This window comes from Procambarus clarkii, chromosome 22 (assembly GCF_040958095.1).
Source record: "Procambarus clarkii isolate CNS0578487 chromosome 22, FALCON_Pclarkii_2.0, whole genome shotgun sequence".
NCBI lineage: Eukaryota > Metazoa > Arthropoda > Malacostraca > Decapoda > Cambaridae > Procambarus > Procambarus clarkii.
In genome coordinates this window covers 47156989-47218939 of record NC_091171.1, presented here as the reverse complement: position 1 = coordinate 47218939, position 61951 = coordinate 47156989, and the positions used below count along the sequence as shown (strand labels likewise).

The window sequence follows — 61951 nt, the reverse complement described above, 5'->3', positions numbered from 1 at the left end:
AACTGTTGAAATGCTGAAGATACTCGGTTTTTGTTTATCTCTTAGAACAAAACTCTTAATTATGCCAATCTGAATTTATTAAGCTACTGTATACTGAATCAAGGTATTCAGAATATTAAATTGCTTGGCATAAATATTTTTGATGACAGGGGGGGGGGGGAATGACAAGTTCTTTTCTTTATTAATTGCAATCAAATTTCATCAAACAAAAGCTTTTACTACACACACACAATAATGTGATCAGCACATCTTATATCACACTATAAATATTGCAGTAGGCTTGTCATTAAACAAAAACTGCAGTAAAATCTTTTCTAAAGAAAAGAAAAGCACAAATTAAAAAAAATAGGTTCAGAAGTGTAATGTTGAGAAAGTTGGTGTTACCTTAGAATAATATTTCTGATTCAGTAATCAGAGCAATATTTATAATTAAACCAGATTATAACTAATTAGTGTGGTTTAAACATTTTTCAATTACTGTTGCTGCAAGGTCTTTCACTTTACTAATAATAGAGTACAGGATTGCCTACACAGGCAATTTGATATTTAAACTATACAAGTTCAGAGTATAGAATCCAGACTTGTAATATGTATTTGACAGGACAAGGTCAAATTTGACAAGGACAAGACTAGATTGTTAAAACTAAACATAGCAGTTCCTGGTTTAACACAGGAAAATACTTTAATCAACTAATAAAATTACTTAATAAATAGACCTTTTGAATCTCAGGTTTTACTTTTGAATGTGTATAAGTTTAATCTGCTTTATAGCCAGATGTAACGAGGATTATAAAGTATTGTGTTACAAACAGCCTTATGTAATGTAAGTTTAGAACTATGCCTCATGTTGTGGTTCCTCAATGTTTGATTTCAACTACATTACTACTAGTGACTATTCTATAGACTAAGTATAATGTAAGCTTTTTATTGTATGAAGTTCGTATATCACTATGCTTGAGAATTACTGTGGTCATATTCTGTGTAAACTGGTATTGCTGCAATTTAATTTTCATAATTGTTCGTTCAAGTAAATTTTGAACAAATTCTTAGGCAAAACAAAAAAAAGCCCAGTACTTTGTGGATTGAATACTTATGAGATTCATGGCAGTATTTTTCTTTAACTGCCCAAATAATTATCATTAAATGTAAATATCATAAATACAGCATTCTTTGTAAAAAAAAACTATCGTTGCTTTATTTTCAGAACAAATCGGCATTAAGGAATTTGTAATTTCCATGTACTAGTCTTTAAAAAAAATGTGTAGAGGAGTTTGCAATTGGTTTGACGATTGGATTAGAATCCAAAGACTTGAAATACTAAAAAAATATTTTTGTCACTAAGCACTACTGTATATATTAAAAATATTTGATCTAAATCTAACACTGTATATGACAGTAACCTCGGATGTTTAGTCTAAAATTTATCTGCAAGCTGCTTAAATAGGAAAGTTAGCAGCAATTACCATGTTTGAAACATTACAATGGCAGGACTTCAATGCATAAATGTTCAATTGCAAGTAAACTTACTTAGTTACCTTAGATTGATAATGCATTACTTGGGAAATATTTTGCTTACTAAACTTACTCTGCTGGCAGATAGCACTAGTATTGCTCAACTCATATTTTAACCAAATGACTAAACCAAAGGGCAAAAAACAGGCAATGTAATTTACTCAAGTTATCTTATTTTTTAAGGTCATATTTACAGTATGCTGTTATTCTTTAGATAAGAGGAAACTTAGTGTTATCATACATTTTAGTTTTCATTATATGTATATAAATTACACAACTTGCATTTCAGATGTGTATATTCTTTCCATATGGCAGCCATGCATTTCCAGTGACATGATTTATATTACTTTTTTAACTCATTTAAAAAATATATATAAATGCTATGCCATGTACCTGAAGAAATCAACTGTACTGCAATATATATTCCATAATACAAATTGCCTTTGTTAGTTTTTAATAAACCTGAGCAGCTGGATCCACTAGTTACACTGTACCAATTATAGACAAAATGCTGTAGAAATGGGGATGTGGTAATGCATATTTAGCTTCATTCAAGGAAGATTTCATTGTATGAACAAAACAAATAGTTATGATATATGCAAGGATTTCCCAGTTATGCTTTAATTATTTTAACCCCCTTCAGCAATTTTATCCAAATCAGGATCAAACTGCACAAAGTAAAAAAAAAAACTTACTATTACTGCTTAAATCATTGCAATGCCTTACCAAGAGGTAAACGCATAAAATCTTTTAATATGTAACTCAAGTAATTATATTAAGTCAGTTGATTTATGAATGGGATTAATTTCACATGGCTACAATTTATACTTCAATTGGGGTTATGTGTATACTGTTATGCAGTATCCGACCTCATTAATAAAACTGTACTAATGTCCATTTCTCATTGCTAATGTAACATTAAATTGCATGATGTAGGCTACAGAGAATGTTTTAACAACCATTAGATAATGCAGAATTAAAGTGCAGTGCTCTTCAGAGGAACCGTCTGTTTGGGTTATCATTGCAAAATGTATCTGATCAGTTTAAGAAATTATACAATCTAATTTGCAGAAGCGAATCAAAGATGGTCATTCAAATTGTTCTTTTAAGTATCTTAGGATCTGGTTTTGGGGAAAAGAAAAGGATTTCCATGAACTGGTTAGCAAAACGTTCATTAAACATGGCAAAGTGTATTTCAGAAAATGTACCAAAACATTTTCAAATTTATATAGTTATAAATTATTCAAACCATGTATTTATTATAAAGGTACTGTATTATAAAATGCACTGCCCTTGATAGGTGGTGTCATTATAAAAAAGTTGTTAGTACTGTAACCTTTTATTCAATCTAGTTACATTGACACCGGGTTCTAACTACATAATGTATACATATTCATATTTTGCAATAGTAACAAATGAATGATAACATACGTTCTTAAATTTTTTTTTCCCCGATATCAAGTGTTTGAAGCAGCCAAGATAATATTTTCTCCCATATGAAGAAAATGCAACCTTTTCATGCTGAGTATTTAGTCATTTTAATAACCTACATGTTTAGCATATACTGTACTTACTAGAGAGGAGCTTAAGATCGACATTCGTAGTCCCATGTAATTGGCTATTGTTTCCAAGCCAGATCAAATTGTTTTAATATTACCAATTTTTTTTTTTGTCAAAAACCTTTTGTTTTAAAGAAATAATTTATTACTGTCCATAATGTAAGTGCAAAGGAGTTATTTATTTTCTCCAATATTTGGTGAACATCATTTACTGGAAATAAACACTTGCCTGTTCATTTACTTTCATTTTCCCCAGTACTTACATACTGTATTTGTTTCCTTAGGAGCTGAGCATTTGAGACTTAATTGTCTGGAATCGTCCCCTCCCTTCAAGAATTCAACTCTACTCCTAATTTTCCTCATCTTCAATCAAAACATTTATGACTTTTGTAACCGGATATAAGCATAACAAATGGCATGGATTGGCTTCAGACCCCTAAACTGCATTGAGAGTTTAGTGATTACTGAATGTAATTAACTTGGGCTAGTAGTTATCAGCCAAAAAATATTTGTGCTGGAGACTAGTAAACTCACTAAACAGTCAGCCCTCACTCTAGCTAGTATATTGGTGCGAGTGCACAATCTATACATATCTCGAATGTCTAATCCTTTTTCAGAATTTTCCTTTGCATGTCCCCTATCAACCCAGTTCAAGTGCAAACCCATACACCAATTTTTGACTAACCCGACCATTATTTATACAAGAGTGGAACCTAACAGTACACATCATGGCTTCTCAAGCAGTCTGCAACTGATGTGGCACCAAAAGATATCCCATTGGAGAATTTAAGCAAATTTAATACCACAAACACATACCAGATATATTGAAGGTAATGTCAAGCCTGTTACCCACCACCACTACCAAACCACTTTTAGCGTTAAAATGCTGATGAACTTAGCAATGGCAAATGTACAACACATACTTTTATATGGCAGAGTATTGTGTTGTACAAATAACTTTCATTGGTGTGAATCAACTGCACAATATTTCCAGGAACACATCCCTTGTGCAGATCAATGGCTGACTGTAATGAACTAATGATGAATTTATGTCAGAACTTATTTATTCTAATACTTTCAGTTCCTAGGAAAGGTAAAATGAGAGTTTTTAGGGCCATAAATGTTCATTTCAAGATAAAATATTAAATACACTATACCATTTGCAAATTGGCAATATTGTATTTGTATAATCCTGGTTGAAAGTAACAATAAACAGGAGTCAAAATACTAAAATCAAGTCTTATTTTCTTTATTCTAAACTACATGAGCAAGCTTTTCAATCACAGAACCTGAAAAGTAAAAGGAGACCAATCTTCTGAACACAAGTTGTTGATCATATGAGAATGATACATCTGAATGACTTAAAATACAAAATTTTCATTCTCATACATTTCAGATTCATGTTCACTAGAAAATACAACTTTTCTGTCCTGGAATAAGAGACTCGTATTGAAAATCAATCATAATAAATTACATAGCTATTTGCATTAGAGGGTACTATACACAGATGTGACCGATCTTTGAATACACCAGTCAAAATATGACATTTGTTGCAACTTCAAACGATGGGCAGTGCAAGGCAGGTGCTGAAAGAGAGAACAAACCATAAAAAATATGAAGCCTATCTTTTGCACGTATAAGCTTCATGACAAATGGTACTCGAGATTTGATGTGAATTATAAATGTAATCCTTCAATGTAAAATTATTACAAAATTGCTCATTCCTCAAAATTTCCTCAACTTAGTTGACTAAGATGCATACCAAACAAATGGAAGTTGCCTGCTTTCTTTCTCTTCGAAATAAATTAATCCTGTCCCCCTCTCAAACTGCAGAGAAATATCACATGGTAGGCGACAGCCGTTGTTGATCTGAAACAAAGTGTACACAGACATCTTCACAGAACACGAACAACTTACCTTGTTATGGTCTTACCACAGCACTCACGATAGGACCTTCACTTGCCTACGACGACGATCTGGATCTTCTTCTTCTTGACTTCTTAGGAAGTGATATGGAGGAACTTATGGACCTGGAGCGATGCCGTTTCTTAGTCCTCTTAGGGGTTCTTGACCTGGATCGAGATCTAGATTGATAGCGATCTCTCTTGCGTAAATAGTCTCTGCTGCGACTTCTGCTTCTACTATATGTGTGAGAGCGTCTTCTGCTATTTCTACCATACCTACTGTCGTCACTCCCATCTCTATAGCTTCGTCTATGATCTTTTCCCAGAGACCTACTCCTGTGACGATACCCATATCGACTCTCATTACTCTTATCTCTATAACGCTTTTTGTCCCTAGATTTACTGCTTTTCCTAACACGAGACCTACTTCTTCGCCTATCTCTAGATCTATCCCTTGACCAATCCCTTGTTCCATTTTTTCCCCGTGACTTAGCTCTACCTTTGGATCTGGAACGATCCCGACTATAGTGTCTACGAGAACTCCTTTCCTCACTTGGACTCAGACTTATGTCTCTCTTTCTCTTATAGCTTTCCCTACTCTTGCTTCTACTCCTATATCTACTGTATTCTTCAGAACTTCTGCTTCGACTCCGACTTATCTCTTTACGTTTCTTCTTTTTTTTGTGTTCTCTCCTCTCCTCCCTTTCCCTACTTCCTGACCTACTCCTCCGCCTGCCTTCTTTTTTCTTTTTTTCCTTTTTTGATTTCCTCTTTTTCTTTTTCTTCCCTTCACTAGAATGAGAGTGATCACTCAAGGATGACTTAGAGTCTTCCTCGGAGTCTAAACTATGTACTGAATCATCCCCTTTTAAAGACCCACTTGGTGTGGCACTGTCTGGCTGTGTGGAATCTACTTCAGGATCTTGAGGTGGAACAAGTTTCACATTATCTGTGGAAAAATAGCATAGTTAGTATAATAATTAGGAAACTACATTATATAAAGTGTAAATTTGTATTAATGTCAAAGTAAAACTTCCGGAAAAGTAGAATGATAATTTGGTATGCATTTTTTCATAGCATGAGCAGTAAGCAATGTTCTAAGAGTACATTAATTCAAAATAATGTTTCTTCCTATAGGTCACTTGGCAGTATAGAGCACAGTGTTGACAACAATGTAGAGAAACCAAGTTGAGAGTAGACGATATTTCACCTGCAAGCTCTCTTGCTAATACTTAACCCTTAAACCACGCATATTGAGGGCCGGAAGCAAAAAATATTCAAATTATGTAAAAACTTGAAAATGTTAAACAAATTTCCAACTTATTGGCTTTGGCTTCATGAAACTTTCATCAAAATATTTTCAGAAATTGACCTTAGAAAAATTAAAAAAAAAAAATAACATTTTGTTGATAAGGAGAACAGTTCCTATTAACTGGAACTGGGGGATAATACAGTAATAAAGAGATGCAAGCACCAGTCCGATGCTCGAAGAAGAAGAATAGTAGTAAGAAGTGTCCACAAAGTGGATATGCCGCTGATGCCCTTATAGCATTGCTGAGTAATACATAATAACAGAAATAATAATGAGTAACTGTTATTATGCTCTATTTTGTTATACATACATATATCACATAAATACATTGTCCAATGTTAATATGTTACTTTCATCAATGTCCCAAAAATATTTTTTTTTATAATTTTTTTTTTAAATTTTAGTTTTTTGTTCTCCTTTGTTTATTATCTGATTTTGTTGTAACCTCTACATCCAGGAGAGTGCATACCCTTCCCTAACTATGTGAAGAGAGAATGAAATTGGTCAACAAATAAATCAGTCAAACACCAACGGTTATCCGTCTTGCAGTTATCAGTTTAGACTGCTACATTTTGCTGTAGAAGATATCAATTACTTTAACTAGTATCCATCGCACTCACCTGAACTTGGAGTTGGACTGGCATCTTCCTCAGTATCTTCTGGGTCCTGTGGCTGTTCCCCAAGTCTGTCCCCTTCCCCTTCCTTGCTAGCCTTTCTCTCCTTTGTGCCCTCTGCTTCTCCCTCCCCAGCATCATCCTCATCCTCCCCATCCTCATCTGAATCAGACTCATGAGTACCAAACTTCTTTTTCCGTTCATTCATTTCTTCTGCTTGCAAACGCAGAAGTATGTCCCTCTCTGTAGCTTGAAAATCTTCATGTTTACGTTTGATGGTCTGTCGTAATTCTTCATCACTGTCGGTGTCACCTCGGTCACTGCCACCTTCACCGCCCGAGCCCTCGCTATCACTCTCGCTGTCACTGTAGATGCCAAGCCCTGTAATACAATTCCTGGTTAAGGTATATTCATATGAAATATTAAATCACCCCTTCTATGTTTTTTTTTCTCTCTTGCCCACTGAATTACCATCTTTCTAAACCTAACATGAAATTAATTGTTTCAAAGTTAAAAACAAAATATTCATAGAATAGTTTCAATTACAATCATCACTTGAAGCATCAAGAATCATCAAATTAAAAGCAACATTTATAATGAAATAATAATACTCAGTGCAATGTTTGGATGTGAAAGCCCACTATTAAATTACATTTCTCTATAATAGTCTCATTAGAATTTTATGACAGTCTTCCCAATTCCCTCATGCATGTTTGGGATTTTTTTCTTTACTACACTGGTTTTGAATTAATTAAATCTAAGCAATACAGTATTAAAATAAGGCATGCAATACATACTGAACAAAATTATTTGATACAATTTCTACTCTCAATTGTTCATAACCAATTTTAGCACTGGCATAAACAAACATTACTTAAAACCTGTAAAAGGTTGCTTGGTAATAGGGCCCTCCCTCAGTCCTAAACATTTGCAGGATATGAAGCTAAATTCATAATAAAAAGTTTAACATTAATCTGACACTGACTACACTGGTTTCTTTCTACACCAGTAACCAACAACTACATGTTATGCTCAAACCTGTAGCCACAACTAATGTCATCAATTAACCCACTACTTTGCAACCATGTGATTCTTGAAGCTTCAATTTACACTGCTCACATAAAAATGCTGCCTTCTTCCAGATATTAGAAAAAGCCTTAATAAATAAAAACCATGTGGCAAACAAAAAAATAATACAGTATCATACTGGACCATTCTCAAGAGTACATCACATACATTTACTTTCAAATGGGTGAAGACAGCATTGACACATTCAAAAGTCTAAAAATCATCTGAGCCACTGCCACACCCACAGAACAATCACAGTTTAGCAGTGTACAAGCAATGTCCAAGACTCCTTAGGAAGTAAAGGAAAGAGAAAAATAAGACTTAAAAGCCACAATGTTACAAAACAGAAAAGGTTGGTTTCAACTTACCAATTCCGCCCGACAAAGAGGCTAGGGCCGAGCTCTTCTTGACCTGAACTGCCGGAGCTTTAGACAAACACAGGAAGTTTAGTGTTGCGGGAGACCCCGGCAGACCAGCCTTACCACACTAAGCAGAGACAAGCTCACCTCTATAAGGGAATTTACTGTTTATTCAGAGGGAAGAGGCCTCCACAACACTCACTACTTGATGTCCATTCCACAACTCAAGGGGTGGTCTTAATGGATCTTACTCACTTGCGTTCTTTTAACTTATCTCAACTTCTTTGAAGATGAAAACTGATGATACCAATCACAAAGTTGTCTATGGAGTTCAGTACATAGTTCACAAGTCACTATGATCTGGATACAAATAACCATGTAGACCTCTCACTGAAACCTCTTCCCTTGTTTTCTTTTTCATCGTAACTAAGTAAAATAACAATAAATAAAAAAGGAATAGACAGCAATTAATTTATATATCACTAATATTGAGACTAATGAAGAAACTAAGACTGACCATGGTAATAAATGCTTTCCACATTTGACAAAAATATTCACAAGTTTCATAATTAATGATTGGCTTTCAATGCTACGATTTATACATAAAACCTTGAGATTGTCATTCGAAGGAAGTTCAAAACTAAACAGCGGGTACAAGCTGACAGCTAGGCTGATTCTTTATTATATGGACAACGTAACATTTTCCTAACCAGAAACTTGGCTCGGGCAATGATATACCTTTCATACGGGCACGACTTAGCACCTCAGCACACACTTCTTCCATCATGCCTGTCGTCACATCCAAAAGAATTTCCGTCATCCAGCGTCTCAGCTTCAGCATCTAGGAAAGTGGTACAATAAGGTGCATGCAAGACTTTTACATTATCAAATAAAACTCCAACCAGCTACATTCAATGACAAACAGATCTTACTGTGACAGTAAACCCACATCATGATACTTATAATTAAAAATTATCTAAAATTATTTACATTTTCAAGATGGATAACCAAATCATTTAATTCAAACTCCTCATATAATCTAAATCCTTAAAAAGCCTCCTTAATTCTTCCAAATCTACCTTAATCATCTAAAATCTCCCTACATCTAGATATTCAACAGAACAGAATATGCAATAATTTTATGATACAAAACTACACTATCCTTCCCAGACTGAAATTTTCCCAAGATTATTTCCAACTCAAATTTTGTCATTAAACCCTCAAAGTTTCACTGTCCACTTTCACAAAACCACTGTCAAGAACTATCATGTAAAATAAAGTGTTCATATGATGATTAATTTTGTGACAATTTTTAAATGTCAATGTTCTTCCCCCTCCCACTATAGGTTCCGATTGTTTAATTGTCTCTCGGCGGTCATGCGAAGACACATTAATGTAGAGCCACACAACCTTCACCTCCAGTCCTCCCATCAAATGACTAGCACTAATTTGGGCTAACAAAGATCTTTATATCACCTCACCCAATAGAGTATAAGTACGATGAATATGTGTGTAAATTAGGTCTTTGAAAATATAATAAGCCATTACGAAACGCGTTCAGGCATCAGACCATCAATAAAAATGAATTTTGGAGATTTGATATTTCCATTGCCACCGACAGTGAAGAAAAATATAAGAAATAGAGAAAATTCGTGTTAGAATTATTAATCTTACCTTTCCGGTCACATTCAACATGTTTACAAGAAAGACTGCTACCAAAATATAATATAATATAATATATAATATAATATATATATTATATTATATATAATATATAATATATAATATATAATATATAATATAATATAATATATAAATAATCTCCCGCAACCCAGACATCACTGGGCAAATACAAAATGTTCTTCCAGACATTCTCGTTGTCGAGCCACCGGACTGCACTCTCCTGGGTGCCCCCATTGGCCCACGAGCAATCGAGGAGGTCCTGGTTGCAAAAATCACTGACCTAAAGAGAATGCAGGACAGGATTGACAAGATTGATGCCCATGATGCTCTCTTTCTTCTTACAAGATGCCTGTCTCTCCCTAAGTTGACCTACTTTCTGAGATGTTCTCCATCCTACAGCAGCCCTAAGTTAAATGTGTATGACACCCTTCTGAGGTCCATGCTGGTGAAAGTCCTGAACCTGCCATTGGACGACTCTCAGTGGGAGCAAGCAACCCTTCCTGTAAGACTCGGCGGCCTTGGTGTCCGCACAGCCTCCCAAATTGCTCTACCAGCCTTCCTTTCCTCCTCTCATGCATCACACGACCTCGTCAGAGATATTTTACCTGCAACCCTGAGGGATTCAGCAGGAATACACGATCCTGCTTTCACTGAATGTTCAAATCAGTGGGATGTTCTTGCAGCCCCAGCAACCATTATAGAGCCAACAAAACACCACAAACAGTCCGGCTGGGACCACCCTCTAGTGGAAAAAGTAGCTGATGCCATGCTCAGCGTCGCAACATCATACAAGGAGAAAGCCCGCCTCAGAGCAGTGCGTGCCCCCCATGCAGGAGACTTCCTCCTGGCAGTACCCATGTCAGCAATGGGCACGCGCCTAGATCCAGAATCCCTTCGTGTAGCAGTAGCCCTCCGCCTTGGTGCCCCAATTCACACTGAATACAAGTGTATTTGCAACAGGGTGGAAGCAGACCAATACGGACTGCATGGGTTGCATTGCGGAAGCACAAAGGGCTGGCATGCAAGACACAACGAGGTCAATGACATCATCAAGAGAAGCCTCGTCTCAGCTGGGTGCCCAGCGGAGAGAGAACCTCGCATCCTAGGGGTCCAAAACCCGGATTTCCCCGCACTTCGCCCTGATGGCATCACCATATACCCATGGAAGGAGGGTAGACAGTTGGTGTGGGACTACACATGTGTATCCACCCTGGCTGACACCTATGTACACTTCGGAGCTGATCAAGCAGGTGGGGCGGCCAACCACAGGGAAACAGCAAAATCACTCAAGTACAGGCGACTGGAAGGTCAATACCTCTTTGTTCCCATAGCGTCTGAGACGCATGGCCCCTGGGGCAAGAGTGCCTTGGGATTTCTCAAGGAATTGGGTTCCAGGCTCATTGACGTCACCAGAGACCCAAGGGCTTCCAGTTTTTTATTTCAGCGTCTCAGTGTGGCGATCCAGAGGGGAAATGCTTGCTGCGTCCTCGGTTCCTGTCCAGAAGCGGAGGAGCTTCAAGAGATCCATAACCTTTAGGCATTTGTCTTGTATGTTTTGTAACCTTTAAATACACAATAAAGGAAAAAAAAAAAAATATAATATATATATATATATATATATATATATATATATATATATATATATATATATATATATATATATATATATATATATATATATATATATTATATATATATATATATATATATATATATATATATATATATATATATATATATATATATATATATATATATATATATATATATATATATGAAACATGTATGCAACAATACTATACAAACTAACCTGGCCTACCACTAGATAAGCTATGGTGACAGACTTATGAGCTAACAAGTCACTCACCATTTCCTGCATTCTCTCCTCCTCTGTCTTAACAGGTTCTGGTGATGGCACCCTTCTTGTGTGTTTATGTTCTTCCTCTTCCTCTTCCTTTCCTCCTTCCTCTTGTACTTCATCCTCCTCCCCCTCATCTTCTTCATCTACATCCTTTGTACCATCTTCATCTTGCATTTCCCCTTGCCCATCACGAGGTTCAAACCTTGAGCGACGTTTTCGTGGCATGCCCAATCCTGGTGTTGAGGTTTCAGGACTTGCAGACCGACTGTGATCAGATGCATCACTATCACTGTCCTACAACCAGATACAAAAATATATATCATTATTACTAATTCAAGTGAGAAAACAGCAACAAAATCAATAACCTCTATTACTATAAATTTAATGAAAACTACTAACTTGACAAAATCAATTAGATGACAGTAGGAGCCACCGAAACATTGCTAATTGATAATAGCCAAGGTTTTATTGAATCACATATTCCACACTTGTCACACTTGCTAATTAGGTAATTATTTGTGACGCATTGTTTACTTATTTGTTATACATCCCACAAACACACACACAATGTAAGAAAATTCCCTTTTGCAAACAGAATGGTAGACAGAACAAGTTAGGTGAGAAGGTGGTGGAGGCCAAAACCGTCAGTCGTTTCAAAGCATCATATGACAGTGCTGGGAAGACAAAACACCACGAGCATAGCTCTCATCCTGTAACTACACTTAGGTAATTACACACACACATTCATGTATCAACACGTCAAGCAGGCCGCAAGAATGAGGAAAGGGGATGGTCAGTACTGGATCTAGTATTCACCAGGAAAGAGGAGGAGGTATTTGACACCCAGTACCTTCCTCCCTTGGGAAAAAGAGTGATCACGTCCTCTTGGACATTAAATACGCTATGCGATATAATTTAGTAGAGAATAGGGACATTGAAACAGTTGTTAAACTCTATTTCAAGAGAGGTTGCTATGGGGAACTTAGAATTTTATTCATAGGTATAATTGGACTGACTTGTTGCTAGGCAAGGAAGTAAACGAGATGAATGCCAAATTTTGCGAAATATACGATGAAGGCATACAAACATTCATACCAAAACAGAGATGCAGACCTAGAAAGCAGGGTTGGTTCAAAAGAAATTGCAAAAGTGCCAGAGATCAAAAGACACAAGCATGGAATCATTATAGAAAGAGGTCAAACCCCCAAACATACCAGCGATACAAAGATGCAAGAAACAACTACACGTCAATAAGGAGAGAGGCAGAGAGGAACTTTAAGAACGGTATAGCAGATATATGTAAATCAGATCCAGGCCTTTTCTATAAATTCCTTAAAAGCAAGCTGCAGGTAAAGGATAATATTCGGAGGTTGAAAATGGGGGACAGATACAAGGAAAATGAAATGTGTGAAACATTAAACGAAAAGTTCCAAAGTGTGTTTGTACAAAACGAGATCTTCAGAGAACCAGACAATATGAATTCCAGAGAACAGCATAGAGCACATAGAGGTGTCTAGAGACGAAGTGAAACAAACACTCTTGGAGCTAAGTAAAAACAAAGCAGTTGGCCAAGATGGAGTTTCACCATGGGTTCTAAGAGAATGTGCACCTGAGCTCAGCATTCCACTTCAGCTGATTTTTCAGACATCCCTGTGTACAGGAGCCATAGCAGATGTGTGGAAAAAAGCTAACATAGTTCCAATCTACAGATAAACTTAGATGATTGTCATGCCCTTCAAGAAAACCTGGACAAAATTAGTATATGGAGCACCACTTGGCAAATGGAATTTAACGTGAATAAAGGCCATGTTATGGAATGTGGAATAGGAGAACATAGACCCCACACAACCTATAAATTATGTGAGAAATCTTTAAAAAATTCTGATAAAGATCTAGGGGTGGTTCTAGATAGAAAATTATCACCTGAGGACCACAAAGAACGTGCAAGGAGCCTATGCTACACTTTCTAATTTCAGAACTGCTTTTAAATACATGGATGGCAAAATACTAAAGAAATTGTTCACAACTTTTGTTAGACCAAAGCTAGAATATGCAGCGGTTGTATGGTGCCCATATCTTTCTTTTCCATTTCTGTGGATTTTCTGCATATATATATATATATATATATATATATATATATATATATATATATATATATATATATATATATATATATATATATATATATATATATATATATATATATACATATATATATATATACATATATATATATACATATATATATATATATATATACATATATATATACATATATATATACATATACATATATATATACATATATATATATATATACATATATATATATATACATATATATATATATATATATATATATACATATATATATATATATACATATATATATATATATACATATATATATATATATACATATATATATACATATACATATATATATATACATATATATATACATATATATATATACATATACATATATATATATATATATACATATATATATATATATATATATATATATATATATATATATATACATATATATATATATATACACATATATATATATATATACACACATATATATATATATATATATATATATATATATATATATATATATATATATATATATATATATATATATGCGCCTGCAGAGTTAATGATGACAAATATCGATAGGCAATAATTTTCGCTTAATCTTATTATTAAGTAAGTGAAAGAGTGAGTGAAAGAGTTTAACATTGGGTTGTGTGCTCACTGTGAAGGCTCGGCCTACCTTCTGGTGTAATTTGTGTAATTACCTAAGTGTAGTTACAGGATGAGAGCTACGCTCATGGTGTCCTGTCTTCCCAGCACTGTCATATAACCCTTTGAAACTACTGTCTTGGCCTCACCTGTGTGCCCCGCCAGGGCATGCCAGTGTTAATATTATCGGTGAATTTGTGTACTGTATATACTTTCAAGCTGGTATGCATGAATTATCATTATATGTAGTTGAAGTCCTGCTTTATGTCTACTGGAATTTGCATTGTTGCTTTAATAGACATTTCACCAAAGGCAGTACCTATAACACACAAGCTTTCCAGCATCACTAGCTACACATCCGATCTTTCTGAAGAAAAGTTTAATCTATAAAACAGAAATAAAAATCCAAAGTAGAACTTACAAATTTGCTTTTCCTTGGTATTCGTGGTTTGCCATCATTAGCAAGGTCTTCTTCAAGGATGCGTCTTGCTCTGGCTTCATCTTCTCTCTTTCGTTTCAACATCTCCTCCTTTTCAGACATCTGTCTGTCTTTTTCCAACTGAAACAATGTTAAAATTTATGCACTGCACAAAGGAAGAAAGTAGAACAAACAACTTTAGAGTACACTAAACTTTTAGCAGGGACCTCAGCTTCTTATATTTTTTGGCCATCATGGTTTCTTGAATTGCTAGGAATGTACACACCAATAGATAGTACCATTAGTCTAGTCTTTGGTAAAAATTAACACATTGAACAACATGGTAAAACACTAATCAGCGAGTAACTTTGTTAATATTATACAAAGAATTTCAAATTTTTATTTAAATTATATGGTATATATTACTTATGGCAATATATGCTAATTCTATTTATTGAATTAGTTGCATTCAGATTAATGCACAGAGCCAACTTCAGTGTTCCATCCAAAATAGAACAATGGTTAGCTACTATGAAAGACACTTATCCTCCCTCATTTCTGACAATATCATAATGATAAAATATATAAACTGTAGTCCCTACTCTGCATTTGAGGTTTTCTTTAAAGTGTAAGAATAAAGGCTGACTAATTTTAGGTGAACATTCGAAGAATACTTCCTTAAAATGGGTAAAGCACATACATATTCAAGTTATGCCACTTACTGAAATAATACCTCAAATAATAATTGTATAACAATAACACTCCCTTCAATATATAAATGGGAAGAATAAATTGAATATAGTTTGTCTCAGTTATTCTGTGCTTTAAAACATGGAGACGGTCATCTTCATTGTTTTGGACACCACAGAACCAAGATGGTTTAACCCTCTGGCTGAATCACCTATTCTTGGGTGACTCCCCACCTCTTATCATCAATGACTTTCCAAGACGGCATGCACTGGATCTCCAGGATCAAACTTCTCCTAAAAATCATTTGGTGTCCATACTAGGGGGTACTAAATTAAGTGCCTTAAAGCCTGCACCAACTGGTGCAATAAAACAAATCATTGATGATCAACTGGGATGCTAAGCCTCTTGCTGTGACATCAGTTGCAAGCTTAACATATAACTTTTCAAGTTGCAAGCAGACAACAGTATTTGCCGTCAAATAGCGAGTGAAAGCCATGCCCAAATATGACGTAACAATCTTTATTTTTTTCCTACACTTTTCTAAAAACTGGAGCGCATTAAGCATTGCATACCTTTCGTTGCTTCTCCCTCTCCATTTTCTCGAGGCCTTCACGGATCCAAGCAGGAAGTTTTTTCCTCTGGGCAGCATCCAATTGGAAATCTGCCTCTTTAGCAGCTGCTCGGTCCTGATCCAAAGTACCAACCTGGAACTCCCTCCCTCGCCTGTCCCTTCCATCATTCCCTATATAGTCACCTTGGGCAGACTCACCTCCCATCATAGGCCATCCATATTCACCCTATAATAAGAACATTTAATGTTAAAAGATATGATACCACAGCAGTCAAAAGTCACTCACTATTTGTGTGTTGAAGTTGATAAAGGCAATGAATAAATTACATGACAGAAAACTAAGATCAAACTTATGCTGTTTTAATGATTATGTAAATTATTAATACCACTCGAACCTTTATATTATTTACAAAGGAGGACAACTATATAAAAAAATATCAACCTCACATTTTAGACATGAAATATAGAAAATATACAAATAGAAGAACGTGAAAGATACTAAGAATCTGGGATGAGCTAGACGTTATGAGTGAGAAAAGTGCTAACTGCCCATCCACTTTCTCAAAGAGATAGACAATCCTAAATATGGAAGATGGTCATTAGTGTCATGACTGAAACTTCACTGCTAAACTACACTATAGCAATGGTCAGCTATTCTTAAAATAAAACAAACCCCATATTTAGAATTTTACACGTTTTAATATTATATGGATAAAGAAAAGGTACCAAATATTGGAAGTAGCAGCACTTATCACATTACCTGATAGCATAGAATGGAAGCAAATTATCCTAAAAAATAAATAAAAAAAAAAAAAAAAAAAAAAAAAAAATAAATACTCCTAGCCAAACCACTAATCCAAACTAACCATTTCTTGGTGCTACATGTTGGCCCATTTTCACAGAAACATGCATATGCATACTAGTCTACCAAAGATATTGAAAATGCACCAATTAACCTAATATACCCAAGAGTCTCATTAGAGAAAAAAGTCAAAAAATTAATATTACTGCATACATTTGTACATATGACTCCCAAGATGTAGATGTAATGGATTGTAAGGCCAGGTTGGAAGATCACCTTTAATGCATCATTGCTTCAAATGATTGCAATACATTTTGGAACCATCCAGTAGAACACTTAACCCTTCTGCCATAATAATCTTAATAAAATCCTGTTCCTCTGATTTCTGAATTTATTAATTAAAATTACTATTTTCATTGGTGCAAAAACAGATCAAAATGGGTATGAATAGCTAAACAAAATCTAAATCCCTTTTTAAGAATAAGTATATTACTTGTGAATGTAGTTATTACAGTAATCCTAATTGTTTTTTGGTCTGGGTTATGCATACATAACCCAGACCTGGTGTTATGTATCCATAACTTGGCTTGGGTGGCTTGCATTCTCACAAACAAGACAGTGGATGAATCTTTATGTGAAGCTATATATATAATGCTAATGATATAAAGAATCTATATTTAACCACACTTCATCTTCACTTAATGCATCCCACAACTTAAAAAAAAAAAAAAATTACAGTATTTAATGTTTCCAATTTTTATATTTTAACTCATCATTCCCCATTTCAATCAGTTTCTTGACCAATATGCTTCAGCTTTCTACATATTAGGCCTACACATCTAAAATTTAATCCAATTTTTAAATCACCAGCGATCATTTTCATCGCCGAGACGAGCAGAACGAACACCTAGAGTGCTGTGCTAGGACACGAAGCAGCAGCATCCAGGGTGCTCTTTCACAGCCATGCCCTGGGGTGGCTGAAAAGTCATTACCGACATATGGTATATCCTGCCTAACTTACGTCTTTTCCAGCTATACTGGCGAGCAACATCTTGGTTGCTAGATGCATTCTGAGAGTACGAGTCTACCGGCCAGCCCCAACCCCAGCCCATGCCAGGACTGAGTTGGTGCCCATTCTGCACTCCAGCCACCCCATGCCTCTCCTGCAAGAAATATTTTACATTATAAACAAACATTCGTGTAACATTTCACTTTCCACCTGTACAAGAATACTGTATCTTAATATAATTTATTACAAGACATTAGGGTAAATTAGAAACAACTAAAATGATTGACCACACCACTTGTTCAAATTTTTACACAGTTTTGCATATCAAATTTGGTGTGGTAATCTAAAGGGAGAGAATATTACATGGTTAGTAATGGCAGCCATGGTCACTTATCCATTAACTGGACAACTGACTACAAGAAGAGCCTTAAAAAGGATTGATAAGCAATGGGCTTGCTTTCCCAGAACCAGTACACCATTTTCCAGTATTGTACTGTAATTGAAAAAAAACAGCGTTGAATGTAATGAAACGTCATATTCTGGGTGAGACCCGGAGGCTCCCCAGAGCAGTCTAGCTTAGTGTCTCGTGTCTAGCTTACTCGGCTGATATGCTAATATCAGACTTTGGCATCAATCATGTGTATGGAGTTCTGTGGGCCTACCGGGGACCATGAGCCAGAACCTGGCCCCCCTCAGAGAGGCATGGGGAGCAATGGCCTATAGAAACCCCCATGTGGTTAGAAGCATTCTATGCCTGCCATCAACCTGGTCAGGCACCCAGAAAGGTAAGCATCCTAGAAAGGTAAGCATGGGCAGGTGCACCAAGGCACTGAAGGGTGGATAGCCGATGCAGGGGTCTGGGGCTCCCCTTTCCCTCTCCCGGGGAGAGGGTAGCTGCACAAACAGCAGCGCGGCGATGTATGACGTCATGCATGCTTGTTTGTTCGTTTCTTTTAGAGGAGTTCTATCCACTTGTTCAGGCTTTTGGTAGCAAAATTTTCACCTGAATAGGGGGTTTGTTCTGGGATGCTTACCTTTCTGGGTGCCTGACCAGGTTGAATGGCAGGCATAGAATGCTTCCAACCACATGGGGGTTTCTATAGGCCATTGCTCCCCATGCCTCTCTGAGGGGGGCCAGGTTCTGGCTCATGGTCCCCGGTAGGCCCACAGAACTCCATACACAAAGCCAGAGCTCAACCCCCGCAAACACAACTAGGTGAGTACACATGACTGATGCCAAAGTCTGACATTAGAATATCACCTAGTAAGCTAGTAAGCTCCGAGGAGCCGTAGGGGCTCCCCCAGAAAAAATAATAATTAATTTAAGCTGGAAGTAAAGCAACTAGCTACATACAATGTTCATCCGGCTTACATACCATTAGTCTCTTAGTAATCTTAACAATATTAAAATTATTTACAAATCTTAAAAGTTCCAAAATTACAAAATTGCTAATAAGTTGTGAACAAAATTGGAGACATACCATTTTGCTGTTCAGTGCAGTTGGCAGACGGTCCTTTATCATCTTCTATTTCCATGTCCATCTCTCCGCCACCTGTGGTAGAATCGTCTGCAGACACACTGGGTGTGTTGGCGATGGGAGGAGGAGGAGGTTGATGTTGAGGCTGCACAGGCTCCTGGGGAGCCGTCTCCTTCATTTGGATCCATTGTTTTGCTAGCGCAGCCCAGTCCACTGAAGATGCTGTTATTCAAATATTAATATTAATACTCTACTAAACAACAAAAATGTAAGATAATTTTACCATACTACCATATTTTACCTGATCAAACAGGATGCAACTTGTACGTCAGGCTGTGAGCAGCTACATCAGCCTGGTTGATTAGACCAGGTCAGAGACAGGGCCATAGGGGCATCGATTCTCAAAATCTTCAACAGGTAGGTAGGCTACCATATAAATATCCATACTATAACAATCCAAATTTGACCTGTACAGTATAATTCAACATTTTTATAGTGCACTACCATATTCATTTAAGTTTTAAAGTATGTCACTAAAACTTCATGAATTATTTAAACTACTGTTCTTGATTAGCATGTTTCCTACACAGTATTTTAAACCCATATTTTACTGTATTTAAAGCCCCAACACAACTTGGAAACACCATCAAGGGTTAGCTGATGCAGAAATTTCTCAAGGAAACTCATCATCTGAAACCTTTACATTTAACATATAGTGTTAAGTGAACGTAAACGACAGCCACTCAAATTGAAAATGAACCAAAGTATTTTATTTTAAATAAGCTTAATGCAGTTTTCCAAGACCCCATCTCTTTCTATTAATGTTGCATCCATCTACAAAAATAATTAAAAATGTGCCATATTAAGTTACCATTCATTTCCAATTAAGCCCTAACATTTCCTAAGCTCTCCAGGATGGCTGTACTGACCAAAATTTTGATCTCAATTTATTATTGTGTGATAGACAGTTTTCCAAGGTCTGTGAACTGATCCTGCTTCTTAAACAAATCTGTATGTCTCCTGCTTCACCAAATCTCCAACCACTTGTTCAGTGAAGCTGGCAAGTAAATCCTGTCTGGAAAGTGTGCATGACAATCATAGATTCATCAAAATGAGATTCACTGAGTCAAGATTGCACTGTACCTGCATTTTGTTATAAGTATTACCAGGTGCAAGTTGTTGTTAACGTCATTAATTGAAGTTAAGAACCACACACTCCTGCAAGCTTGACATTGAATGATAACCCAGGACAATCTTAACCCCCTTGACAAAATACTTCCATTAGTCACTTGCCAATGAGCAGCTGGTGTACAAACCAACTCTCTTGGTGACTTTAACCCACCCCCCCCTCTTCCTTTAAAGACCATTAAGCAACTACAATATCTCTCAAAGTTGTATAAGCCATCATGCCTACAGAAGGAAATAGTTTTGAATATTCATTATTTGAGAGTTCTCAATTTTGGGTGGTCTCTGGAACACATACCCTGTACTTTTTACATTTAAATTGCAATTTTTTTGTCCATAACCCTTGATACAATATGAGGGCCACCTGTACCAGCAGTCTAGTAATATTCCCAAAACCATATTTTGTGATTTCGTGAGTACAGTACATAGACGCTAAAAATATATGAAGCAAACTATAACAGTCCATACAGGAGGGAGGGAGGGATGGTGCAATTACCTTCCTCTGGCTTCATGTTCTGGTAGTGTTGAGGCTGCAGGGCCCACGAGGCCCACTGTGGCGCACCAGACCACATCCTTTTTATTCATCCACTGCAACCTGTCGAGCAAACATAATACAGTACTTGATAAACTATTATTATTATCAAAGAACATTTTAGATTTCATCTGATCAAATAGGTTAGGAGGACAACAGAGAATCTAAACCTGAATGTGCTAACTTGACTACAATTCCTACATACAAGTAGTACATATCCTCTCATATGGCCATAACTAAACAGCTTGGCAATAAAATTTTGTATGAATGACAATACAATACTTTAATTTGTCTAAGAGCTATGGTTCCCAACCTTTTAGGAAAACTCTATTTTCTAATACTCAAAGAGACCCCCCATGGGGATTGCAGCCCACCTGTTGGAAACCACTAGTCTAGAGTATTTTTTTACAAGAAAAATTCAGGTCAAAAAAAAATCTTTAAATGTTAGGAATTACTTCACTTAACAGAACCAATTTCCTTCCACCACACAAGTTGTCTGGTATTTAACCTAGTGCGTGCACAGTACTGTATAGAGTTTACATTAAATCACTCTTGGAATAAATAACTTCATCAAACATGCCTGGAATACCACCAAAACACTTTTTTGGTGGTATATGTATGTATACCAGTATGTATATGTAAGTTTTGTGATGTACACGTTTCCCTTGAGAGTGTGGGCTTAAATTAAATAATTGGCAGCGTGATTGAAAAATACACTTTGTAATGTGTGAAATAATACTAATCAGATGGAGTTGTTGATGAACCTGGCCAGTGTCTGCTGACCTCACATGGTTCAGTTGTTGGTCGACCTGGGCGGTGTAGACATACTACTGATCTTGCTTGTCACACATTACAAGTTTTTCCTGTGACATTTTGTGCCACAATATTGAAAAATGGCATACGCTGTGCACGATGAATGTGTACTTTACACTGCTGAAGTGGAAGACACAAATGAAGTGGAAGACGAAGATAAAGTGAAAGACGGAAATGTGGAAGGCAATATTAACGGACAATGTCTATGTTCTGGATGTTGCAAGGTGAGATTAGTCAGGGCGTGCAATGCTGTGTGCAATATGCTAAAACAATGGAGGCATAGACAATGTGGTACTGGAGTCTCTAGTGAAAATTTCTATCGTTTACGTTAATAAAAATTAGAGGAAACAAATTTCCTCTGGTGCTGTCCTGATTGCTCTACACTTACATTGTATGAAGATGACAACACATCCAGAGATAAATTTAGCAGGAGAAAAAGTAACAAGTACGAAGCATCCTTCATGGTAGACCTTCCGATAGAGCATGTCGTCGTTGTCCAGGACACGTCCATCCAAGACGAATTAATATCATCAACTCTGTCACGAGACGCCCCTCTTACCTGGGAGATAATTCCAACGAGGCGTGGGAAACCAAGACTACATAATAGTCACGGATATACGTATAGCTATATGCAAGGAAACGGATTTCGCGACTTACTGGTGGTGCAGTATTCGACAGAAGAGCAATCGTTTCTTTGCCACAGTCATCCAACATGGAGAAGGCTCACCACCCACTACGTCAATTTAAACTTTGCTACACTGTACCTCTTAATATGTGTTATGTACTCTCACAACCAATGTACCTTCTTGTATATAAATAAATAGATCTCAATTGTAAGGGATATGGTTTGCACCTTGTTTTTCTAATAATGGATGTCTTCTCTGATAAAGAGTTCAATCTCCGACCGTCCAAATGGTTCGGCACCATTCCTTCCCTCCCCCCGTGCCATCCCAAATTCCTAACGGGGTTAGAATAGCTTGAGCTACCTCATCTCTTTGTGTGTTTATTTTACCTCAATAAACTTATTTCAATGTCAATTTCAACCACCACCACCACCCCACCACCATCCAAAACCTCAACCACCATTCAAATTATGGTGTTGGTAATATCCAACACCGCATCATTATTATATATACACTGTATGGAACTGTACTACTTTTGTTAGATTATGAAGGGTTGGATTTGATGGAGTTTGTTTAACTTTAAAAGAGTAGCGATGATGAAACAATGGGCAGAGTTTCTTTCACCCTATGCCCCTGTTACCTAGCAGTAAAATAGGTACCTGGGTGTTAGTCAGCTGTCACGGGCTGCTTCCTGGGGGTGGAGGCCTGGTCGAGGACCGGGCCGCGGGGACACTAAAAAAAAAAAAAAAGCCTCGAAATCATCTCAAGATAACCTCAAGATGATACAGCCCATGCCCATGTTTCTCAGAGAACCTCACCACACAACTCCCACCTACACAAAACGTCAACAATAAAAAAAAAACTAAAATAACCATTGCTAAAATAAAAGTTTCTGGTCAATATAGTAATCATAAAGTTTGGCGACAATTTATAATTATCAATTAAGTTTAGCGCCAATAAAGCTCCTATTCATCTTGAAACATTTTATACACCTGCTAAGCAAGCAAGAAAACAATGATAATAGTTATAGTTGAGAAATATGGGTTGAACCTAAGTATTAGCGTTATTATAAGCCTTGTTTATGTTGCGGGGGAAGACAATGACAGCGACTTTACCTCAATCGAGACCAGATTACAATGTCTGCAGCAATTCTGGAGACACGACTTGTGGTAGTTGCCTAGGCCTAGAGGGCGGCTGTGAGTGCTGGAGCTCCTGGCCACAATATTACCCCCCAACACACACACACACACATACAGGGCTCAACCCTCGCACTGTGACAAGACTGGCGTGTCCGACCCGCGTCTCTCACTGGGCGGGAGCGTCCTGCCCCCAGCACCAACTCCCCACGCCTCCCACCTCACCACCACCGTCTCAACAACACCCAGTTGGCTTCTCTGTGAAGAGTGAGAAATAATGTCGTCTTGAGTTACCTCCAGCTCCACCTTCTCTCACGTTGGCGGCACAATGGCGACTACTGGAGAATCGTGTATAGATGACAAGACATCCAGAGGCGGACGCCCCGAGCGGCTTCAAACGACAAAAGAGCATCACCAGGCATACCTGGCTGTTTTACTTATAGACTTTACTCCTATTCACAACGCTGTACAAACTAACATTAAACTCTTCTTCGCCTTCGCACCCTGTTCGATTTGTTGAAAATGGCATTACTAAACGCTGGAAAATTGAAATGAATAAAGTGTTAACTTCTATTTAAAAAAATGATGCAAACACGCTTACTTTCTTAAAGTATATTCTGCCCTAAATCCTTCATTCAGTAAATTTACTCCACTACTAAAGTCGTCCAGCGGAGATCTGAGTGCAGGACGTCACTCTACCTCGGATTATATACAAACTATATAAATTCCGCGACGCCCTTTTGAGAGCCGGGAAGTGCAACTTGATAATAGCTGCAAGGCCAAATCGGATCCCTCTTCCCTCTAACAGGTGTTTGGTCTTGCTCTTTGTGTTAGGAGACCATATACCCTCAAGGTCACCTCCCACTCGGAGCTTGTAGTCTATCCTCCACTCCTTATTGCTCCCCTCCTTCCTCCACCTCTGAGCCTTCGCGGTCCCTTCAAGCATTACCCTCCTCCTCCTCCTCCTCCTCCTCCATCTTCATCCTCCCCTTGTGGTAGGAGGGAAGTATCCACCTTGGCTGACACCTATGTACACTTCAGTGCTCATCAAGCAGGTGGGGCGGCCAACCACAGGGAAATAGCAAAATCAGTCAAATACAGAGGATTGGAAGGTCAATACATCTTTGTTCCCATAGCGTTTGAGACGCATGGCCCCTGGGGCAAGAGTGCCTTGGGATTTTTCGAGGAATTGGGCTCCACGCTCATTGACGTTACCAGGGAACCAAGAGCTGCCAGTTTTTTTGTTTCAGCGCCTCAGTGTGGCGATCCAGAGGGGAAACGCCTGCTGCATCCTCGGTTCCCGTCCTGAACCGGAGGGGCTTCCAGAGATCCATAACCTTTAATTAAGCACTCTTTGTATCAACCAATGTTTATCTTTTAACCATTAAACATATAATAAAGCAAAAAAAATCAAAGTAAGGAGGTGGTAGGAGAAAAGCACACAGAAACTGTATTGGAGGGGACCTAAACATTCCCTCTAATGCGTTATGTGTGGTTTTCTCCGAGGCTAAGGGTCCCCTTCTTCCAGCCATAGGTGGTACTCTTTTTTTCATATATATATATATATATATATATATATATATATATATATATATATATATATATATATATATATATATATATATATATATATATATATTTAAAAACCTAGAAGGGGTACCACCTCTGGTGCAAGTGTAGGGACCCATAGCCTCGGAGAAGAAAATAAAGAGTACTCAGAGAAGACCTTGTGGATCCTCACTGAACACTTTGATATTTTCTTCTCCTACCACCCCTATTCTTTTGGTATGTGTGTATATTTATCTAACTTTATTTGAAAATGTCATTACACAAAAAGTTACAATATTGATTGCATGCAGGGTACAAGGCTGCTTGTTACACGTTGAACAGCTCCTCCAGCTCCTCAGATGGCGGGCAGGAACCATGGATGCAGTGAGCATTTCCTCTCTGGATTGCCACACTAAGGCGCTGAAAAAGAAAACTGGCAGCTCTAGGGTCTCTAGTTGTTTCGATTAGCTTAGACCCCCAACTCCTTCAAAAAGCTCCCAGCACTTTTACCCCAGGCACCAAGTGTCTCTGAGGCAATGGGGACAAAATTGTAGTGGTGCTCAAGGTCTCTGTATTTACGTGACTTGGCCGCTTCCCAGTGATTGGCAGCTCCTCCTGCTTGTGTAGCACTGAAGTCAACATAGGTATTGGCTAAAGTTGAAACGCAAGTGTAGTATATATATATATATATATATATATATATATATATATATATATATATATATATATATATATATATATATATATACATATATATATATATATATATATATATATATATATATATATATATATATATATATATATATATATATATATATATATATATATATATATATATATGATATATCTTGATGACCTACAGTGGAAACAAGCTTCTCTTCCCGTAAGACTTGGTGGCCTTGGAGATCGAACAGCAACACAAATAATTGTACCAGCCTTCCTGTCCTCCTCCTCGGCATCCGACAACCTTGTGAAGGAAATTCTACCTGCCTACTTAGGTCAGCTGGCAAGCGTACACGATCCCAATTTTACACGCTGTGCCACCGAGTGGGCCTCTCATGCAGACCAATCACTTCAACCACCACCATCAAAAGCCCACAAGCAATCCAGCTGGGATGACCCCATTGTAGACCAAGTTGCTGCAGAGTGCCTGGGTGCTGCAACAACACAACACGACATTGCTCGCCTCACAGCAGTAGCAGCCCCACATGCAGGGGATTTCCTGTTAGTATCCCCAATATCGGCAACTGGCACACGTCTCACACCACACGCCCTCCGAATTGCTGTGGCCCTCTGCCTTGCTGCCCCAATTCACACCAAAAATAGGTGTATTTACGGCGAGGTGGTGGCCGGTAGGTATGGTCACCATGGTCTAGATCAAGTATATTTATTGAGACAAGAAAATACATCTCAAAGGGATAGAGTAGCTAAGCTTATTTCTGCCCCGCCCCCCCCCCCCCCGCACATCATCACCGTATTGCCAGATATATTTGTATCCTTCTCATAATCTCATGTAAATTGAATCCTTCCAAGTAGACTTTCCTCTACCATAAGTGAAGGACGAATTTATATTTATTATTGCATAATTCTCAAGTGTGTCACTGCTGTCGACTATTACCATTCTCTTAACATTTTCTTCATCCTCTTGGATCATCTTGAGTCTTGTTTTTATTTGTTTCAAAGTTATCTGACATACAACATCGACAAGAGTTTTTTCGTGGCTCTCTTCGTTATCTCATCAACTGCCTCATTCAACAGTATTCCCACATGTGAAGAGATTCACATGAATTTTTATACCCAGTTTTTCTCTAATTTCTTAACATTCTCTCTACACTCCATCACAATATTCTGGTAAACTGGTCGTCTGCTATCGTCTGCTGTTATAGAGGAGCGTCTGCTAACGCTCTTCTGCTGTCAATAAAGAAGCAAGCATTTTTACCATATTGACTACTTCCTGTAATCCTGCTAATACACCTTGGAGTTCAGCCTGCGTTGAAGAGACATTGTCAGTTAAGCTGCGTCCAATAACAGTATCTACAGTGCCGATGTTAGTGGTCAGGTTATGTGCCTCTGTAACCCTTTCCACTACCGCCCACAAGATGGGTATGGGGTGCATAATAAATGAACTAAACTAAACGATGTCAGTGTACTCCCTAATCAAGACTCCACATCCTGCCTTTCCATACCTAGCTACTGACCCATCACAATATACATATAGTGTTTGTAGAGTGTCTGCATACATGTAGAGTATTTTCTGTAGGTCATTTTCTAACTATACAATCATATGTTGCCCTCAGCTCTCCTATCTCATGCATACTTTTTTCTTTTGCAAGAGAATAATTACTACATCTAAGTTATAATCCTCCCATGGTGGTGTGAATTGTCTCTTAGGCACAGCAATACACTCTGTAATAACATCATACTCCATGACATTAGAACATAAGGTACTCATATATGCTCTCTTATTATACTTTATTATACTTTATCATACATTGTTCATTACTTCCCACCTTTTGAACTGAGAAGATAAATTCATTAGCTCTCCCACCTCTCATTAATCTAATGGCAGAGGATCCATTTATCTCAAATTCAAAATTCAAAATTCAAATGTTTATTCAGGTACAGTACATACATAGAAGGTGTGATACAAATATTGATGAATTTATAGATAGAGCTAGTACATACAATGCCTAAAGTCACTATTACGTAAAGCGTTTCGGGCAGGAAAAACACTAAAGACTAAAACTTAATACTAATTGAGATTAAAATATAAAATGTGTTGAGAAAATATACAAATAAAAAAGGAGGGAAAATGGCAGAAAAACAGCAAATATACAATTTGGTCAACACACAGCATTGTTTAAAAATAGCAGACATGGGTTGACAATATAGGGGTAAGGTAGGTTACAGGGAATTTATTAGGTAGTGCTTAGTTTTTATCTTAAACTGGTTGAGAGAGGTACAGTCTTTAACATGATTGGGAAGGCCATTCCACATTCTGGATCCCTTGATTTGTAGAGCATTTCTAGTTTGATTAAGTAGTACTCTTGGAATATAAACTTGATTTCAAATTAAAGAGACTTATTCAACAAAGTGACTGGAATAAACACTCCAACCGGGATTTTGTTATAAACCTCTCGGATAGACAGCTTGATAATGACACGATTACTGCATTAGGATATGGCCTGAGCTTTGCCACATCTAACGGAACAGTCAATTATGTGGATATTGCCAAAGGTTTCAGCAATCTTGAAAAGTATAGCAATGTCTCAGTTGAAGATATTAATGTGTGCAAAGGTATGATGTATGGCGTTTTACTTAACAATCCTGTTCCTAATTGTCCAAGTCGATTTGTTCATGCGTTCAAAAATCTCAAAAAAGATAGTTCATTACATATTACCAAGGCTGATAAGTCAAATGCAGTAGTTATTATGAATAAAGATGACTATGTCCGAAAAATGGAGTTAATCCTGGAAGACAGGGATCCTTATCTATTGGTTAACAGAGATCCTACTGAAAAAGTGATTGCACATTTTAACAAAACTCTTAAAACTGTGTGTAAAGGCGATAAAGAGTTGATATCTAGGCTAACAAGTCGATCCCCCTCTCTTCCTTACATGTATGGTCTTATAAAAACTCATAAGCCATATAATCCGGCAAGGCCGATTATTAGTTCAATTGGTTCGGCGGCTTATAAACTCTCTAAGTGGTTAGTCAAAGTTTTGTCCCCTATAGTTGGTACTATTTCCAACTCACACTTAACAAACAATGTGGACTTAGTTAATAAGCTATCCACACTGAATTTAAATTTTGATTTTAAACTTATAAGTTTCGATGTGACCTCTTTATTCACTAAAGTTCCTGTTGATGATCTGTTAGAATTTCTACGTGAGGAACTGCCTAAATATAATTTGAGCTTGCAGACCAATAAAGTATTGGAACTTATCAAATTGTGTATAAAAGACAATTATTTTAGTTTTAATGGAAAAATTTTCAAACAAACATTTGGTATGGCGATGGGCAATCCCCTGTCCCCAGTTTTAAGCAATTTGTATATGGAATTCTTTGAAACAAAAATCTTATCCAGGATTATCCCGGCTAATGTAGTTTGGTTTAGGTATGTTGATGATATTTTGTGCTTATGGCCGTGCAACAAAGACCAGATAGTTTTTCTTAATGAACTCAATTCTTTGGTACCTTCAATAAAATTCACTTGTGAGACTGAGGAGAATGGTACTCTTCCGTTTTTGGACATTATGATTCATAGAGTCACTAGAAAGTTCAAATTTAATGTGTATAGGAAACCTACCAACGTGGGGTCGTATGTTCATTTTTATTCGAATCATCATAGTAAAGTTAAACAGGCAGTATTTTCAGGAATGCTTCTACGAGCTTTGAGGATTTGCAGCCCTGAGTTTTTTGATGAAGAGATTGCTAAAATATATGAAATTGGGAAGAGTTTACAATATCCTAAGAGGTTTTTGGATTTCTCGTTTGTACAAGCCAAGCGTACGTTTTATAATCACGTCCCTAAGGTGAAACCAAAAATTATTAACTCATTGGTGGTACCTTATGCGAGGGGACTTGAAAAATTGTCTCTGATTTTTAAGAAACTTAATATAAATTTGGTGTTCACTAATAGTACGATCAAATCCAATTTAATAAAAAACTCCCCTGATACAGCAGGTTGTGTGTATTCGATTCCCTGCAATGATTGTGATTCTGTGTACCTTGGACAAACAGGAAAGTCCTTACAATTGCGGTTGTCACAACATGCTTATAGTATTAGAATTGCCCAAACGTCTAATGCATTGTATCTACATACGAGTTTATGCGATCACAATATTAACTGGAATGGGGCAAAAAGCATTACCAATTGTGGGGATTTCGTGGAACGGAATTTGATTGAGTCTGCTCTAATCAGTCAGTGTCCAAATCTTCTTAATGTTAGTACTGGTATGTACAAACTTGATCCATTTTTAAGTTATAATATTGCACAACAGTTTAAGAAACAACTCTGATAGAGAGGCTTACAATGTCTCATTATAATTGTATATTCATATATTGTGTGTTCATGAGGCTTTTCTTTAATCTTTCATCCTTATTCTCTGACCGCTTAATCCTCTTTGACCTTTCTAAGCTAAGCTATACCTGTTTTTGGTTAATTCCTTCCCTAGGGATGGGTTGGTCAGGTGTCGGCCTATATATCCTCCCCTCCCTTCTCCTTAGCCATGACGACCACACACTTGGTCCGGGAGACATCTCCCGTCACGCAGGGTGCAGTTGCACCTCCACAGATCTCCAGTATCAGCTCTTGATACTGGTAATGGCTCAAAAGGGCCACCACTTACGGGCTATTCATGCCCGTGCCACCTTTTCGATGGTTTAATCGTCATCTTGGACACATTCATGGGAGACATCTCCCGTCACGCAGAGTGCACTTGCACCTCCACAGATCTCCAGTATCAGCTCTTGATACTGGTGATGGCTCGAAAGGGCCACCACTTACGAGCTATTCATGCCCGTGCCATCTTTTGGGTGGCTTCATCTTCATCTTCTTCATCTGTTTAAAACACGGGAGACATCTCCCGTCTGCTGGGTGCAGACGCACCTCCACAGATCTCCAGTATCATCTATTGCTACTGGTGATGGCTCAAAAGGGCCACCACTTACCAATTCATGCCCGTGCCACCTATTGGGTGGCTTCATCTTCATCTTAACACATTCACAAGGGAGACATCTCCCATCATGCAGGGTGCATTCGCACCTCCACAGATCTCCAGTATCAGCTCTTGATACTGGTAATGGCTTAAAATGGCCACCACTTACGGGCTATTCATGCCCGTGCCACCTTTTGGGTGGCTTAATCTTCATCATCATCATCATCAATTATCATCGACATTCACAAGGGAGACATCTCCCGTCATGCAGGGTGCATTCGCATCTCCACAGATCTCCAGTATCAGCTCTTGATACTGGTAATGGCTTAAAAGGGCCACCACTTACGGGCTATTCATGCCCGTGCCACCTTTTGGGTGGCTTAATCTTCATCAATCAATGTGTGTCACACCACTTGGTCCGGGAGACATCTCCCGTCACGCAGGGTGCAGTCGCGCCTCCAAAGATCTCCAGTATCATCTATTGATACTGGTGATGGCTCAAAAGGGCCACCACTTACGAGCTAATCATGCCCGTGCCACCGTTTGGGTCGCTTCATCTTCATCTTAACACATTCACAAGGGAGACATCTCCCGTCACGCAGGGTGCAGTCGCGCCTCCACAGATCTCCAGTATCATCAATTGATACTGGTGATGGCTCAAAAGGGCTACCACTTACGAGCTAATCATGCCCGTGCCACCGTTTGGGTGGCTTCATCTTCATCTTAACACATTCACAAGGGAGACATCTCCCGTCACGCAGGGTGCAGTCGCGCCTCCACAGATCTCCAGTATCATCTATTGATACTGGTAATGGCTCAAAAGGGCCACCACTTACGAGCTATTCATGCCCGTGCCACCTTTTGGGTGGCTTCATCTTCATCTTAACACATTCACAAAGGAGACATCTCCCGTCACGCAGGGTGCATTCGCACCTCCACAGATCTCCAGTATCAGCTCTTGATACTGGTAATGGCTCAAAAAGGGCCACCACTTACGGGCTATTCATGCCCGTGCCACCTTTTGGGTGGTTTAATCTTTATCAATCAATCAACCTTAGCCATGCACCATTTGGTCACCACTTGGTCCGGGAGACATCTCCCGTCACGCAGGGTGCAGTTGCACCTCCACAGATCTCCAGTATCAGCTCTTGATACTGGTAATGGCTCAAAAGGGCCACCACTTACGGGCTATTCATGCCCGTGCCACCTTTTCGATGGTTTAATCGTCATCTTGGACACATTTATGGGAGACATCTCCCGTCACGCTGAGTGCACTTGCACCTCCACAGATCTCCAGTATCAGCTCTTGATACTGGTGATGGCTCGAAAGGGCCACCACTTACGAGCTATTCATGCCCGTGCCATCTTTTGGGTGGCTTCATCTTCATCTTCTTCATCTGTTTAAAACTGCATCTGGGTGCAGTCGCACCTCCACAGATCTCCAGTATCATCTATTGATACTGGTGATGGCTCAAAAGGGCCACCACTTACCAATTCATGCCCGTGCCACCTATTGGGTGGCTTCATCTTCATCTTAACACATTCACAAGGGAGACATCTCCCATCATGCAGGGTGCATTCGCACCTCCACAGATCTCCAGTATCAGCTCTTGATACTGGTAATGGCTTAAAATGGCCACCACTTACGGGCTATTCATGCCCGTGCCACCTTTTGGGTGGCTTAATCTTCATCATCAAACACTACATGGGAGACATCTCCCGTCACGCAGAGTGCACTTGCACCTCCACAGATCTCCAGTATCAGCTCTTGATACTGGTGATGGCTCGAAAGGGCCACCACTTACGAGCTATTCATGCCCGTGCCACCTTTTGGGTGGCTTCATCTTCATCTTCTTCATCTGTTTAAAACACGGGAGACATCTCCCGTCACGCAGGGTGCAGTTGCACCTCCACAGATCTCCAGTATCATCTACTGATACTGGTAATGGCTCGAAAGGGCCACCACTTACGGGATATTCATGCCCGTGCCACCTTTTGGGTGGCTTAATCTTCATCAATCAATCATCTCCTTAGCCAACGTCCATTTGGTCACCACTTGGTCCGGGAGACATCTCCCGTTACGCAGGGTGCAGTTGCACCTCCACAGATCTCCAGTATCAGCTCTTGATACTGGTAATGGCTCAAAAGGGCCACCACTTACGGGCTATTCATGCCCGTGCCACCTTTTCGATGGTTTAATCGTCATCTTGGACACATTCATGGGAGACATCTCCCGTCACGCTGAGTGCACTTGCACCTCCACAGATCTCCAGTATCAGCTCTTGATACTGGTGATGGCTCGAAAGGGCCACCACTTACGAGCTATTCATGCCTGTGCCACCTTTTGGGTGGCTTCATCTTCATCTTAACACATTCACAAGGGAGACATCTCCCGTCATGCAGGGTGCATTCGCACCTCCACAGATCTCCAGTATCAGCTCTTGATACTGGTAATGGCTTAAAAGGGCCACCACTTACGGGCTATTCATGCCCGTGCCACCTTTTTAGGTGGCTTAATCTTCATCAATCGGGTGTGTCAGCTCTTGATACTGGTAATGGCTCAAAAGGGCCACCACTTACGGGCTATTCATGCCCGTGCCACCTTTTGGATGGTTTAATCGTCATCTTGGACACATTCATGGGAGACACCTCCCGTCACGCAGAGTGCACTTGCACCTCCACAGATCTCCAGTATCAGCTCTTGATACTGGTGATGGCTCGAAAGGGCCACCACTTACGAGCTATTCATGCCCGTGCCACCTTTTGGGTGGCTTCATCTTCTTCATCTGTTTAAAACACGGGAGACAACTCCCGTGACGCTGGGTGCAGTCGCACCTCCACAGATCTCCAGTATCATCTATTGATACTGGTGATGGCTCAAAAGGGCCACCACTTACCAATTCATGCCCGTGCCACCTTTTGGGTGGCTTCATCTTCTTCATCTGTTTAAAACACGGGAGACAACTCCCGTCACGCAGGGTGCATTCGCACCTCCACAGATCTCCAGTATCAGCTCTTGATACTGGTAATGGCTCAAAAGGGCCACCACTTACGGGCTATTCATGCCCGTGCCACCTTTTGGGTGGCTTAATCTTTATCAATCAATCAATCAATCCATAGAAACCTCGTCCGGGAGACATCTCCCGTCACGCAGGGTGCAGTTGCGCCTCCACCGGGAGACATCTCCCGTCACGCAGGGTGCAGTCGCACCTCCACAGATCTCCAGTATCATCTATTGATACTGGTGATGGCTCAAAAGGGTCACCACTTACGAGCTATTCATGCCTGTGCCACCTTTTGGGTGGCTTCATCTTCATCTTAACACATTCACAAGGGAGACATCTCCCGTCATGCAGGGTGCATTCGCACCTCCACAGATCTCCAGTATCAGCTCTTGATACTGGTAATGGCTTAAAATGGCCACCACTTACGGGCTATTTATGCCCGTGCCACCTTTTGGGTTGCTTCATCTTCATCTTAAACACATTCATAAGGGAGACATCTCCCGTCATGCAGGGTGCATTCGCACCTCCACAGATCTCCAGTATCAGCTCTTGATACTGGTAATGGCTTAAAAGGGCCACCACTTACGGGCTATTCATGCCCGTGCCACCTCTTGGGTGGCTTAATCTTCATCAATCAATCATCTCCTTAGCCACACTGGGAGCCCCCATGTGGACCAGGCTTGAAACTCTTAGACTGGAGACGGGTTTGCCCTCTCTACAAGAAAGAATATCACAAAGGACAGCTACAATTATCAGTAAGATAATTATTTCTTCTGATCCAATCCCAGTACGGCAGGCTTTGGTGGTTGGACTAGGCCAAAACAATGGAAACTCTTGGGTTGCAAGAGCAGGAAAAGTCCTAAACAGACTACATTTAAAAAACATGATTCTTGATAGAGAGGGTGATCATCCACACCCAAATTACACTCCTTCCGCGCCGTGGGAAGAGCCTACTTTCAAAATAGTAATAGAAAGTCTCCCAATGAAAAAGGCTGCCTATGATCCGACAATCCTAAGGCGCATAATAGAAGAGCAAATGTATAGCATAGCAGTAGCAGGAGCCACCCACATCTTCACAGACGGATCGGTGGACACAGAAAATGAGAGTGCTGGCGCTGCTCTTTGCACGACCAGCGTTCAGGCATATTGGAGACTGGGAGGACTAGTATCATCAACCCAAACTGAGCTGTTCGCCATACAACAGGCATTCGCATATGTGATTGCACAAAACACTAAAAATGCAATCATACACACAGACTCAAAAGCTGCACTTCAAATACTAGGACAAAAACAGTGGAAAGATAATGTGGAAATAATTACCACCATTTTGTATCAAGGAGCAGTCGCTAAAGGCAAAGGCCTCAACATAACTTTAAACTGGATCCCATCCCATATTGGAATCCCATTAAATGAAAAAGCTGATGAAATTGCTAAATTGGCAACTCGTCATCCAGTGATACATAAAACAATTCAACCCAGCCTAGAGAACATAAAAAACATCATCACCAAAAAACTCTCACATCTCAACAAAGCCGACCTGCACCAGAGAGTAGCTGAAGGTTCGCCATCTGCAACATGGTATCTTCAGGCAACCAAATTAGAAAGGTTAAATATCCCAAAAGGAATCCACATTGAAATAGCAGTTAGGTTATATAGACTACGTCTAGGTTACAGGTGCAACTGGGAGATTGGTGAACCCCGAGAGAGAGGGTGCATCTTCTGCCAAACTGTCACAGAAAAGCCATTACTTCACTATCTTCTGGAATGTGAAGCAACCAATGACCTTAGAAGAGCTTTAAGAGTTCCTGAATCATGCAGTGGCCACCCTGAAGCCATCAACACAGCCACTCTCCTGGTCAACAAAGGTGTCCAGCAGCTGGACACCCTCATAAAGACTGTGAAGCAGTATCCTCCCCCGCGATAACAGCTTGATGGTTAAATGCAACCTCAGAACACTGGAAAAAAAAAAAAATTGTACCACTTACGGGCTATTCATGCCCGTGCCACCTCTTGGGTGGCTTAATCTTTATCAATCAATCAATCTCCTTAGCCACCATTTGGTCCGGGAGACATCTCCCGTCACGCAGGGTGCAGTCGCACCTCCACAGATCTCCAGTATCATCTATTGATACTGGTGATGGCTCAAAAGGGCCACCACTTACGAGCTATTCATGCCTGTGCCACCTTTTGGGTGGCTTCATCTTCATCTTAACACGTTCACAAGGGAGACATCTCCCGTCATGCAGGGTGCATTCGCACCTCCACAGATCTCCAGTATCAGCTCCTGATACTGGTAATGGCTTAAAATGGCCACCACTTACGGGCTATTTATGCCCGTGCCACCTTTTGGGTTGCTTCATCGTCATCTTAACACATTCACAAAGGAGACATCTCCCGTCATGCAGGGTGCATTCGCACCTCCACAGATCTCCAGTATCAGCTCTTGATACTGGTAATGGCTTAAAATGGCCACCACTTACGGGCTATTTATGCCCGTGCCACCTTTTGGGTTGCTTCATCTTCATCTTAAACACATTCATAAGGGAGACATCTCCCGTCATGCAGGGCGCATTCGCACCTCCACAGATCTCCAGTATCAGCTCTTGATACTGGTAATGGCTTGAAAAGGCCACCACTTACGGGCTATTCATGCCCGTGCCACCTTTTGGGTGGCTTAATCTTCATCAATCAATCAATCTCCTTAGTCACCATTTGGTCACCACTTGGTCCGGGAGACATCTCCCGTCACGCAGGGTGCAGTTGCGCCTCCACAGATCTCCAGTATCATCTTTTGATACTGGTAATGGCTCGAAGGCCACCACTTACGGGCTATTCATGCCCGTGCCACCTCTTGGGTGGCTTAATCTTCATCAATCAATCAATCATCTCCTTAGTCAGTCTGGTGTTGACAAAGGCTTTAACAAAGCCGAAACGTTCACCTCATTTCATATTTCTCTGTGGATTTTCCGCATAAAATGATCAGTGTTTTGTGATCGTCAATTTCATATATATATATATATATATATATATATATATATATATATATATATATATATATATATATATATATATATATATATTTTTTTTTGTAACAAAGTTCAAATAAAGTAAATATATATGTGTACATACAAAAGAATGGGGGTGGTAGGAGAAGATAATATTAGTGTTCAGTGAGAAACCACAAGGTCTCCTCTGAATACTTTTTATTTTCTTCTCCGAGGCTATGGGTCCCCACATTGGCAGTGTTCAGTGAGAAACCACAAGGTCTCCTCTGAATACTTTTTATTTTCTTCTCCGAGGCTATGGGTCCCCACATTGGCACCAGAGGTGGTACCCTCACAAACTTTTAAAAAAAAAAAAAAAAAAAAAAAAAAAAAAAATATATATATATATATATATATATATATATATATATATATATATATATATATATATATATATATATATATATATATATATATATATATATATATATATATATATATATATATATATATATATATATATATATATATATATATATATATATATATATATATGAAATTGACGATCACAAAACACTGATCATTTTATGCGGAAAATCCACAGAGAAATATGAAATGAGGTGAACGTTTCGGCTTTGTTAAAGCCTTTGTCAACACCAGACTGACTAAGGAGATGATTGATTGATTGATGAAGATATATATATATATATATATATATATATATATATATATATATATATATATATATATATATATATATATATATATATATAATGCACATGAGAGGATGTGCAGTGACTTAATATCTAACATATTCAGAGATTTGAGTAGGGGTACCGAGTGATGTCTGGGGCCAGAGTTGGATATTGTCCTAATAGCAGCTTTGTGTTGAGTAATTAGAGGACGTAAATGATTTTGGGTAAACCCCAAACGCTACCATAGTTGAGATAAGGATAGATGAGGGAGTAATAGAGCGTCACCAGGGCAGGGCGAGGTACATAATATCTGATCTTAGAAAGAATGCCAACAGTTTTTGAAACTTTTTTGATATACTTAGAATGTGTCCCTGGAAATTCAGTTTGTGGTCAATGAGAACGCCAAGGAATTTGCCATCTATTTTGTTACAAATTTGGGTATTGTTTATCAATACCCAAATACCTCAGGTATCATGAGATTTATTTGATTTGAGGATTTATTGCCAAACAAAATATTGTAAGTTTTGTCAATGTTGAGGGTGAGTTTGTTGGCAGTTAGCCAAAGATGGACTTTATTTAGCTCAGTATTCATTGCGACATTTAGAGCAAGGGGGTCAGGACTGGAGTAAATGAAGGTTGTGTCGTCAGCAAATAGAATTGGCTTGAGGTGTTGGGAGGCATTTAGAAGGTCATTAATGTAGATGAGTAAGAGGAGAGGGCTAATTAAGTATCTCTGAAATTCTATCCCCAATACTCTTCAGATTCAACTCCATCCTCATTATCTCAATCACAGCATTTCTTGGGCATCCTAAGATTATTCTCATGGTTTCATTTTGTACCTTCTCCAACTTGCCCATCCTACCTTTACCAAAACAAGAAATGACAGGTGCAGCATAATCAATAAGAGATCTTACAGTAATCAAGTATATCATTCGTAGCACAGGGACTCCCACTCCCTTTCCACAGCATGCCAAGGCCTTCAGAGGTTGTAATCTCTTCCGACATTGACCCAACAGTCTGTTCAACTCAGCTTCCAAACTCTCATGGGTATATCCAACATATGTGCCTAAATATTGATATATAATAACTCTATATTTTTACCGTTTATTTTCAATATAATAGGCCTCCTACTTCCACATTCAAACTTAGTTTTATCTTCATTAACCACCAGTCCCATTTGATGACATAGATTTCCGAAATTATCCAACAACTTTTGAACCTTTGAAATAAGAACATAAGAACATAAGAACAAAGGTAACTGCAGAAGGCCTATTGGCCCATACGAGGCAGCTCCTATTCTATAACCACCCAATACCACTCATATACTTGTCCAACCCGTGCTTGAAACAATCGAGGGACCCCACCTCCACAATGTTACGCGGCAATTGGTTCCACAAATCAACAACCCTGTTACTGAACCAGTATTTACCCAAGTCTTTCCTAAATCTAAACTTATCCAATTTATATCCATTGTTTCGTGTTCTGTCCTGTGTTGATACTTTTAATACCCTATTAATATCCCCCCGGTTATGTCCATTCATCCACTTGTAAACCTCTATCATGTCACCCCTAACTCTTCGCCTTTCCAGTGAATGCAACTTAAGCTTTGTTAATCTTTCTTCATATGAAAGATTTCTAATTTGGGGAATTAACTTAGTCATCCTACGCTGGACACGTTCAAGTGAATTTATATCCATTCTATAATATGGCGACCAAAACTGAACTGCATAATCTAAATGGGGCCTAACTAGAGCAAGATATAGCTTGAGAACCACACCAGGTGTCTTGTTACTAACGCTGCGATTAATAAATCCAAGTGTCCGATTTGCCTTATTACGAACATTTATGCATTGATCCTTTTGTTTTAAATTCTTACTAATCATAACTCCCAGATCCCTTTCGCAATCCGACTTCGCAATCACAACACCATCTAGCTCGTATCTTGTAACTCTATCGTCATTACCTAACCTCAGAACTTTACATTTATCAGCATTAAACTGCATCTGCCATTCCTTTGACCATTTCAAAACCCTATCTAGATCAACTTGAAGTGATAGTGAGTCCTCCTCCGAATTAATTTCCCTACCGATTTTCGTATCATCGGCAAATTTGCAAATGTTGCTACTCAAACCTGAATCTAAATCATTTATATATATTATAAACAACAGAGGTCCCAGGACAGAGCCTTGAGGCACTCCACTTACAACATTTTCCCACACTGACTTGATTCCATTTATACTAACTCTCTGTTTCCTTTGGTATAGCCATGCCCTAATCCAGCTTAATATAGCACCCCCAATACCATGAGACTCTATTTTTTTAATCAGTCTTTCATGTGGCACTGTATCAAAAGCTTTGCTAAAGTCAAGGTATACAACATCGCAATCCTTACCACTATCAACTGCCTCAACAATGCTAGAATAAAAAGATAACAAATTTGTTAAACATGAACGGCCATTTATAAAACCATGTTGCGACTCAATTATTAATTTATGTTTTTCAAGATGAAGACGAATTTTATTTGCTATTATAGATTCGAGTAACTTTCCCACAATAGACGTTAGGCTAATTGGTCGATAGTTAGACGCAAGTGATCTATCTCCTTTCTTAAAAACTGGTATCACATTAGCAACTTTCCAAAACTCTGGCACTCTGCCTGACTCTATTGATTTATTAAATATGGTTGACAGTGGGTCACAAAGCTCCTCTTTGCATTCTTTAAGCACCCTAGCAAACACTTCATCCGGCCCTGGGGATTTGTTTGGTTTGAGTTTTACTATTTGTTTAAGAACATCCTCCCTGGTAACTGCTAAACTCGTCAACCTGTCCTCGTCCCCACCCACATAGACTTGTTCGGCTGAAGGCATATTGTTAAGTTCCTCTTTAGTAAATACAGATACAAAATATTTATTAAAAATACTACTCATCTCTTCATCACTATCTGTTATTTGACCTGTCTCAGTTTTTAATGGACCTATCCTTTCCCTAGTCTTAGTACGATATAACTGAAAAAACCCTTTAGGATTTATCTTTGCTTGCCCTGCTATGCGAACTTCATAGTTCCTTTTTGCTTTCCTTATCTCTTTTTTAACATTTCTAACCAGTTGTACGAATTCCTGTTCTAAAGTGACCTCCCCATTTTTAATCCTTTTGTACCAAGCTCTCTTTTTACCTATAAGGTTCTTCAAATTCTTTGTTATCCACTTTGGGTCATTAGTATACGATCTATTCAATTTGTATGGTATACTACGTTCCTGTGCTTTGTTTAGAATATTCTTAAATAAGTTATATATTGAATCCACATCGAAATCCCCATTTAAGTCACCTATCGCTGGGTTCATGTCTCGCTCCAAGACCGGCCCACACCCCATACCCAAGCCTTTCCAATCAATTTGACCCAAAAAATTTCTTAGGCTATTAAAATCAGCTTTTCGAAAATCTGGCACTTTAACAGAATTTTCTCCTACTGGTCTATTCCATTCTATGCTAAATCTGATTTCTTTGTGATCACTGCTCCCTAGCTCACTCCCTATTTCGATGTCATTAATTTGCGTTTCCCTGTTAGTTAACACTAAATCTAAAATATTATTTTCCCGTGTTGGTTCCTTAATGTGTTGCGTAAGAAAGCAATCGTCAATTAATTCTAGAAAATCTTCTGCTTCACTATTCCCTGTTTTGTTCAACCAGTTTATTCCGCTAAAATTAAAGTCACCCATGACATAAATACTGTTAGATCTAGATGCTCTAGATATTTCATCCCATAGATGCTTTGCTTCCATTCTGTCTAAATTTGGTGGCCTATATATTACTCCTATTATAATATTATTAGTTTTTTCGTTTAATTCAATCCAAATAGTTTCTGTGTGTGGCTCTGTTTTGATTCCCTCTTTGAGACTACATTTCAAATTGTCCCTAACATATATGGCTACTCCACCTCCTCGTCTAATATATCTATCTGTGTGAAATAGTTTAAATCCATATATTTGATATTCAGCTAATAGTTCTCTATTTTCTACATTCATCCACGTTTCGGTAAGTGCAATAATATCTATTTTTTCTGTGCAGACAAGAGCATTTAATTCGTTAATTTTATTTCTTAGACTTCTACTGTTAGTGTAATATACCCTAAGTGAATTGTTATTTTGCGGACCTTCTCTTTCCCTGATCGTTTTGCCAATTCCTTTCTCCCACAAACACATACTTTTATTACCTCCTTCCTCCAAATCAATTCCCATACCTCTATCTACTAACAGTTTAAACCCAAACAAACACCTCTAACCACTTCTTCTAGCGAGTTCGCAACAGCAACAACCCCAGCTCTCGATAGATGCACCCCATCACGAGCATACATTTCATTTCTTCCATAGAAGTGTTCCCAGTTGTCTATGAAAGATATTGCATTTGATTTGCAATATCTTTCCAGCCGGCAATTGACACCAAGTGCCCTCGATATCCATTCATTTCCCACTCCCTTTCTTGGAAGAATGCCACATATGATCGGGATTCCTCCCTTGCTCCTAACTAACTCTATGGCTGTTTTATACCTCTGAATCAGTTCCTCACTCCTGACTCGACCAACATCATTTCCTCCCACGCTAATGCAAATAATGGGATTGTTCCCATTACCAGCCATAATATCATTCATGTTGTTTATAATATCACCAATGCCAGCTCCGGGATAGCAAACCCTTAACCTGTTCCCCCTATCTCTAGCACAAAACGTTCTATCCAAATACCTTATCTGGGAATCTCCCACAACTAATGTTTGCTTAGGTACTTCCTTTACTTTCTGAGGGGCCTGCGCTTCCTTTCTCTTCGTTGCTTTCCCTTTTGCGCGATCCACAGTCTCTCCACAGCACTCGTCCTCCAAAACGTCAAATGAATTTGAAGTTGCTATGGCGTTTGAAGGCGGCTTTATCAAAGTCTTCTTAAGGCCCCTGTCTTTCGCAACTCTCCAAGATGAGGTCCCTTTACTGCTGGTCTCCTCCTTCGTTACTTCTCGTTGTTTTTTAAGCTGACGCACCTTTGGCAAATAGCTTTGCCCTGAAACAAAATATCGGCATATATGATTGGAGTTACCCCACATTTGGGTATCTCTCAGATGCTATCCTATGTACTCACATGGGACTGCAGATTGTCTCAATAAACATACTTGAACTTTAATTTGGGACTGCAGCACACTATAGATTTACTGAAAAAAATTTTGTACTTTTTCTTGTCTCAATAGTTAGTTAGTTTAGTTTAGTTCATTTATTATGCACCCCATACCCATCTTGTGGGCGGTAGTGGAAAGGGTTATAGAGGCACATAATGGGCTCAGGGACTGAACCCCACAGTTCATTTAGCTAAGCAAGTTACAATCTTGATGAGCTAGTTACAAAATTCAATGTAAGTCGTCACATCAACAATGGGTTCGAGATCGACCACAAGTACAGTTTCTAAATTAAGCAACTGACATATGTGGAGAGCCTAGTGTTACAATTTATATGTTTGTCCTGCACACCGCCCCCCATCCAATGGACAGCGGTGGATAGGTTACAATCACTTAGTTACTACCTACAGTTAGCAAACTGGGGATATTTGGCTAAAATTTCTGGTAGCAGATCATTTTGAATGAAATATTTACAAACATACTTGAACTTAAACTTGAACTCTTGAGTGGCTTAATCTTTATCAATCAATAAATCATAGGGGGAACTTGTGGTTAATGAATACATCACTGTAACATGCTCGTGTCTGAAGCTAAACACAAATACAACAAATTATTAACGATGGTAATAGAGTCCATTTCATGTGGACTTCATGTCATGTTGACCTCCGAATGCATGATAGAGCTGATGAGTTAGCCAAAGAATCTGCCTTTAAAGGAGAAATTTAGTATAACTTTGGATTGTCAATAAGCAGTCTGAGAGCAATAGTACACCAAGAACTTCAACAAAATCTTGTAGATCTGAGGCAAAGTAAAATCGACACAAGTAATTCCTTCCATCATCATGCTATCATGCAAGAGGAGCCACACATCTATGGATCATCCAGTAAAATCAGCAGACTTTTAGAAAATACTCCTGCTTGACTTAGACTCGGTTACAAGTATCTCTAGAAATTCTCATTATCTGCCGGGCCCCTGACCAAATGTAAACTGTGTCAACAAAATTATTCGCACACCCTCCGTCACTATGTGATGGAGTGCGAAAAGATACGCGAATTCAGAGATAGATCTATAACAACTGTTCCAGAGATGTGTAAATTTTTAATTCAAAATGATCTGCTACCAGAAATCAGAAAGTAACAACAAGTGTACAAGAATGTAACAACTCTTGTATATATCTCAAAAAAAAAAAAAAAAAAGTATATAAATAACTAAATTAGAAGTGAAAAACTGCTCCGGAGCCGGATCATAGCTCGACGAACGCTTCGAAATTTCCTCTCTGCGAACCCTCGCGTCCCAATACAAAATGTAAACAACAACAATGGCCAACTGGTCGTGTCGCAGATAAGAAATATTTTTCATCCTTCATGCAAACTGCACGTATCGCGAAGAAGAAGAAGAATATTTTCAGAACAACAACAACAATATTTTGAATGTAAATAGTTGCAACATTACTTACTACACAACGTATGATAGCATTCAAGACTAACTTACCCCATTGGAAGTTTCTCTTCTGGTGACGGGGCTCCATAATACAATACAATACAATACAATTTTATTTAGGTAAGGTACATACATACAATAAAATTGTATTGTATTGTATTGTATTATGGAGCCCCGTCACCAGAAGAGAAACTTCCAATGGGGTAAGTTAGTCTTGAATGCTATCATACGTTGTGTAGTAAGTAATGTTGCTTAATGTAAATAATTTAACCCTTCTCTTGCAGTCGTGGAATGGGAGAGAATCTATACAAACTGCGCGGTTCCAGAGGAGAGCACTCGGCACCTGGGTGGTTGTCTGGCTCCTGCTCCACCCAGGCTTATCCCTGTTTATGTACTGGAAGAAAGGCATATACTGTATATGGTTATTTAACCACTAAAGCCCCAAAACCACAATAGCATAAGGTGTGGCCATCAGAATCCTTCCAAGAACTTCACTTGGTAGAAAAGAAGTAAGTTGTTAAAAAAAAAGAATATTAAGGGTCTTATAAAAGATGAATAAGGTTATCTTCCTATCTTGAGATGATTTCGGGGCTGTTAGTGTCCCCGCGGCCCGGTCCTCGACCAGGCCTCCACCCCCAGGAAGCAGCCCGTGACAGCTGACTAACACCCAGGTACCTATTTTACTGCTAGGTAACAGGGGCATAGGGTGAAAGAAACTCTGCCCATTGTTTCTCGCCGGCGCCTGGGATCGAACCCAGGACCACAGGATCACAAGTCCCGCGTGCTGTCCGCTCGGCCGACCGGCTCCCTTAAGGTAGTCATATTTAAGGCTTAAGGTAGTCATATTTATTTAATTATTTATTTATATACAAGAAGGTACATTGGGTTTGTGAGGATACTAAAATAATCTTGTAATCTAACAATCTTGTAAATCAATCTTGTAAAATATCAACAAGGATGAGGCACAACAAGATGTCATTACAACTAAAGCAATTATCAAGGAAAAATACATTTAACAAACTTGGCCCCACATATGTCAGCAGATCTAAACTATATGAAGGGATTATAAAGTTAAAGTTTATATTATAAAGCACATGTTTACCCATGTGCTTGTGCCTTCCCTTGTTGGGCTCCATGGTGGATGAGGTTGCAGGGCAGCTAAGTCTAATTCCACTTTTTTATGGTTAATTCTCACTACATTTCTCCTCAAAATAATGGGGTGGGAGACTAGCCCCCCCCCCCCCTCAAGTCAGATTGTGTTGGAAGATCACTGCAATCTTCAGTGATAGATATAGGCTCTGAAGATATTTGTGCAATCAGTCTACTATACAGAGTTTATGGATAATATACCACCCACTAATATGCTATTATTCTTTTTTTTTTTAATACAGGTGGGTATAGGAGCAGATGATGTCTGACTCCTGTTAACAGACTTAGAGCTTTCCATTACCATATACAGTATCATGTTAAGCAGACAATGAGTTACAATAATATGGCTGAAGATGAGATAACCAAACCACACACCAGAAGATGAGATGACAACATTTCGGTCCGTCCTCAGCCATTATCTTAACAGTCGACTTGATAATGGTCCGGGATGGACCAAAACGTTGTCGTTTCCTCATCTTATGGTGTGTGATTTAGTCATCATACTGTATTATGTTGAGCCTTATCCTACTAGTTTTCCAGGAAACATGACCCATCAATTAGTTTACAATGAGACACCCAATTACTGCTGGATGAACAGACGCAAACAGTTAAAGATTAGTGCCAGTCAACTCTTTTTGGCCAGAACTTGAACCCAAACTCAGTCACTCACATGGTGCAGGGCAAGTGTGTTACCATTGCTCCATGCGAGTAAACTCCTGTACAGTACAGTATAGCTAAAAGCTACCAGAAAAATATTAATGCAAAACATAAATACAGCACAATTAAATGGCATAAAACACAAAACTTATTTATATTGTAATCTGCAGCTAATGCAATCTGTAGCAGTAAAAATAAAATGTTTGTAATTTATTTGTAGAATTGTGGGCTATTATTAGCACGTTCAATGGTTAGTGAATGATGACTAGATGAGTTGGATTGGAGATTTATTTATAATATATAATGTCATTTTCTCATTCTAAAGCAATAAACCTTGCCTAAGAATATAATGTTCATTAATCTTATTCATTTATGAAATGTAATAACGAAGAGAACTGAGCATTATCCATTAGTTAAAACTCAAAACACACGAATGGGTCAATTTTTAAGTTTTGCAGTTTTCCCGTTGTCAGAGCACAGGAAGCCTGTTAGACTTATCAAAAGACCCCTCCCCTCTCTAATTAACTACTGACCTTTCCCATGATACAATCTACTATAATAGACTAACTTGCAGATACTCAGTAACTACTAGGCTGCTGGGTGCTGTACCTGTAACCTAGTACAATAGATGCCCAAACATCTTGCCCTGCTTGGAAATCAAACCCAGGATTAATCTTTTGAAAGCTGTCTGCACTTTTCAGGCAAAAAATAACTGAAATTTAACTGGGAGAACTGATGCTTGCTTTAATTTTTCAGAGCCATGACTTGTGAAGTAAGAAAACTGTTTTCGTGGGACACTCAATACAGTGCTGATTCGACTGAATTTTGTCCTGTGAGTCCATATGAAGACTACCTAGCAGTGGGTACTTATCAATTGGCAGATCCAGAAAAAATATTAGAGGTATGTGATCATGGTAATCCATCTGATAGAGTGGAATCAAAATTAAATTCCAGTGATGTTCCTAAGAAAAGACTTGGTCGCCTTTATCTAAAGCAGATGACAGAAGACAAAGATTTATTGTTAGTTCAGCAGGTTGACATGCCTGCTATTCTGGATATGAAATGGTGTCATCACAAGATACATGGTGATCCAATACTTGCCATTGTAAATGCTCTAGGTGAGTTACTTCTGTTTAAATTAGAAACAGTTACAGATGGAACAGTGAAGTTAAGCTTTTGGATTAAATATAAGATAAATGAGGAAGACACTCTTGCTCTGTCTCTAGATTGGTCAACTAGAAAAATTCTTAGTGAAACTCCATCAATAGCAGTTAGTGATTCAAAAGGAAAGATAAGTCTGTTTCAGCTTTGTAATGAGAAATTAATACTCATTCAAAGGTTTCTAGCTCATGAATTTGAAGCATGGATAACTGCCTTTGATTACTGGAATCCCTGTACAATTTACACAGGGGGCGATGATTGTAAGTTTCGGAGATTTGACGTTAGAGTTAATCCAGCCAGTCCTGTATCCACTAGTAATGCACATAATGCAGGGGTGACAAGTATTCATAGCAGTGTAAAATCTGAGTATGTTTTAGCAAGTGGTAGTTATGATGAAATTGTACATTTGTGGGATACCAGAAAGTTGAAGACTCCAGTCTCATCAGTATCCCTTGGTGGTGGGATATGGCGTCTGAAATGGGAACCACATGGGAGATCCTTGTTACTGGCTGCTTGTATGCATAATGGCTTCCATGTCATAAATAATTCTGTCTCTGACATGCAAATATTTGCTTCCTTCAAAGAGCATGAAAGCTTGGCTTATGGAGTGGATTGGTGGGCAGAATCTACAGATTTAAGAAATGTTATTGCTTCTGCATCTTTTTATGACCATTTACTGTGTTTGTGGGAATTTACAGTATAATAAATATTCCCCCCCCCTTTCTCTATCCATTTTTATTGCCTATAAAAGCTGTTTTTAAGTTTATTATATTCTTAAACATATTCAGATGGGTATGTTTAGGGGTGGATATTTATGTTGAGCTCAGACCATGTTTCATATCCTTTCCACAGACAATCTGATAGTATAGAGCTGCATTTGTTATTGTCGTTATAAAGCCAAATATTTCAAGTAGCTACAGTCGATGATGAGTCACAATAACGTGCCTGAAGATATGATGACCAAACTACACATCAGAAGATGAAGAAATGTTGTTGTTTCTTCATCTTCTGATGTGTGGTTGGGTCATCAAGTAGCTATAGTATTTATGGGCATTATTGCATCTCACTTACCAACCTACAGAATAGGACTAGGCCAAAGGGAGAATTTACCTCAGGTAAAAAACTAAACAACCAGCTGAAATAAGCAGTATAATTACAAAAGTACACAAGTACTGTACACAAAAGCAGACAGCATTAAAATAAAGGGGAAAGAGTTGCAAGAATGGGTGGCAAAATTATCCTCATAGCATTGCAGATACAGAGAGAAAACAAAAGAACGTAATAAATAATGCAATTTTCTTAAGACTAGGTAGTAAGAAATTGCAATATACTTACTAGGTAGTAAGAAAAGAAAAGAAAGGATAAACAGGTAGATTAGCCCTACTGATACAACACTGACGCTTTGAGGAGAGATTCTGGAGGTATCCAATCAGCAGGACTTTATACTATGTATGACAACAGTGAGGACCATGGAAATAGGTGTTATTTACATCCCTCCATTAACTACAGGAAGGTCAAGGGAGAAATATGATAAATGCAACAAAGCATGCTTGAAGATAATAGAAAAGGAGGCCCAAATGACAAAGATAGCCAAAACAAAGATTGTAATACTTGGGATTTTAACCCACAGGGAAATAAGACTGATCAACAAAGGAGTCTTACAATGAAGTTAAAAAATGGAGAGTAAGATTTATGGACACTACAAATAAACACTTTCTGTGGCAGCATATCAAGGAGGTGACCTACCGGCTACCTTAGGCCTGGTGCTTACCCAAAATGAGGATGATGTAGAGAACTTTATATGAGGTATTACTAGAAGCCAGTAAACACTGTGTTATGGGTGTTCAATTACACAGAAAAACCGTGTCACAAATATGATAAAGGGCTTATTATTACAGTACCCACTTGATTTAACGGCCTATATGGGGCTGTACCCAGGTCGTTATTTCCGGGGCTCTGGTATTTCCGAAGTTGTTGAAGTGTCGGTAATATTTCAAGTAACATTCAGGTAAAATATATTTTATATAACTAAAATGAAATAAAATTCATTGTGTAATTGCGTTCCAAGTTAGTTCCTGTGTTAGTGCCTATTCTATCACGGGTTACAATTACCACCTCTCCACATTGCTCCACTCAACTTTTTCACAACCATATAGAGTTGTGAAAACCATATGAACATAATCATTATACATATCTAATTATAATGAAATTTTATGCCATTTAATTCATAAATATCAGTGTAAAAACAACCCTCTAGACATCCAGGGTCATTGAGTGGCTGGCTCAGGACAGTGTGTTGCTGACTGCAAGCACTGGTGATGACAGATGGGTGCATGGGCCACCACACATGGAAGTTGTTCAGTGGAGAAAAATGGCTACAATGAAGGTATTAGGCTTATTTTCATGTTTCCTACATTTTGCATCCAAATTAATCATTCTACTGTACAGTATGAAGGAAAAATATATTTTTAAAATTTAAACATTTTGCACATGGCTAACATGCATAAATATCCATAGCCACATTTTAAGGGTTATGAGGGCCAGAAATGAGTACAACAGAATCAAGAGGGCAGCATAGCAGCAATTTGAAAAAAAAACACTGAAGCAAAAACAAAGAGCCAACCTCAGCTGTTGCTTAGTCACATACAGTACAACTTTGATTCAACAAACTATGTGGGACCAACCCCAATTCATTGCAGTGAGGGATTTGTTGCAAATGGAGATGCCTCCAGGATGCTTTCCCAATGCTTTGTGGGCTAACATCAAAATTTTAATTTCAACCTATAATATAATAGACAACTACCAAATGAACATATCTGCAAAATAATTTAACCACACCTAACATGTTCCCAGCCTCAAAACTCATTTTTAAAAAGTAGCAGGGTCATACCAGAATGAACAAAAACTTTGCCATCTCAAAATGAAAACAAACCATAGAATTTGGTTTTAAATACCGTACTGTATTTTCAATGGCTTTCCCAAGGCTCAACTATTTCTTTTAATGTTGTCTCCAACTGTGAACTTGGTCCCAACATCATTAGGAGATCCACATATCCCCCTGCTTCAGTGAACTCTTGTTCGTCGAATTTGGCGAGTAAATCTGGCATGTAAAACGTTTCTTCCAACCAGAGATTTGTTGAGGTTTATTGAATCAAGGTTCCATTGTACTGAGCAAAATAATGGTATAAAAACCTGTGATTAGACTGCGAGAGCAGGGGAAACACACTTGAAGAAAGACAAAAAAAATGCATGAAAAATTCAACAAGGTCAAGGTCTACAAACCAGAACCAGATTGGTGCCCAATGAGATGTGACAACAGATGACCCAAAACAACGCTACATGGTATTGAAGTTAATAAAAAAAAAAAAAGAGGCAAAATGACACTGGAGGAACTGGATGTAACAAAAGCAGTAGGACCAGACTAGATATCACCATGGTTACTGAAAGCTGCTGCAGGGATCTCGTGTTATCCATTAACTATTGTGTTCCACATTACACTACAGAAAAGAGCTACTGGAAATCTGGAAAAAAGGTAAATATAGTTCCGATTTTGTTAGTACATGCCTAACAAATATAATTATTGTGCTGGGTTTACATTTCTGTGAGCACAATCAGAGTGCACAAGCCCTATAAAGGTATTCTTAAGGCATGCAGTGCATTATATTATTTATCACAAAACTATTTAATCAAACACAAGACAAGTCAAGTTACATTGAATGTAACACCTCCAGATTGTAACTCCACTTTCCCAATTAAAAATCCCAGCTTAACACAGCTTGCCAAGCTCACTTTGACCCCTTACTAAACTCACCAGCTCGATGTTAAACTGAAATATTAAATGGGGGAAAATACAATACATACAACTGGTGTTATGACTAATATTAATAAAACACCTCTATTCACTGCCTCCACCTCCCTGTCTGTTGATTGAAGTGACTGCCTTTACTGATCTCCCTGGGCGGGACAATCAATAATTATGATCTCAAAGGACGTAGGAACCTTGGAAATTAACACTCGGGATAATTTATAGGAACTTTACTTTCCTACTGAGAATCAGGGGACATGTTTTAATTACCATTTAATGGAGGGAACTTCCAATACAGCATGTAAATAAGAAATATAATGACTCAGAATTAAATAAAAAGGGAATTAGCTAAACACCAAAATACATTAATATGACTATTTACTAAAAGACACTTTTTATATCCTAACCGTAATTAAATCCTAACGAGGCAATGGTGATAATTACTGTATGCACAACTACAATAGCACATTACTTTGTTACTCTTTAATTTCCAGCCAATGATGTTGACGGCTCTCACTGGGGTTTGGTGGATCACCCCAATTCACTTATCCCAACACTCATTCCCAGTACACAGTAACAAAAAATCCTTTGGTCTCTACTGAGGTGGACCCCTGGATCCACCCACAAGTCCTCTATGGCCCTTTAAGCCCAGGTCTAAACCAGTCATTTCAAACTTTGCCTGAGGTCTGGCATTGTGACCTATAAGGTGCCAGGCACCTCCCCTTTTCCAGAGATCTATAACCAATCCGGGGTCTCTCCTTATCTCTACCCAATCACTGCCTAGGCTACATGCCTGGCCTGCCTGAAAAGTATAGTATTACAGTACTTCGGTAGACTGTATCCGCTGTAGACCGGTTGACCCATGTGAAAGTATGGTCTCTCAAGATTCTCCCACAGCTGACTTGAATGGCTCATTGCAGTGCACCGTGCACCTAGTCGTGCACAGGGGGCCCTATCTCTGTTAATTCTAAAAATGTAAACTGTTATGCAGGGTGTCCCCAGGATGCCCACATAACCAGGAATACTTATATAATACGGAGGCTGCCGTATGCCCAAGGATAAATTAGATACAGGGAAATTAAGCATACTTGCCATAGGGTCAGTGAGTACATAGCTGGAGGTGCCAAGCGTGAGAGGCTCCCGCGAGGCGAGAGATAAACTCTGACCTCTGGGGTCAATCTCAATAACAACTGTGACATGGTCGTGAGTGTTCATGATGTCACCTCTGCTACCGATCATGTAATGATCAATATCATTGGTTCCAGCACCTTGGCTGCAACACCATTGGTCAATTGTAGACCTAGTGTTTATGCTACCACGAGGAGCCTTGCAATCCCTTGCAACGGTATTCACGTGAGGAGATCCGTACATGGTGGTCGTGTCTTTGTCTATTCGGCCAATAGACAGAACACCGTCCATTCCTCACCGTCAAATTAACACTTTCTGCGGATGAGGACGCCTCCCGGAGTCCTGTTTCGCCTACCCGCTCCCGCATGGTGGACATAAATTTATGTCCTCTTTTAAAATATTTGTATAAAATTCAATTTTAATCCGATTTACTTTGGGTTTGTTTCAAACTGCGCGCCATGAGGCTCTCTTTCTCACCACTAGGCTGCATGGTACAATAAGTTCATGAAAGGTGTGGACCACTTCGATCAAATGGTATTATGTCCCAAACGGGTTGCAGGTGGGTGACTTTAGCCGTTTATACTGGTAATGCTTCCCCCATATCATGTATTATATGCATATGTCTGTTTAGGGAATTTTATTCCGATCAATGTACAACCAAAAATAACTGTGTGCAACAAGTATAAACTTGACAAACATAACAAAAGTAAAAACATTTCGTGTGTGTTTGACGCTCACTGATATGTTCCAGCGTTGTTTTATATTTGGCGCTATTCTATCTTACGCTTTGTTGATCTTTTTTACCTACGGGCTCATAGAACATTCTATTGCGAACACATTGACACAAAAATGAATGACATACATAGAATAATAATGTCATGAGAGTGAAATAAGTATAAACTTTCAAAGCGCCGTATTGCACATGTGTCGTCCCGTCACCGATACCGGGTAACAATTTCACCACTTCCCACACTCTTGCGGGTGGGCCGCATTCATTATTCTACGCTTATATTCATATCACCGTGTTGGGAATTTCTTTGCGAGTCCATTGATACCAAAATTAACGCTGTAGGACAAGTGTGGAGGTGATAACAATCCCAAGAGTAAAAACATTTTGTTGCTGCTGGGCGCTCATGGCGAGTCATCTTCGTAGTTATTTATTTGGGGCTGGTATCGCTATACGTTTCGTGACTTTTTTTTACTGATGTTCTTCTAGAGAATTTTATTGCGAACACGTTGGTACCAAAATGAAATACGTAGCTCGAGAACTAAGGTCAGGAGAGTAAAAAGAGTATACACATTTTTGTTTTTACGCTTACGCGGCAAAAACGCCGCACACACATACGCTTTTTTTTTTACCATCCAAGGGGGCGCGAAAGTGTTAAACGCGGCGTCTTTTCAATATACCAACACTCGCCCTTGCAGGAGCCTTGCAATCCCTTGCAACGGAATTAACGTGAGGAGGTCCATACATGGTGGTCGTGTCCTTGTCTATTCGGCCAATAGACAGAACACCGTCCATTCCTCACCGTCAAATTAAACTCGGCGTTTTTTCAATATACCAATGCTCGCCCGGAATCGCGATCGTCACTATATTGTTTAGAAGCCTTCTAGTGACAAATTGCCAGAGTGAAACAGACTAGTATCAGGTAACCTCTGGTGAAAAATTGAGATCGTCTGAGTGACCTAGAGTGAACCAAGGTGGTGCCGCCGCCTAAGTAGTCTGTGTGTGACTTTACCACAGTGTACCACATGGAACCATATAATCAGCCGCCGCTCGGTCCAGAGCGTGTAGCCGTCACCCGCCCTGCCTCACTGTACTGTATTAAGTGACATCACCTTACTCACCTCCAGTGCCATCAAGAGAGAGTGTGTGTGTGTGTGTGTGTGTGTGTGTGTGTGTGTGTGTCTGTCTGTTAGGCATACAGCACGCTTCCTGCGAGTACTCTCCGTGTCAAGTACGGTTTGTTGGGAAAGCCTGTCGTCAATGGTCTCACATCATGAGCGAAACCAGCTGTCAGGCCACCTACAAGTTCTTGCATAAATGTGCACGAGTGAGTGAATGAGAGGTAGCTTACCTATAAGTACAAGACCTTGTTTTATTATTGTGTCTGTGTGTGTTGACCTGAGGGATTAATAACAGTTTTCACCTTCTCATACCTGACACAGGTATAGGTAAAGACACCTGGTGGTGTATGCGTGTTTATCTGTGTGGTATCACGACATTACACTTATTTGTGAATGCGAGTTTTACATACACCACACAGTTAGTTATTGTACATGACTATTGCTTGTCCCATAGTGATTTATTGAGCATCATCATTACCCGAGTATCCGGTTGGAACTCCAGTGACCCTTTGCACACCAGCAGTTAGGTTTGCCATGTTAATGATTGGCTGTCAATCGTGTTAAATTAGGTGTTTCTCCACGAGTGGATCAGAATCGATTAGTCAGACATCAAGTCTCGCTAATGCAACCATAGCCTTTCTGACGCCAATCTAAGGTAAATCAAGCACCCATTGTATTAGTGGTTAAGTTTGTAAATAAACTACTGTACTGTTAAGCTTTATGCAGTGTTTCCATTGAACCACTTTTGAATACTGCCAACATTTACTTAACACCTTGGCGTATCCCGCGTGCCACCCTTCAACTGTGCGATATGGGACCCAGGGTGTCATAGGAGCGCGCGTAAATTCTGAAAAGTGTATACTCTCTTCAACTTTGTCACCTTAATTCTCGTCCTACGAGATTAAATTTGGTATCATTGTGTTCGCAATAGAATTCTCTACAGCACTAAATGCATATAAACTCCAAAAGCCCGGCTAATTACCCGCAGCAAACAGAGAAAGTGCGAATGAGTTACCCAGGAGCGCGCAAACGCGATAAAATGTTTTCACTATTTTCTCTCTGGTCACCTCAATTTTTGTCCTAGGTCTTTCATTTTGGTCTCAATGGGTTCGCAATAGAATTCTCTAGAGGAACATTAGCATATAAAATAAAAAACCTGGTCATGCTCCAATTGCCGACGAGTTGAAGACGGGCCACGCGTTAGCGCTCAGACGCCTTCCAGCTACACTCCCAATTCCCTTCCTTTTCAAGCCTTTCTTTCGCAATTTTCTTCCTGGAAGGGCCTTGTTCATGATCACTATCCATCGTGGAGTAAGCGTAGATAGTTTCTAAAGCCGCAGTAAGAAATATAGCCACGGAAAATAGACGAAATGTTCACACGTTTGAGATGTGAGGGGAGGCGACATTGGTCACAACAATGGAGTGAAAACAATGGGCCGACGGCGTGTGCAAGCCACCTGAGGGCCACGAGGCTCAACAAAGAAAATGGGAAGACATCGGCGCACATTTTAAAACCAGTCCCCAAAAAATCGGATAAAAACCCGATTTTTGGCGATTATTTAAAGTGGATGACGCAATGCTGCGTCATCCCCGGTATTACCGCCAGTAAACGGATGACGCAATGCTGCGTCAAGCCTGGGCGAAAGTGTTAAGCCTTCAGCCCCAGGTGTCTTCAACACCGATTGCCTATTATTCACTAATCTATAAATGTGACGAGGACCCTAGGAGTCCCTTAAAGTGTTTCATCGTTGAGGAGATTCCAACGATCAACGTGGATCAGAACCAGGTGAGGCTAGTCTGAGAAAAGACCATCAAGGACTCTTAACTCAACCTTGCTCCCAGGCCCTGTACGGTTGCACTCGTATTTTCTCTGCTGGATTCCGACAGCTTCGTGAAGCGTCTGCCATACGTACATTGGTGACATACGCATTGCGGTCTGGAAAGCAAAACAGAAAATCCCACAACCAGTAAACAATCTTGCTTTGTCCTCCTGGACATAAGCCAGACCTTGCCCAACGGCGACACCGAGGACTAGAGTGTTTATATAACGGATGAATAATGTTTTAACCTGTCAGAATCATAGAATGCGGGAATGAAGAGGAGGTGGGGAGGGAGGAAAGGGGAAACAGAGGGGAGAAGACTGGAACTGAGATGGAAGGAGTGGGGAACGCTAAGATAGCTGGTCTTAGCAACCCGAGACACTTGACTTGACGGGGTTATGATCTGGAGGGGAAGGGGGGGGGGTAGAGGGGCAACAGGGAAGGGAAAAAGATGAACAAAGGGGGGGGGGGGGAAGAGGTGAATGGGAAGGGGACAGTGGCAAGACAAAGCATTGGGACACATCCAGATCAATTATTATTGATGTGGCAAATTTGAAAAATAATAATATTATTGTGAACATTTAAATATAACAAGACCAATCTGCCATTTTATAAGAAAAAAATATTTAAAATAAAATGTATAATTATTAAAAGTGTTAGATATTTGTTATATTATAAAAGTAGTATTTCATATTTACGCATCAAAACACACGCGTATTCACCTAGTTGTGCCCTGGCTCTCAACTGTTAATCAACCCCCCCAACACACACACGCCCATTAAGCAGCCCGTAACAGCTGTCTTAACTACCAGGTACCTATATAGTGCTAGGTAACAGGGGCATCAGGGTGAGAGAAACCCCTTATTTGTTTCTGCCATCGCCAGGGATCAATCCCCGGGCCATAGGACTACAAATCCAGAGCGCTGACCACTTAGCCACAGGCTCCTGTACATGTATGATGTAATGGCAGAGATCAAGTCAAGAGGGTGGATTGCCCAAGTGTTAATCACTGATGTTAACACATGCAAAAGTTTAGGTTGACTGCAGCTTAATATTATACAAAATGTACGAAGTGGTGAATTAAACAGTTCTTTTTTTTTACATTTTTAATCCATGAACTTGATGCATAAAAAATACATTGATTATAGTCTTTGGAAATAGTCATACACTAAAGAAATTTTAGATCTAATTCAGGAGCAGTGAAGAACAAATTATTGGAAAAAATGAGCATTTGTTTTAAAATCTCCTTATAATATACCTAAACTACACAAGATATATGTACAGTATATCTACAATATTCACTCAAGTTGCCAACAATGTGTATAAAACAGAACAGTACAAAGAATTTGTACAAGGAACGGTTTTTAAAATGATATGCATCTTTTGATTAATCATCTAATAGCTTAACTTAAAAGTTGGGACAGCATGCCAGAGTGAAAATGAACACTTAAAATATAAAATCTGTACTTATGATCACTAAAATGTCTTGTATGGTTCAGGACCACCCAAGGTAATGAGGACACAACAATATGGCTTAAAGCCTGGCAGTGTAATCACTGATTCATCTATAAATATTTGTACACGAAAATCATCTGCACCTTCCATAATTCTAGCCTTAGAATACTATCTTCTCTGGGATGGGGATTTTAGCCACTTCATAGAACACTCTGAAAATTGAAATAAAATAAATTTTAATATAAAATAACTTTCTCTACATCACTAAGTACAGTATTTAGACTCAAAACTAAAAGAAAACATCTTTCCTGCACTGGTTGTTTAATATACAAAAATATTTTTTGTCAAAATAGTCAATATAAATATTACTGTAATACAATACAAGAATATTCAAGACAATCTTTCAGTAAATAAAAACAATGTACGAAAAGCCCCAAATTCTTCCCGTTATGGCCTTGTGGTAGTTATCCTACACCCTTCTCATAGTGTAATGCCCAACATTCTTATTACTTCTTAATTTGTAGGATTGCACTAAATATAGAGTAATCTTTATTGAATTCTTTTCATTGGAATGGTCTTTATCTCACCATCACTGTGAACCTTTGGTACACAGTGATGTATCACTTATTATGTGTGATGTTAGTGCAAGTGGTCTATAATTTTTTGCCAAAGATTTACTACCTCCCTTGTGCAGAGGAGCTACATCTGCTGATTTAACCACTGCACTGCACAACGTGCCTCAGGGAATTATAGGTATAGCGTATCATTCAAAACTCCTGCGGCTACATAGGGTTCACATCAGCTCCCTCCCCTTCTGTACTCCAGCAATGATTCTACTGTATCTGTCTGTTCCACTCTATCATATGTTCTTCTGTTTCTGCCTGCTTCTAATTTTTTTTTAGCAGTATCGTATTGGTCTTCTCATCTATAACGCTGTGTACCTCTCACATGGAATTCTGGGCACAAGATTGTAACTTTTCTTTTCCATTAATTGAAGATTTGCACAGTTTAGGGTGGAAGTATCTGCACTCTGTTCCAAAATGGCATTTACCCCCCTCCTCAACATGTTCCTACATTTTCGAGGATGTATAAAAGTGCATTTTTTGCCTGTGGGCCCATATTTGCATATTCAAAGTGCATAGTACTGTATTTGCAAATATTCTAAATTTTTATTTTTTTCTGGTTGTTTATGCAATACTTGTGTTTGACTTGGCCCACCTCTTTATTGGAGCCATCTCCATTTTTTGTCCAAATTAAATTGTTTCTGCAATTTTCTCACTGTTAGCATTACCTGGCTCTGCAATATTGCTGCTGTTATGTACCATAATACACTCTCCCTCCACACTACTGCAGTGGTTCTCTACACTACCAGTTCCTGAGTTTTGGCCATTGTCCAGTGTTTTTTTTTTTTCACAATAGGCATATGTCGCTGGCAGCTTTTCTGTGAATGTTAATCTGTGTGCCTCAGGTATGACCTTCATCAGTTTATGTTTTCCCGTATTAACCTGTCATTGTTGCAAATCCAGCATATTCCTTGTTTGTGCATATTGTAGATAATTCTGCACAACTCAGGTGAAATCTTGTGTTACAGATCCAACACTTGCATCTTCAAAACACTTGCCACACACCTCCATTTTCTTGAGAATTGTATTGTATTTGTGCTTCACCATATGTGTCCCTTGCTGTCCTTTGTACAGTATTTTACTATTTATAATATTACTGTTTATGTATATATTTATATTATATGTATATATTTATGTCACTATAGTCACTTCACCATGTCTCCTTGTAAAAAGCTAGTTGTGCATGTTACATGTGACAGTGCTTTGTTGTTGTCAGTATTTTGTGCTTTAGTCACCCTACTCTTTACCTTTACTCATGTCGTAACTAGCCATCTATACCAATCATGTTTTTAATCCTTAGGGACCAATAGCAGCGCAAAAAAACGAAAGTCTAAACATACAACAATATGGGAACACTTTTGTTGAAAAAAAAAACTCACTATAATTATATGGTATATAATGCAATTTTTCTGTTAACCTGCACTTGCAAAATCTGCATCCTTAAAAAAAAAAAAAAAAAAAAAACATATTGGGCTTCAAAATAAGTGCAACATGAAGATCTTACCTCAATTAGAAGCAAAGTTATCATTTTTTTGGTTGAGCTTGTAATCCTAAATTCTATGTTTCATCACATTTGCAACATGGTGGCTGTATAAATATCATGCTAAAAATACTGAAGGTTAAAATTTTGCATATGTATGTTACTTCATATACTCTAACATCCTACCAAATTTCATCTAAATCTGAGATGATTGGGTCGAAAGCTGTAGTGAAATGGCATTAAATGGCTCAATACTGCATGCAAGATCAGAAACTCATACACTTTATAACTTACTTGTGAGAATATTTATTCCTGATAGTTTTGAGGTGTTCTTTGGGTGGCTGGCTAATCATATTATGGAGAAGGTGAACAAGATGGTACAGGTCCTCCATTGTATATCCTGCAATAATTGTTTGTAAATTATAAAAAATACTATAAATAGAAATATACACAATGGACCTGATAAGCCCTTGTCCAGATTGTCACAATGCCCCCCCCCCCCTCTTCCAGCTGAAAATGTAAGGGCAAACAAGTGTATCACTTATTCACATCTTTGATACCTTGTTTCCTTTGAAGGTGGAGAAAAGGCAAACTGGAAGAACACACAGTGGAAGCTACCACCATTCAGTTTTAGGTAAAGGAATTGCAACCCACCAGAATATTAAGGGAGAACAAATGCACCAGAATCAATAGCTCATAAGGCAGGGCTCTAAAGCTGGATCTCCCCCATCTCCCTTCCAGAGGCATAGACAGGTACCACACAGTATCTACTAACTTCACTCGTCCCTTCCTTTTCCTACCTCTTTCTTAATAGAATGTCGTACAGTTGTCACAATGTGCGATATAATGTTGAAATGTTGAAATTGTCATGGTATATACCATGACAATTTCAGCCATATAAGTACCTTGCTGTACTATAGATTATTATATTGTATTATATTTTTTATGGATTCTAATTATAGCTACTACCTATTGCCAGTATATACAAGAACATTTCAGAATATTTTGTATTATCATATCAGCAGAGGAAACCAAAAATACCTATCATATGATTACCCTAATGCACTCGAATGCATGTAATCAAACAATTTATTCAATATTGATTTCCTGTTAATGCCTATGGACACCAATATTCAACCCTTTGCTAAATTAACAGATTATAATAATGTACCAGTTGCTGTACCTTCAGAATTAAGTATATTCCTAATTCTCCAGTCCCTGCAGTTAAAGCTTAATTTCTTTTAACAACACATTAAACTATAATTCAGCCATGTATTTATTACGACATTAAAGCCTACCCTTCAGATTTTTACTCAAAAGCTATAATTACAGTTCAAAATTATTGTAGATAATGCCTCTTTTTCTATCCCTCTTCAATAAGCATTTCATGAAATTCTAAGTACAGTAGTTGCACCCACCTGAGTAATACTGAAGCGTGGGGGTCCACGTGGGCTCGCCTTTAATGATTCGAGACAGGAAAAGAGCAGCAGCTGCAAGAGCAGAATCTGAAGAATCTATCAGTTCATAATCCATTAGCCCCATCTCTAGGATATAACGAGTGAAAGTAAGGTCTTCCATGTTCACCTTGGCACACTGCAACAAAAATTAAAAATTGGGTGAGTTAAATGAAAAGAATCTTAGAATCTTTCAGAGCAGTTATTCAGATGCTCCCTAGGGAAGGATTTACTGTGGCTTAGGCAAAATTCATGAAGAGTATAAATGAATTGGCAAGATTCATGAATGAGAAAGCATAAAGGTGCCAATGTTGTACTACACGAGTGCTCAAATCCTGTACATGCGAATAAGGATTCTTACCTTAGGAAGCAATTGAAAGCAGTAGCTTAGAAATAAACAAAATTAATTTTGAGAAAATTAAGTGCATTCCGTAGATTAAATCTCTCTCAAACAACACAGAAGGCTGCTGAAAGCATTTGAGCAAAGGAAAGTGATAGCAATTCTCCTGTGCAAGACCCAAAGCCCATTAGCATATTGCTTAATTTACTATATATTCATGTCCAGTATAGCTATAAAATATTTTTTGATTAAGAAATTATAGACAACTCAAATTTTAATCCTAGTAGCATACATTACCCCATCAACATTTTAAACATGTAATGAGATAAAGTCCACAAGGAACTGCAGTTCTTTAACACTATATATACCTTTCTAAATATTTTGGGGTTTTTGCTTATGTTATCTCTGCATACTTCTTTCCCAAGACTCATACTGTATAAATAAATTATGAAAAAAATACACAAAGTGCATAATAATTAAAGAAACTTACCCTGGCATACCTCCGGAGGAATCTATAGGACAGAGGGATTCCTAAGTCAAAACCAATCACTTTAAGAATCTTTATCTCCATAGAAAGCAGTTCCTTCCTTTTATAGGCATCATCACATATATATAGGAAGTCATCAACATATGGAGGGGTTCTTTCCTGTAGAATACA

The 61951-nt window shown here is 38.7% G+C and overlaps 3 protein-coding genes across 13 annotated transcripts in view; 1 reads left to right on the top strand and 2 right to left on the bottom strand.

Moving 5' to 3' along the window:
- Window positions 1-4304: 4304 nt before the first annotated feature.
- LOC123759449 (arginine/serine-rich protein PNISR) lies at window positions 4305-24270 on the bottom strand. Its single transcript, XM_069328973.1, is given in 13 exon segments — window positions 4305-5924; window positions 6908-7282; window positions 8338-8394; window positions 9067-9169; window positions 11879-12166; window positions 15051-15188; window positions 16310-16534; window positions 17452-17468; window positions 18132-18226; window positions 18228-18273; window positions 19601-19819; window positions 21279-21377; window positions 24181-24270. Coding segments are annotated over 12 exon segments (2529 nt in total). The 5' UTR covers window positions 21355-21377; window positions 24181-24270; the 3' UTR covers window positions 4305-5034.
- A 19929-nt stretch (window positions 24271-44199) lies between these two features.
- LOC123759518 (diphthine methyltransferase) lies at window positions 44200-48064 on the top strand. 3 transcript variants are annotated; one of them, XM_069328971.1, is made up of 3 exons: window positions 44200-44306; window positions 44658-44882; window positions 46936-48064. In XM_069328971.1, exon 3 carries the CDS (start codon window positions 46940-46942, stop codon window positions 48041-48043), a length of 1104 nt encoding a protein of 367 aa, XP_069185072.1. In that variant the 5' UTR covers window positions 44200-44306; window positions 44658-44882; window positions 46936-46939; the 3' UTR covers window positions 48044-48064. The 3 variants fall into 3 exon arrangements, with proteins under 3 accessions (XP_069185072.1, XP_045600588.2, XP_045600596.2); XM_045744632.2 differs by having other exon boundaries at window positions 44207-44365; XM_045744640.2 differs by lacking the exon at window positions 44658-44882 and having other exon boundaries at window positions 44227-44365.
- An 8965-nt stretch (window positions 48065-57029) lies between these two features.
- The window catches only part of LOC123759470 (G2/mitotic-specific cyclin-B3), a 21668-nt gene continuing 16746 nt past the window's right edge, over window positions 57030-61951 (bottom strand). For all 9 annotated transcript variants that reach the window (XM_045744583.2, XM_045744576.2, XM_045744621.2 and 6 more), the window contains exons 7-10: window positions 61784-61939; window positions 60918-61092; window positions 59794-59899; window positions 57030-57608 (exon numbers count right to left, since the gene is read on the bottom strand). In XM_045744583.2, coding sequence (XP_045600539.1) covers window positions 57557-57608; window positions 59794-59899; window positions 60918-61092; window positions 61784-61939 — 489 coding nt within the window. In that variant the 3' untranslated portion in view covers window positions 57030-57556. The remainder of the gene's footprint in view (window positions 57609-59793; window positions 59900-60917; window positions 61093-61783; window positions 61940-61951) is intronic.

What these genes read in the sequence shown, in the direction of transcription:
- LOC123759518 (XM_069328971.1), top strand. Translation starts at nt 46,940, where the DNA reads ATGACTTGTGAAGTAAGAAAACTGTTTTCGTGGGACACTCAATACAGT.